Source organism: Diabrotica undecimpunctata, chromosome 6 (assembly GCF_040954645.1).
Source record: "Diabrotica undecimpunctata isolate CICGRU chromosome 6, icDiaUnde3, whole genome shotgun sequence".
Classification (NCBI taxonomy): Eukaryota; Metazoa; Arthropoda; class Insecta; order Coleoptera; family Chrysomelidae; genus Diabrotica; species Diabrotica undecimpunctata.
This window is the reverse complement of record NC_092808.1, coordinates 50,853,449-50,925,537: the sequence shown is the minus strand read 5'-3', so window position 1 is coordinate 50,925,537 and position 72,089 is coordinate 50,853,449. Positions and strand designations below refer to the sequence as shown.

The window sequence follows — 72,089 nt, the reverse complement described above, 5'->3', positions numbered from 1 at the left end:
ACTATTGGGACATAGACTAAGGACAGGTTATTTGGACCAAAATATGGCTATTGGGCCAAATATGCCTTAATAAAATGTTGCTGAGAAAAAAGATACAGGGTGTTAAAGTTAATTTTTGTTTTTCGTTTTTTGCTAATAGTTTCTTTGTATATTTATAAATTGCTATCAAAATTGGCACAGAGGCATAATCTTAGACAAGAAATAGAATTTTATTTACAATTCCACTATCAAATACCAAACTAATAAACAGAGTTGCAACTAACGTAAGGTTTCCGTTTTGACGATAAATTAAAACTTAACACACTTTAACTTAAAAGAACTCACAAAAACAAACTAAATGTTCTACATGGTCTCCTCCGATTTCTATGCCTTTTCTAATTCTTTTTATAAAGGATTTTCGGATGTTAAAAAAAAATATTATTCTGTCCCCTTATAAGATTAGCTGCATTTTGAATGTATCTCCAAAGTTCGTCTCGTGTATTAATTTCATTGGCATAAACTAAGGACTTCATATGTCCCCAAAAATAAAAATCTAGCGGGTTTTACTCAGGACTTCTTGGTGGCCATTGAAAATCACTGCCTCTGCCAATCCATCGTTGAGGAAATACGTCATTAAGATGATTTCTAACAGCTAATGAAAAATGAGGTGGCGCTCCATCCTGCATAAACCACATTTTTCTTCTTACATCCAGTGACAGATCATCTAAAATATCACTAAGAGTATTTTCCAAAAAGAATAAATAAGAATCTCCATTTAAATTCGGAGGAAGAACATAATGCCCTAGTAGTTGGTCGCCTATAATGCCACACCAAATATTCAATTTAAACTCATGCTGAAAATGTCTAGCTTTAATAGCATGCGGGTTTTCTTCTTCCCAATAATGACTATTTCGCCAATTAAAAACCCCTCGTCTGGTAAAAGTTGCTTCGTCGGTGAACATAATATTCTTAATAAAGTGTCTGTCGACGATGGCGATGTTTATTCAGAATACGTTGCCAAAACTGTAACCGTCGTGGAAGATCTGTTGGAAGTAAATTTTGAACAGGAGTGAAGTGATAAGGATGGAGGTTCTCTTTTTTTAGAATTCTAACAATAGACGACTGACTTACTCCTGTTGCTGCTGATAGATATGGTGAACTTATTTCAGGATTTTCATCTACTCGAACCAAAAGTTCATCTTCTTGATTAGGTGTGATTTGTTTCGGTCGACCACCCCGATTTTTAGTGTGAAATGACCCAGTTTCACCTAAACTACGATATAATCTTGCAAAAGTTTTGTGATTTGGTTGCCTTCTGTTTGCGTATAACATTCCATACCTCTGGCTGCCGAGCGACCGCAAAAATTTTCTTGTGCCTATACGCAAATCATATCTCGCATTTCTTCATTAGTAAAATGATTGTGACGAGGCATTTCAATCAAAAAAAGTAATGATTACTTTTAAAAAATGCAACATTGCACTACACTGTCACATCAAAAATAATTTACTCTGAACAAATGACATTTACCAACAACAATTATCTGACAGTCCAAAGCATACTTTTCATAAATGAAATAAAATTTGAAATCCTTTTTTAAGACTCTAAGCAGTTCGACTGCGTTTTCATCGAAAACGGTTGAAATTATCATGTTTAAACAAGAATACCAATTTTACGTAAAAATGATGTTTACGTCATATTTTTTAATAAAAATTACTAAAAAGTTTCATCAGAAAAAGTTTAGACTCAATTTGATCATTAGGAATGATCCACGTGGCGCCCTCTATGACAAAACGTAAAATTGTAAATAAAATACTATTTCTTGTCTAAGATTATGCCTCTGTGTCAATTTTGGTAGCAATTTATAAATATACAGGGAAACTATTAGCAAAAAACGAAAAACAAAAATTAACTTGTAACACCCTGTATCTTTTTTCTCAGCAACATTTTATTAAGGCATATTTGGCCCAATAGCCATATTTTGGTCCAAATAACCTGTCCTTAGTCTATGTCCCAATAGTTATGACTCACCCTGTATATAAAAAATTGGCAAACTTCTATGTGGTCTAGTTTTTGTTGTGTGATTTTAAAAAATTTCAATTAAATAAATTTAGATTGCAAAATTATTATGAGAAATCTATTAAATCGTTTTTAATTAAATTTTGTGTACTGTTTTACTATATCATAAAGATTTTTTGTGCGAATCATGGACATAATAAGTCGTTGAAAAACATTGAATAAGAAAAGACTTGTTTCCCCTAATTTTTGTTTTGTATTTATGGATATTTTGCAGCAAGAAGTTTAGTTACCGCTGTTTTATTTCATTAGGAATTTGCTCCAAAATGACTCGTTTTAAAGTTCTAAACAAGGAAAGTACAAAATAACAATGTTTTAGCCATTTTTAAATATTTTAATTTTTTTATTAATATTCCCGACCTATTTGAGAGGGGGTGATTATTATTACCGAAGTTATACAACTTTTTCTGTAAAAATCAGAATGCCATCTCTCACATCCACCTCAAACACCATGGTATAAAAATCTCTAGAAATTTTAAAATATTTGTTTATCACAATAAAATTATAAATACAATTAAATTTAACTCTCACGATAACGGTTTATAACCGTTTTACAATCTTAAATATCATTAGAATATCATTTGGCAAAACTGCTTTGTTTAGTACAAAAACAACAAAATGGAAAATATTAGTTAAACTCGATAAAAAATAATAGATACTGAGTATATTATATACTATAATACGTATAGTATATAAGCAGAGTATGGGACACTTGAGACAGACGGTCAAAGTCTATTCTGACGTCACTGTCGGTAAGCGTTGAATCTGCATTACCGGTCGAGCATAAACCCTTGGCCAAGACCGGAACCATTGGTCAACTGTCAATTATTTTTCTTTTCCTTATCTATATTATAGGAAGGAACGAAAAGATCGAAAAGCGAATAAGAAGACTAGACAGTCGACGTAAAGAAGAAGATTTGACAAATTAAATGACAGCTGACGGTTGCTGATAAGAGGAGCGAACAGATCGTTTGTGGCGTCGGCGGACAGACTTTGTTGTGGACAAGACTTCGTTCTCATTGGTCGGTGGCTTTGTTCTTACATTGGCTACGGAAAAGAAAAAGAATTGACAGTTGACCGACGAAGAAAAATTCAAAAGAAAAGAAAGATTCAACGCATACCGACAGTGACGTCAGAATGGACTTTGACAGTTTGTCTCTAGTGTCCCATACTCTGGCAAGCAGCAGAGGTAAGCATTAAATCTGCATTACCTATAATAATAATGTATCTTGCGGTAATAGTTAATAGTAAACATTTTATCATCCTTTTACTACTTGAAAAAGTATTATATAAAAACTTTTGTTTATTTATATTGGTAAGGCACATAAAAGAGGCCCATCGAACTAAGAGTAATTAAAATCATATGTCTTTTTTAAAACTATTTTGGTCATTACTGCATTGTGTATTAATGCCTATCATTTCATTACATCTACATTGTTGCCTTAATAATTGAATAAATAACTATGTAAAACTACACATTCTCTACGCTAGAAGACTTTTATTATATAATTAATTATGTGTTTAGTATCATTAACCCGGTATTATCTTAATGAAAACCCACATATATTATAGACCCTAAAATTGGGAATCGCAGTGTATAATTAAGGGTGTAATAAAAACACCCTTATAAGTCTCTTTAGTAATGATTAAACAAAGCCAGCTTAGATGACTCAATGTTAATAATTTACATTTTGTTTTAGGTGAGTCCTTCCGGTTTCCTGTTAAATAGTTGCTTATTTTAGACCATGGGTAAGTTCATTACTATTTAATAGCCTAGTGTCTCGGTGTATTAGATAAAACGAATCATTTAATTTTGTAAAATATAACTATGTCATGAAGCACCATATATTTGTGCTAAAATCGCATGCAAAAAGTTATTGTTCCATTAATATAATGACTTTTCCGATACTGAATATTGACTATAAGTAATATAGTTAGAGTTAATAAAAATTCGTCTACTGGACAATACATTTTATTTTTTTTTACATATTTTGTATTTTTTCATTTAATATATTTTCACAAAATAAGTTGCATTGTGTATCTATTTTTTCCCAATTCTGCATAACATTATGTTAAGCCACAAAACTGAGTACACAGTCTTATATTTACTTTAGTAAATAGTGACATCAAATCTTAATCTTTTATAAAGAAATTATTTCATTTTATTATTAACCCTTTAACTACCGGGCCTATCTCAAAAAATATTCCCTTTAGCTACCAGCGGTACGCGTAAGTACCATCAAAATAAATCGATGTTACAATAAAATATAAACCAACTTAGTCTATTTTTGCCAAAGGTACATATTCGTCCAGCACTTTTAAATTATTGCAACGTCACACGATCTGCTTGGCGGGTTTTTGATGCGTCAGTGACCGTTGAGATTTGTCAGTGTAAACGTATTTGAGGTTATATTTTTATACATTATTTGATATTTATTATTTGCTGATTTCTTCGTCGTTACGATTTTGTTGGGAGACTATCAGTAGGTAAGTTATATTTTCTTCACACATACAATTGGGTTCACAATATATAGGCACGTAAGTAATAAAAAAACACTTAAGTTTAACTGGTACTTCTACGTACCGTTGGGACTAATTGTGTTGTTTTGATGCCACGATAGATTTTCCATATTTAGTAATTTAACTCTTTTTTTTTTCACAAGAATGCTTGTTAAACAACAAAAAAATTGTACACAAAAATGTAGGAGCCAATTATAATGATTTTTCTTTTAATTTTTAGTATGGCTGCAAACCGCAGGTTAGCAAAGAAAGTCCTGACATACGACGAGTTGGCACAAATCATTGAAAATGATGAGGATATGGATGCATTTTTACCACCGCTTGACAACAATGAAGACACTGATGTAGAATCTGAAAACGAGGAAGATTTTCCGGAAAGTCAGCTACTAGTGGAATCCAATAGAAACGTAAAATCTAACTTGAATGATGAAATCGAGAATGAAAATGATAGTTGTGAAACACCTAAATTTACTGACGATGTTCACGATCACAGTGTTGAAGTTCACGAATCAGGAGAAGCTGTTAATGAGCTCATACGGACTAGTGCAGAAGAACAAGTTTTGAGGCAGTGGAACAAAATTGAAAAGGCTACAGAAATTCCTCCTTATGTAAAACCAAACTATGTTTGGGAAGAAAATTATTTTGAAGAGTGTCAAAATTCTCTTGATATTTTTATAAAATTGCTGGGAAATGTTCCCGAGGATATAACGTTTCAGTCTAATTTATATGCAGTACAAAAAGGAAAACAGTTAAATATGGCTAAAGAAGAATTTCTTGCATTTTTGGGAATTAATTTTTTGATGGGGTATCACACTCTGCCATCAATTCCTGATTATTGGTCAACGCAGGATGACCTTTCAGTTCCACTTGTGTCAGAAACAATGCCTAGGAATAGATTCCAAGCTATTTTATCTTTTTTACACATAAACGACAATCAGGGTATACCCAAAAACAACACAGATCGATTATATAAAGTAAGACCGTTAATAAGTGCGTTAAATACTCAGTTTATAAATTATTGTGGGGAACAAGTAATGTCTCTCGATGAATCTATCGTCAAATTCAAAGGGCGCTCTGCACTAAAGCAATATAATCCGATGAAACCTATTAAAAGGGGATACAAGATATGGTGCTATAGTGATATGAGTGGTTTTATTAAAAAGTTTGACATTTATCAGGGAAAAAATGAGAAGATTGATAACAAATACAAAGAGTATAATTTAGGCGAAAGAGTAGTGCTATATTTAACAGAAGAAGACAGGAACAAAAATAAAATTATCTACTTTGACAATTTTTATACCACAGTGAAATTATTAGAGAAGTTAAAAGGAGAGAATACATTAGCCTGTGGAACGATAAGAACTAATCGCAAATATTTACCACCTAAAATGAAAGAAGACAAAATGCTTAAAAAGGGTGAATACGATTTTAGAATTTCTAACACAGGGATATCATATTTCAAATGGAAAGATAATCGTGTGGTCAGTATTGCTTCAAATTTCCACGGCTCCGAAGCTACCAAAGTCAAAAGAAAACAACGTGATGGTACAATAACCGAAGTAGATGCTCCTACTATTATTAAAGACTATAATAAATCAATGGGAGGTGTAGACTACCATGATCAATTGCGACAGTGCTATGGTTTAGATCGGAGGTCCAGAAAATGGTGGCAACGTATCTTTTGGGCGTGTATGGAAATTACATTCGTAAATGCGTTTGTAATTGCAAAAAAAGTGTTAGATGAACCTCCCACCAACTTATTACAGTTTCGAAGGGATCTTACCAGAAGCCTTTGCTACCTATCTCGACACAGAAAAAGAAAATCTGTTCCTTCAACAGGTACTCCATCAAAGAAACGACGTTATGATTATAGCGTGCCTTCTGGAATAAGGCTAACTCAAGTTGGAAGTCACTGGCCAAAGTTTGTGGAAAGACGCGGTAGATGCGAAGTATGCAGCTCAAAAGCTATCCAGTCAAAACCTACTTCAACCTGTTCTCAGTGCAAAGTATTTTTGTGTATTAGTGCAAATAAGAATTGTTTTGCTGAGTATCATGGAATGGATTACTGAAAAATGTATTTTTTTTTAAATAAAAGTATTGTGCCTAAAATTTTTACTGACATACAGATTTTCCCAGCGGTACTTGTGAGTACCACCAATATATTTTTTGTAAAAATACATCTATAGACTATTTTGTGAACTCTATAATACTTTAATAATTATTTTAAAACAGAAATCAATAAAAAACTTTTTAATATTCAAGCAGAAAGGTTCTTGGGATTTTAAGAGGTTACAAGTGCTGGTACGCTCACGTACCGCTGGTAGTGAAAGGGTTTTAAGTATATCAAAATTGTTTAATATGTTCTGACTACTAACTTACTAATATTTTTCATCGCGTTCTTTAGTCCGCGGACTAAATTTACCTGGAAATCACTAATATCGCTTCTACCGAGCCAACACTGTTGTATAAATTAAAGCAATTTTCATTTCAGGTCAACTCAGTTCTTAGAACTTAGTTCTTCATCGGGCTCCCATATAGAGTCTTCTACACTCTGTGCCACCTCCTGCTGAGGCTTTGTTCCTTGTTCACATTTTTCAAAACTCTGAGGCTGTTATTTCTAGAACAATTGATGTTTTATTTTTATAATCTAAGAATCTACTCGTTGTTAAGACTACTTACCACCAACCACTACGACAGTCGCGGTTGTCAAAATGGATTTAAAAGCAAAGAATACTTCTCCTACTACGATCGAAGCGGAGCGTACGAAGCAGAGACGGCGGTTTCGACACCTTTTGCTGACGAGATGACATAGCGCCCAACTACCGGCATGGAACCATGATCATCCACACCGAAGGCAACACTAGTAAATCCACGTGCTGGATTTAAGAAGACCGCGGGTTAAGCCACCGAATGATACATTCACGCACGAGGCCCGCCGCGCACGAGGCCAGCAGCCACCAGAAACTGATACTTCCGGTGTACTAGATGTCTTCAACGAACCAGAATTCTTCGAAGTTGGCAAAAAACCAAAAACTGCGCAGGTCTCCGGAGTAGGCCAGCCACTGCCTGCCCTACTGATATGTGGTCCGTGACACCACATAGATCCAGACACTCTCTACTATGAAGCACCGCGGGATATAGCAGATGAGAACCTGATGGCCGCGAGGAAGACAAAAGAGTTAATATATCGGTTGAGGATGGCACCTGTAAAAGAAGGAGATGATGTCACCACCACGGCCTCCTGGAATCTGTTGTATTGTTTTAGTGAAATTTTGATTCGAACTGTTTCAATTATGATAATTATTTCTGACTTATATTTTTCTAATTTTGTTTCATGTTAAATCAATCAGTCCTTTATAAGCTTTCACATAGATTCGTCTATACTATGGGCGCCCCCCTACTGGGGCTTTGCTCCTTCTTCATCTTCTTCAAGACTCTGTGGCTGCTTTTTCTACGGCAATTAATGTTTTATTTTTATAATGTAAGAATCTAGTCATTGTTAATACTTCTTTTAATACTAGTACTAATAATAGTCAGGATACTTTTACTGCGACGGTCGAAGCCCCCTTCGAAGCGTACGACGCAGAGACGGTGGCTTTGCCCCTTTTGCTGACGAGACGACATCATTGGACTGATCATGGAGCGCTTAACTGCATGCTCCATGATCAGTCACATCGAAAGCCACACTAGTAAATCCACGTGCTACATTTAAGAAGACAGCAAAGAGAGGCACTGTTCACATCCGCCAATGAGAGCTGATGATTTCGCTGTACCAGAGTGTCTACACTCGGGGCGCCCTCCTGCTGGAGTTTTACTGCTCCCTCACCTTCTTCAAGACTTTGCAACAGCTTTTTCTACAACAATTGGTGTTTTGTTTTTATAATTTAAGAATCTAGTCCATAGCCAAAATGGTATTAAAGCTGAGGATACTTCGCCTGCGACGGTCGAAGCACTCTGCAGACCGAACGAGGCAGAGACGGCAGCTTCCAGAAATCTGCTCATGTATTACTTTAGGGATACGACTTACAACTACCTCTCGGATACGAATGAATCAACGTTCGACTTCGCTACTGATGGTATTGCATCTAGTCTTTAAGATAAGATTATTTCTTATAATTACCTAATATTAAGCTGCTACTCCTTATTTAGAGACTTGAATTTATGTGTATTCCTTGCAAAATTCGGTATACAGATATTGTCGATAGTCGATCGTTTCTTGACCGAGTTTTGCCATCTTGTAATAGAAACAAAATATTTTCGTTTACGATTATAGTCAATTTCATGCACTACCTCGAACGTCCGTTTGAGTGAGCGCAGACTGATGTTCTAGCGCAACACTTTTAGCGAGTGGAGCTGATTGTATGATAGAGGACCGCCTCTTTAACACTCTCTTACCGACGCTCCGCATCCTCTCACGTCCAGCACCGGCTCCAGACGTGACCTGGCGATCCCCAGGCAGCGATTCTAAACATAATTTATTTATCACTATTTTCATGAGTATGCATTCCATACCTACTGCCAGGTATTCGTTTTTGTTCTATAGCAGGTGTTTCTGATAACCACTAACGTCTGCACTACACTATCGGCGATGATGGTTGATCGTATGATCGGCACAATCATACTGCAAGCGTCCACACAATAGTTCGTAGTCGTATGTCGAACCATAATCATTAAGCGATTCCCTTTGGAATAATTTATTATGGAATAATTTATTAAATAACACGATGGATTAACCACATCCAACCAACTAAGGCTGCCGCTGTCTTCCAAGACCACTCAAGTATTATGTAGAACTAAAAAACTGCTTAAAACTACAACGCGTTCCATCAACTTGTAATCTACTCATTTAGTGACAATCCATCCAACCACCATCAGGAGCCATCAATAAGTTACCCTGTCAACCACATGAAGCCATAAGTATCAATTTTAAATTTGTTTATTGTAAAGCAATAGGCAGGGTTTGCTTGTGCAAAATATCATTATTTTGTTTGTTTTATGCTAAATAAATATGATTAGTTAATTCATTGTTTTATTTGTTACCAACTGAATTTTCATTGTTTGATTCATAGTTTAAGACAAGATGGATTTACACTTGAGAGACTGAGCTATAGGTGAAACATAGACGATAAGCTCCCATAGTTGATTGAGGTATTATTTTATAATAGTATTTCAATTCTCTTTGGTAGTCTTATCGTTACACATTGGCGTAGACATACGTCTACGAAAAACCGACAATTCACGGGTTGTAGGCATCATAGGCAATGATGGGCAGGTATAGCCGAGTATGCCCTCTATACAACCGTGCTCGCGCTTGCTTGTCTGTTATCGTCGATTATGAAGAGGGGCCATAAGACTCGGTCCTACGAATACCCAGAGAGCATCCCCCAAACCAAAGCCGGTCGCACTTAATAGAAGAATTGACAAAAATTTCCACATGCCCTTACTTATTATTTTTGTTGTAGTTGTGTCTACTAACTACGAAAAATAAATTAAGTATTTGTTTGAAAACTTTGCTGTACGAAATATGAAAATCAACAGTAGTAAAATCCCGTGCACATTAAAAGTGTATGCCCAAAGTGCTCCACCTTTAACCGTTTAGCATAAACATAAGATTTGTTGGCGCAATTTGACACATTTCGACCCTAATATTATATTATCCACCTTCTTATATAAGTAGGAAGTAACGATTTGTAAATGGAATATACCGCGACATATCATAACATGTCTTCCCACATCAAAATATCGGAAAAATTCTTACCTACACCAGTATTCCACAAATTAAATATCTATCTACTATTCTACACCAGACATCTCGTGGGCGAGCTTACACCGATTAAAAAAAAAGTGATATAATAAAAACTCCCATTGTTCGAGTGGTACGAGTAAACTTTGAAAGCTGTGAGACTTGATTTATTTGAGAAGTTAATGTGTGGAACATAGTGTCATAAGTTGTGTATGCCCTAAACAGCGCGTGAACGAGTTGTGACCTTTGTTGACCCCTAGATATGCCGACCAGAGATGTTTTCTGGACTGGTGATAGTCGGTGGTCTTGAGTGTACGTATGTAAATTTTAAATTGATTATGTTTTTCTAATTATCGTACTTAATAGTAAATTCTTACAATGAAATTAGGAATGCGTTTTATTTATGACGATCAGCGATTTTATACACCATAAAATCAAAAATATAGATAAAAAATAATTACAAATTTTTGTTTTTATTTTTGCATGCAAAATTAGTCAAAAAAATTAACATTAATATGTTTCTCTTCTTTATATACTACCTTCTTCTTTATTTAATATTGGTGAAAACATTGCTGCTGTCATGTGTTACTTAAAGATACTTATAATTTAAGTCTATGTAATTTTTCTATAAAATGTTTTGAGTAAAATAAAAATTGAAAGAAAATTTAATGCCTTAACTTTTTGCGTTCCGTTTGTCCGGCCAAGGATTAGTCAATTCAAGTTGTACCATAGATAGGGAACTAGATTACTAAGAATTAAACTTATAACACTGATACACTATAAGCTTGAACAAACCGTTGCTCAGTCCTGGTAGATTATGGGAGAGGTTGTTCATAGAGGTGAGAAACACAAGAAACATGGACATGAAACAACAAAAGAAGAACAGGGAGGAGAAAAACTCTTCAGAAAAAAGGGCGGCACTATTTTTAAATATTTAAATAAAAAGACAGAAATTTGATGTTCATAAAACAAATATTTTAGTGCAATTATAAAAAGTGGTAAAATTCACTATATCAAAATATATTTAAAATATCAAATATCATAAATATCACAAGGTAATTGACTACCGTGTACTATATAACATCTTTTTGATACCCATACCCATACCCATACCCATACAAGATCTTTATGATTCATGATATACATTCCAGAATTCTGGAACCATATGTTTTGAAATCACTTGCCCTGTCATTCAGTCCTATTATCATATTCGTCTGCCCATTATACACTTTGTTATGTGCTTGACCGGTTATAGTTTTCTAGTAAGAGTTATGTTGTCTTCGGATCCAAGTTTTTTTCCAGATGCGGTCACCAAAAAGTACTTTAAAAGCAAATTGGTTATTACTGTACGTTGATGTACGATTCTGAGCTTCAAACTTTGTTTCTAGCCTTCATCTATGGATCAACAAAGGAAGTCACTGAACTGTAGGTCCCAACCTTTTACCGTATAACTCATCAATCGGTTGCCACAATTTACTCGCAAATTGCAACTCAAATTCACAAACCTATTTTAAATTTTATTCTGATACGTTTGAATTTTTCTGACCAGCGCGTGGTTTAAACTAGGAACCCACCAAACCACTCACATTGAAGTGTGTCCTACTAAGCCATTGAGGAAATGATATCTTTAGGCTTCATAGTGGTAGTATACATATGTATATAAATATTATAATTTTGGATGGGTTGGAAAGGGGCTCCTATGCCCCTTTTGCTATAAAAGAGCTGCTAAAAAATACAAAACATCTTACAAAGTGGAACTAGAAAAAAATATTAATTCACCAAATAAAATTAGTTTGATTAATAAATTTATGCTGCTAAACATATTTTAAAACACTATTTTATAATTAGCTTATCTAATAAATGTTTCTTTTAAATTTTGTAACATAATGTTGAAAAACTTTTTTAACACAAAAACAATTGAATTTATAAATAAGTTAGAATAGCGACCAATTACAAATAAGCCACAATGTCATGAATGCCAACTTACAATTTTCATTTTTGACAATTATATTGCCAAAAAATAAAATTTTGTTTAAACATTCGTATTTATTTAGTAATAAAAAAGAAGATTTATTCATCATTGATAGATGCCTGAAAAAATTATGGCCTAAGTATATGGAAAATTAAATTAAAATGTGATATTTTACCGGTTTTATAATAAGGCTTTTCAAATCTTTGCAGGATCTTCTACACTGGGATTCTTAGATATTTGAATTGTGATAACTATTACAGTTACCAGAGGTTTTAATCTTTTTGGATCCAAGATTAACTAAAAAACACAATCTTCAGAATACACATGCCGAATGCATTCAGTGGCAGAACTTTCAAGAAGTCTGAATTGTCGGCAATATCGTAGCAGGATTAAGTTTACCTAACTTGAAAGTTATTACAAATAAATTTTGTAATGGATTAAAAAAGATTCCAATATCAGTTGATTATTATCTCAAACTAAAAGTTCCATAGTTGTACAATTTTTCAGTAAAATCCAAAAATACTACATCAATTTTGTTTTTCAAAGCTAGGAACTGCTATGCATGTTTTCAAACGCCTGCAATATTTGCACCTAACACGTAAACATAAAAACTGATTTAATATATTGATCTGTGCAGTTCCCAAACTCTATTAAACTCTCTTTGCGCTCTTACCCTTCACAAAACTTTCGTCCAATTCACAAATAAACCCTTAATAGCCGCGTTTCTGCATCATAAAGTAAAATTGGGCGTACATGGTACTTTGTCTACCCTCCGTTGAAAGCGAAAGTGCCGTAGTCGTTGAAATGGTTATTCTCGATAGACTAATTTCGGCATTTAATCTGTTTATCTGTCTAACTCCTAGTTTATTGTCGTTCACGATAATTAAACTCTGTCACTTTCTCTGTATTCTAGTCAATTACGTTCAGCGAAAGTATTCACGGATTCAGTTCAATATTGGTGGTTTTATGGTTTTATTTATATGTAGGGTAGATACTTTTGAATACGTGCATATTTAGATCCACATAAAGGCCATCTTTGCTTCATATTTCACCGCTTACACTCCGGTCCTATGTTTATAATTTTCTTTCCGTGAATCTAAAATATTTTATCAGACACAAAAATATATATAGGTACATAATTTTAAATTACTTGTCAGAAACTTTCAAAAGACCTGTCAACAATTTGGTAAGCTATTACATCTGTTCCCTAGCATTCAATGTCTAAAATTTTCTTCTCACTTCCGTTAAAGTGTAATGGGCATGATGATGGTGAAAGATTTCTTTATTCCCCATTAATTTATTGATCCTGTGGCAAGTACTGTGGAAATCCATTTGAGTTCAAAAAACCCTGACCATAACGTTTCCAGTTTCCGAACTCTATTATCGGTCCCAGTGGGAAATAGGAGTAGAGGCAGACCACGACTGAGATGGAGGGACGGTGTGGACGAGGACGCAAGGAAAATCGGCGCGGCAAATTGGCAACGGTTGGCGATGAACAGAAACGACTGGCGAAATAGACTGGGGAAGGTCAAGGCTCAACTAGAGCTGTAGCACCACTGATGATGATAACATTTCCAGAAGATGTAATTTTTTTATTTCTTCTCTACAAAACTACTGATTTTACCCATTGCTTGCACTGTGATTGTGCTTTTTTTACAGTAGCACAAATATTACTGAGAAATTAATTCCTGATGCACAACCGTTGCCGTCGATTGTATCAGGGTGATTCAATTTAATTTAAATTTTGTTTTAATTAAAAAAAATATTTTGGGATATGGCGTTATGACATTGTGAATCATCATATATAAATAATATTTGGTAGAGAGAGGGATAATTGGCTTTATTAGATGATAAGACTTTTTTCCGTCGTTATTACCACTAAAAAAAAACCTGAAATGTCCATACCAGAAGGTATGTACGGATATATATTTGCAATGATCATTTGATAAAGTTTCTCACGAAGGGTTCTTTAGAAATATTCAATACAATCATATAAAGATAATACAAATCTTTTTAAAACTCCCACATCAGCTTCGACAATATAAAATATGTAGACATTAGTGAACGTATTCCTGTAACTGATCACTAATCAGTGTTTAGCAATGTATTTAAAAGGAAATTATTCGGTGATTGGGGTTGAGAATAAATAAATTAAACATTATGATCAACTAGTAACTTCACACTTCTAAGGCTAAACCACTGTATCTATACCTACTTTTTTAGAAAACAATCCAACAATATATTCAATTTTTAATATGCTGAGAGTGTAAAGAATTTTCTAACTGAGGGTTCGAATGATATAGAGTAGAACCTCGATAAGTCGAAAACTTCCAAAACTCAAAATACTGTTGTGTTCCCTTCTATTCAAGCCCCAAAACCTCCATTACTCAAAAACCATTTTGGTACATACTTTTCCTCTATAGCTCGAAACATGCTATGTTTCTTGAATTTAGCAATGTTTTACTTTATAACCTTTACAAAATGGATTTTTTGAAACTTATAACATACCTGTATAGTTTGATGAAAAATAAGTTACCGACTTTAAAAATTTGTCGACAATGTAAGTACACCATTAACATTTACAACTTTCTGTATTTCGACGAAAAATAAATAAGTAAGCAATCGAATTTGCCGACAATGTAAGTACACCATCATATCTTAGAAAACAATTTAGGAGTATACAATAAATAGGATTACCACTTAAAAAATTTATGACTCACGTTAACACGTGTTTGTTTCCTTGTGTCAGGTATTATACATAATATACTAAATGTGGTCCACTAAGATAGTGGAGGGTTCTCGATCAACAGTTGGAGAATAAAAGAAAGAATATCAGCTACTGTATGCTTTTATTGAAGGCGTTTCATGTATTAAGTTTATACACATCATCAGTTCATCTACAAAATTATTTAAATAAGCAAACATCCATAGATACAGTTTTGTAAAAGTTAAAAAAGAGACGTGTTAAAAAAAGCTTTAGTGTAAGTAACAAAGCAAAAAAAAATATATCCAATATGGATGACAAACAAAGTTCCAAAGTTAGCACTGACATTACTTAAATACTAGCACTAAAATTACCGATATTGATATTTGAAATATCAAGTTTTTGATATTTCAAATAACATGAAAAATACTGCTCTCAATAAAATAAATAAATAGTTTTGTTTTAATTGTTAAAACAATTGTTAAAATCTTTATTAGAAAACTATACAAAGTATCTGAGTAAATTAATAATAAGCCTGCACATTTTTCTCCTCGCTTGCTTCAATTCCAAACTCCGCTCCAAAAGCGAGATCGCGCGTACAGAATAATACTCGGAACCGTATTTTATGCTATACTTAAATCAAAATCCAAGATATATATATAAGTTACAGAATAAGTTTTGGGCTTTAATATGTTTTCTAAATTAAAATCGAAAAACTTCAGTTAATATTATCAGATAATTACCCTTCCAAGTTTAAAAGAGCCTAAGTAACGTAAAAAACATGCCTCTATAAGGTTATATAAAAAGAATATTTGTTCTTTGATCCTCTACAAAAGTCTCGTTGATATTTTTGCGATTAAAAATAAAAAATCATGATTGTTTTTAGATTTTTCCATATAGAATTCGGAGAAAAGCTAGTTTGTGTACTGATTTTGGTTTTTTATGTCCTACAAACCACTTTTCAAAAGAAATAAGAGGTACTTTGTTGTTAAATCTTGAAAGTAAACAGAAAATTAACAACTTGACTTATTAGATTACAAAACAGAAATTATCTTCAAAAGTGATTGCGCATTTTCTAAATACAACGGTATATGTTTTGACTTACTACTAAATATACATTATACTCGTAATTTGGCAGCGCATACAGAAGATTATCAATGTGGTTCAATTCTGTACCGATACGTTGCAATAATGAAGATAAAGTCTCGACCACGCTGTGACGCATATTATAGTTTACCTCCCTCGCCTACTAATTAGTCTAATTATCCAATTATTAACTTATAATCTGATCTGCATGCAGATATTCCTAATTATCATACAACTGATTTTAAGCTCTTTTGTGCTTTTTGTAGTTGAATCCTTAATTATCAGATAGGAGGAAAATTTAATTTTTCGGAATTGACGTTTATATATAAGTGATATTTTATGCTTTATTTAAAATATAATTATGGTTTACTTGGTTTTGCTTGGGTTTCGAATGGTTAGTATTGTTACTATTTATTGTTTGTATCTCATAGTTTAAAAATATAATTGCAGGTGATTTTTAAAAATCACAGAAACTTTAGATAAGGTATAACAATAATTTTTATTTTTTTTATGAGTTTTGTAAATTTAATCCATCAGAATTTAAGCTAATGAGTGTTTTATGTCGCTTTGAAAAACTTTTTACTGCATTTGATAACTTTTAACAGCGTAACACATTTCCGTCCAGAGTAACGACTATATAGTATTTTTCATATAAAAATGCGTGCACGTCATTTAAGATTTACGACGTCAGAACCCCACAGCGTTGCCAAAACAATTTATTAATAAATAATGTATTATGATCAAATTGTGTAAGAAATCAAAATATAACCAAAATTCTTACTCTAAAAAGGCGGCAACACTTTTAAAAATTTCGCCACACGCTGAACTATCAAAAAATTTGAAGTATTCCAGTATTAGTTGCGTACAATTGTTTAATATATTTAATTAAAATTATTATTTTGTGGAATATTAGGCTTAAAGAGTTATTTCATAAAATTTATATTATTAATAATAATAAATCTTTGTGGTTATTTAATCAATATAATTCTAAAATTCCGAATATAATGATGATTACATTTTTCTGATTATTATACCATGTTGACGCCTATGAAAGATCTAGCAGTTCCGTAAGGGTTTCATATTATTAGCTGTGTTAGGAAAATTTGAACTCCAAAGTTGACGTTCTGGAAGTTTTAAATATAAGTGACGTCACTTTATATAAATTGTGACGTGCAAGCATTTTTATATGAAAAATACTATAGAAGAGTTCGTCCTTTAAAACCACGGGAGGTAAATTTAAAACGCCCAATTATACACACATACTTTCTCACCATAAATCTTAGTACCCTTTTTGTAAATTAATGAATTTAATAATTTAATAAGTTACCCTTTTTTAATTTAATTAATGAAATTAGAAAGTTTGGCCATGCTTACGAATTTGTAACTTTCTAAAGAAAGAACATCCACTTCTGGTGACGTCCTTTTGGGAAGTAGACATATTTTTCTCTCGCGATCTTTTTCGATTTCGTTAAGTGCAGTAAGCTCGCTAGAGCAGTTATTTCTATTTAGCAATATATAGGTATAATATTATATCAATCGATTGCTTATCAGCAAGATAATTACCGATTTATTCTACAATAAATCTCGATAGATTTGCTTGTGGAGTTTGTTTGTAGAATTTGTTCAGATTAGTCGTTGAATGTTTATGAAGCAGACAGACCATCAACAACTGTAAATTTTATTGCGTTACATCTGTATATTACCTAGAAAAGCTTGAGAGTTGCTGAATCTTGGCATATATCTCTCATATCTTTGTCACTTACATCTTGATCAGGTTTAGAGTTTCGGTAATGGTAAGCTCCTCTTTACTGCTCAAATAAAATACTATTGAATTCTGAATGTCATAGTATGTTGGTCAATGGTAAAAGTCTGTTTACTGTTTAATTATGTGTGTATTTCTACCATTTCTTGAAACAAATTGTTTGTTTTGAATTTCAACGATTTGTTGAAATAAACTGTTTTTGTTTCGAGCTTATCGTTTCGAGCAAGTCCCCTGATTGAGTACCAAATTTAAACAACTTGATATAGTTATATTTCGAAGAAAAAGAAGTGTGTGGATGGACTATTCCACCGAACATATTTGTTATTTATCTTAAATCTAAGGTTTCTTTACTGTCCCCTTTTATTTATAAAATCAACTGCCAAATGCCACAAAGTGGCGCCACTTTTCTACCTTTTCCATCTTATCAGTGGTAATTTGTTCCTTTGGACACCAAATACCATTTTCACTCGCTCTTCGTCAACAATCCAGCTGCCGTTCGCATTATATCAGTTGGTGACCTTTCTAGCTACATCAAAATAAACAATTTTACAAAGGTGCTAAATATACAAACTCCTTATATTTTGGTCATAATTTTAATATATTGGTCATATTTAGTTGAATTAACATATGTAGTTACCTCATTTTCTTATTTAGTACTGTAAATAGTGTTCTAATGGACCCTTCTGTGTTTATTATCGACACATGTTATATATATTTTCATAACTTGGATTTTAACGTACCTACTGATTTGGTATTTTAAACTAAAGATTTCCAACACTACATTTTCGGGGTTTATATTATTTAGGGATATTTAAAGCGTTTTGATGTTTTAACTAAAATTAGATTGACTTATTACATTATCGATTTAACATAATATGTTAATATATCTACAAACCTTGTAAAAATATCTCGAATCTTTTTATTATTTTTGTTAAACGGGTATTTAAATATGTTTATGAAATATTATACAAGTCAGGTAAACTTACGTTTTCAAATATGGCATCTTTATAAGAACATAAACCAAACCTTAACGATCGGTTTAATACATTTGCGACCACACTCATTTTTTCAGAAAACACCCCGAGAAAAATGGCGTTCATTTGTTCGTATTTATTACTCTGAAAATCCACCTACTCACCTATCCAAGGCAATAATTTAAGAAATGAATTTATAGGACCAGAAACGCAGGAACGAAAACAAAGGCAATTCGGTTGCAAACCTACCACTGCCATAACAAAGGATTTATGCCTTTCTTTAACATTTCCACCTACTTTACTTCGTTGTGAACAGAAAATAAGTTCGCGCGAATATGATAATTTACATGGATAAAATTAAAGAAATAGCGCCTTGCAGTGTTTAAGGACTTATAAAACTATAAAATGCAAGTGAGGAGTATTTATAGATTATACTACCTAAGTTTACACGAAAGGAATCTTTACTATAAAATTAATTTAATTTTTTTAAATATCATAAATTGTATTTCATGTTGTAACATGTCCAAAAGACGATTGTTACATCTGTCTCATTTTCGTAACACTCAGGGAAACAACCGTTAAATATGTTCAGATATCTTCCATAAACTTTTTAAAAAAGCTACTCTTTTAGTACTATCATAAAATGCCGTTTCGACCTGCTTCTTCTGTATTATCCCTTAAGCTTTTATCGGAATACTGCCAAAATTACAGTATTAGTTTGTTAACAATAAATCTAAATTAAATATAAATATAAATCTAGGATACTGTTAAGGCCATTCAAGAATTCTCATATTTTCAGTCAAATTTGGAAACGCTATTTTGCTTGGGTCATTTTTTTGTGCATAAAAAGACACACCTTTTGAATTTTATTTTATTTTTCGTTGTGCATCTAGATCTAAAAGACGTTCTACCCATGTTGAGACCCCTGTTAAGGGTAATATTTTTTTTGTACCCTTTTTTGTTTATATTTGTATATTTTATTCTTCATCTATTTGATTTTGCATTTTCTCATCTAATTAGGGTTTCATTTAGAATACAAATTTCTCCTAATTCGGAGGCCATCTTGTCTAGTTTCGTCCTGATTTGAAGTCGACTTTTATCCTAATTGGACGTCACTTACATCATAGTATGGTTTTTTATGTCCCAGTTTAGATTGAGGCCCCCTTTTATCCAATATTTGGCTGGAAATTATTTGAATTATTGTGAGTAGTACATTCTTATACTGTAAGCCAAATCAAGTGGTGTTTTAAGAAATCTTATTTAATAACGCCAGAGACTGATATGAGTTAAGAGAATTTATTATTTCAAATCTTTTTTTATATAATAGTATTTAATTGTTAGTTAATTTAATTATATGTTAGTTGATTTTTTATGCAGTCTTTATTATAAGCATGTTTTAATCAGAGTGGATTAACTAATCAATAAATTTTTTTGGTTTTTTTACGTATTTAATTTTTTTTATTTAATTGGATGTGTTTTTTTTTTTTCATTTTCAACACACAGTTATTGCAAAAAAAAACTTAAGTTATTTAATACTGTTCTCATGTTTCTTATGATAGGTATATGATAAGTTTATTGATATTTAATATAATATTTGATTACTCTACTTGCTTATTTTATTTAATTACTTTGTGAAATTTATGATATTTGATATTTTAAATATATTTTGTTATTGCAAATTTTACTATTTTTTATTTTTATAATATTTGCGCATTTCTCTTAGTCTTATGAATACCCCATGTAGTGTACGAGCTCTGTACATGGCGTGCCACTCGTCTGCGATTTGTTTATTTGTCTCTATGTGTTCTACTATATTTCTGCGTATTGAGGGATCTGCAAAACCCGCTGCTTTATATAGATTTGACAGTGGTATTGGTTTCATGCAAGTCGTTACTAACCTGCATGTCTCAGTTAACGCAGTATGCACTCGTTTCGTGTGGACAGATCTGCTTCAAACGGGGTATGCATATTCGGCAGTTGAAAAACAATGCCTGTAACGTTATACTTTTAGATGCCACGACATGCACCTCATTCACTTCACGTTAGCTTCCTCAATATGCTTTTCCCAGTTGTTACTTTCCCCCTCGTTTTTATGCTGTGTTGTCTGTAGGTGAGGGATCGGTCCAGAGGCACTTCAAGATATGTGGGTAGATCTGCGTGTTCCTTAGACAATCAAAGAGAGAGGACAGGTAACAATCACTTAATAAACCTTCGAAAAGAGAAGCCAGTTTCAACGTGACCGCCATGTTTTGGTGCCCACTACTACCTCTCGAAGGGTTACCAGGTCTACTGATTTTTCAGTAGATCTACTGATTTCAACTTCAATTTACTGATTTACTGAAACACTATATCAGTCTACTAACAAATATGTAATGTTAAAATCATGTTCAAAAAGTGATCATTTATCAGTGTTCAATTATAAATTTTGAAAAAAAATCTATTTATTGATATATATCCATTATTCTCAATCTACTGATTACTGAAGAAATAAAATATGACCTGACAACCCTTCTGGTGCCGTTTTAGGCTTCAGTCAATTCCATACGATTACGCGTTCCCTCTCTTTCCTTGTCTAAGGTGTGTTCTAATGTATTGCCATTCCACAAAATTTGGTGATTTCGCTTAGCTTCATTGCGCGAAGGTGGAAGGTACAGACTTGAGTTTTAGAAGTATTAGGTCTCAAAGAATTCTGCAGGTAGTATGCAGTCATTGTGTTTAAGGAAGCTTCAAGTTTGTCTTTTACTTTTTCAACATTTTTTCCTTAAGCACATATTTCAAGATTGTCAGCATAGAACTAGTACGTGGGTTTAAGGTTGGTTCGTTGTATAAATGTATATACGAAACTGATACGAAAGCAGGCCCGTATCAGTTTTTCTTCTAAACCCTCTTCAATGTGTTCTGTTAGCGCAAGGACTTGATCGGTACGATATTTGCCGGTTCTGAATCGTTCTTGTTGTGGAATGAGGTGCTTGTCAACATTTTTTTTCATTCATTTTTGGTCTATATTTACTGGTATTTTCTGGGTCCTTCCCTGGTCCTACCTTTAACAAGGCTATTATTTTAAATTTTGCAGAAAAATACAGGATCTAACGGTTATATAACGAAGTGTGTAAGGTTTTTCATCTCTTTGCCTCACCAAAATTATTTCTCGATTATTTTTTACATTGGCGCCTTAACTACGTTTTCTTTAAAATATTGTCAGATGAATAAATTAAACTCTGGTTAAAAACTTTGCGAAAATAAAACTATTTTTATATTTATTTTTTACTGTTGTTTTCGGTAAGGTAAAATTTGTTTTACCTTTTTTCTACCCATCACGGTTTTCCGAGAAGTTAATTTCCCTTTGTGCTCCCGTCATAAAATGTGAAATGTATGAATTAATTAAAATCTGTTTTTATTTATGCCGACTTCTGAAAGCTTGTAACCCCTTTCCTGCGCATCGCTATCTTTTATCATCAATCACAATTAAACAACAATACGTAACTGCAGATGCTTCGGAATATGCGGGATGTGCGATATTTTTTATTAAGTTTCTACCTTAATCGACAAAGGTCGATGGTATTTTTGAGTTTGAGGGTTGCAATATCACAGCGGTTAGGATTTGTTTTTAAATGTTTGGAGCAGTCCATAAATTACTGCAAACGTCAAAGGGGAAGGAGTTGAATTCAAATATATTCAATATTTGAAATATAATTTCAAGTGAGTGTTCCATTTTAACTGAAAATGTTTGTCGAAATACTGCAAATAGTATTTAAATCATAAAATTGCTTTAATGTACGCTATAAAGTCCTGGTATGGCAATATAATAATCTGTAAAATAAAGCTTATATCTCCTATGGAATGAAAAAAAGTTAAACATAACATAAATTAATCGGTTCGATAGCTTAACGGGCGAGCTAGTTTATTGCTCAGCTCATTTGAAAATATATATTAAAAAATATTTTTCTTGTATAGTGAAGAAAAATGATGTATTGTTGTGACAGTTTATATAGTTATATAGTTAGTTTATAAGCTTTTCTTTAATTTTTGTATCAACAACATATTGTTTTTGACATCAAATTAAACATAGCCGAGATTGATGCATTTGCTGTCCATCTTCAAGCGCTAGTTCTGCTGTTCTCTTCGTACAGACCTGTATTGCTATTTTTATTTTGACTTTTAGGCTGTATATCTTATATTTTTCAATACTCTTTTATGTATTTGATGTTATAGTTTTACAGTGCAAGAAGTGGTGGCCTTTTTATGAAGAACAAATTTTAAATGACCTTTTTATTTAGAGATATTTCTATGTTCCTACATTTCTCGCCCAGGTTTTTTCAACCTGGAAAATTTTGTTGGCGTACAACAGAAAAACAGAAAATTAATATTGTTCTAGCAACGAAAAAGAGAGTTACTAACATTTGTCATCCGAAATTTGTTAATTAAAGCATTATAATTTTATATGATATATTGTTACCTAACCAATATCCAAAAAACATTCAACAAATTATTATTCTCGAAACCTATTACTAACAATGATAAAAAACACAATGTTAATCAAGTTGATATTCCTATGAGATATGGTAAACTAACTGTTGTCCAAAATCTCTCTAGATTACTCATTGGTTTGTTCTGTGAATTTAATATAAAAATAGCCACATATAACAACAAAAAGCTTATCTTGTTTTACACCAGATTAAAAGATCCTACCCCCACACTGCAATGTTCAAACGGAATTTATGGCATCCCATGTGAATGATTCTTAATATTTATTGGTCAAACTAGCCAAAGATTAAACCAAAGGTTGGCCGTTCACAAAAGTGATTGTAAACTTAAACCACAATCAATAAGTCTCAGCATCCATGTTAATAGTAAAGACCGCAGAGTCTGGTATAATGATTTATTTATGTTAGTGTTAAATCAATCCAATACAGAATTTCAGCCCAAAATCCTCGAGATGTAATATAATTTAAGCTCAATTTACACGTTTTTTTTTTTAATCAAAATATTTCGGGAATCAAAAAGTCGCCAGCCATGTAGGCGAGTTGGTTTTTTTTAACTACTTTAATATAAAACTATAAAAATTTGAAAAATACCATTTTTTCCATCATTATGATTATTATTTTTATTTAAATTAACGAGCATGTGCCAACTATGGGCATTAACACGAGTTACGATTTACATGGTAATATCATATAAATTACAAAATAATGTAGTTAACATCTAACTTAAAGAGAAAATAATAAAAACTTGTAATATAACATTTATATTTTGTTGAGCAGACTTATCTCGAGGAATTTGGTAACCTTGTTGATTTGGTCTGTGCTGTTTAGGACCTTTTTGAAGTTGGTACTGATATCGAGCTGTTGGCGTATTTTGGCATAAAATGGGCACTCGATAAGTATATGCCTGATTCGGAAAGTCGTATTGCAGTGCTGACATTTTGGTTGTGGATATGATGTCATCAGGTAGCCATGAGTTAGACGGGTGTGTCCTATACGCAATCTCCGTACGATTCAGTGAACCGTAAGAAGGTTCACTGAGGGTTTAATTTCATGCAGCGCTAAAGTAACAATATTCCAGTGAATCTGCCAGGTGGATAGGTTAATCTTTTTCAGTCTAGTTTTGAGATCGTTGCAAGTTTGTATATTGATAATGGTGTCCGTGGATGATGCGGCTTTTTTGTCAAGGCAATCAGCTTTTTTTATATATATATACATATAAAGTTAGTTAAAGATAGTTGTATTTTGGTTTATAAGAAGCTGATATGTGTCATGAATATCTTGGACGATAGGATGGTTTGTGGATATAGCATTAATGGACTGTATAGAGGAAAGTGAATCAGAACATATGGCTATGTGTGTATTTGGATATTGATGGGCATATTTGAAAGCATGTGAGATAGCTAGTAGTTCACCAGTGTGGATACTACACCAAGGAGAAATTGTAGAGAGTTCGATAGGCTGTTGTACAGTGGTTACAGAATATCCAACACCACTTTCAGTCTTTGACGCGTCTGTGTAAAGAACTATGTTATATTTATTTTTGTTTATAAGTTCTAGAAAGAGAATTCTTAATGTACTAATACTGGTTCTTCCTTGTTAAATTTGGTGAGGGAAATATTATTATGTGGGAGTATGTTGGTCCAATAGGGATTATTGGAGAATGGTAGAGTTCTGGTTTCAGACAAATTTATATCTTTTAGTAACGGTTGTAGAAGACTAGGAATAGGATGTATAATTAAGTTACATGGAGGGTTGTTATGGAGGTGGTGTGATGATGTAATTAAATGATATACTGGATTGGACGGATTGGAAGAAATTGCAGCAGCATAGAAGAGAAGGTTTTCTCGCCTAAGCCATAGAGGAGGTTCATCAGCTTCACAGTAAAGACTTTCTGCCGGACTAGAACGGAAAGTCCAAGACATAGACAAATAGCCGTGTTGTGTACTGTATTTAGTGAATGTATTTAGTTGATTTAGTACCAGACATATAGACGAAACATCCATAGTCGAGCTTGGAGCGGATTAGTGATCTGTAAACTTTCAGTAACGTAGTTTCTTCCGCACCCTAATGATAATGTGAGAGTGTTTTGTTTATATTTAACCTATTTAGGCAAACTCCTAAGTTGCTGTATGTGTTGTTTCCAGATTAATCTTGAATCAAATATCAGCCCTAATATTTTGAAATTATCAACAATCGGTAATTTGAAGTTGTTGATAATGATTTCAGGATCAAAAGAACTCATTTTTATTCACAATATTGAAATGAATGAAAAAATTCGCTTTTTTTGCTTAAATGTTAATAAAAAACCACGAAAAAGAAAAATTTTCGCGAAATTTTTCTACTAATTTTTCGATTTTTGAAGTGCTTTGTAGGCTTCCTTTCTTGGAGTAGTATGCGGCTTTCCGCATATTGTATGTGTGCATTATAGTATACCGATAAAACTCGGCACAATCCCTTTTTACCAAATAATTACATATTAGAATGTGCGCCACTGGTTTATGTCCACTTTACGGCAGTGACATTTTATAAGGACGATCTTGAAGTATTCAAATGAGATATTCAATTTCCAGTACGTTTATTTCTCTACTGCTATTACTTTTAAAACACCTTTAATTTAAGAGTCCTAAAATAATTTAATAAAACGCACAGTATATGCTTCTTTCTGGGGTTGAACGCTTATAGACTTTATTGCAGCAATTCCTTCAAATTCCTCCTTTCTCATTGTAACCAACAGTCGTTTATTTATGTTCATTCTCTTTTCGACGTCTTTCCTAATGTACCCATTAGTAGAAAGTACCGAAGATATTATTCTATAACAAGGGGCACAAACGCTGGAATTTTGTGACTAACCTCGACATTTAACAGTTATTACGAATACTATAGAAAATAAAAGGAAAAGGTAGATGGCTTGCCGCGCATATTTTAGATATTTTATTAGAAGAAAATAATACAACAAGGTAGCCCCGACTTATGACATTAATGGATAAACAGTGGAGGAATATATAGGGCCTAACAATATATTTAAAATCATGTAAAATTAAAATTAATTTTGTTTTATTATTTCGGTTCGTATTTAACAAATCTTACCTGCATTTACGTATCGTTTCAATTTCAACATTTTTTTTAAATGACTTGGGTGTTATTGGTAATAAGCAATATATAACACTATATACTATACACCGTATAGTATACAGTATATAATGCTAGCAAAACGTCCCCTTTGGCCTTGTGTTTTTTGAACGGTTATACTTATAATAGTGAAATTTTGAGGAAAGAAATAAACTGAAGTAAGGGCTTCTCAAAACTAGTCATAACAGGTGAAGTAATAGCGATATATGACGTTACCTAGCCACTGCGACCTATAATTAAATTGGACCTTATTTTAAGTGATATCTTGTTTGAAAGGTACTTATTCAATCATACTAATTTTGTTTGGGTTTAAGCTGATTTTGATATAAATATAAATTAAATGAATACTAAAATTTAGTAGTAGTTTCGCATTTAATTTATAAATATTTTATAATCAGTTCTTATATTAATTGTTCAAGATGTGCTTCATCTACTTCGTGACAGTAATGCATCCTATTGCAAAACTATTGTCGTACTTGTCCAAATACGTCGGAGGAATTCATCTTGCATACATTTAATATTTCGTAGTTTCAAAATGTTAATACTGTCGGGTGCTGTAGCGTAATCCTTAGATTTCAAGTACTTACTGCACCAGAATAGTATGTAGGAGCACCATCTTGTTAAAACGTTATTTCCAAGTTGCCGAATTTATTTGGATTATCTTTCAAGAATTAACGGCTCAATAGCGTTTGGTAACATCTCCAGATACACTTCACCGGTTGAGTTAGCATTGAGAAAAACAGGCCCAACTATGTAGTTTTCCAAAATACCTGTCCAATCATTTACTTGTTCTGGAAATTGAATATGTTTTCTACGACAGACGTGAGGATTTGTGTCACAGCTGGACCTCAGTTGGTGCACAATTCTTAATTTTTATGGACAAAATTTGTTTTTAGCCAACACTGGGTGTACTGTCCTTTAAGTGATTCCACAAACAAATGGTAGTGAAACAAATGATTTACTAACATTTCTGGAATTAAGTCAATTTTGTTGTCATCACTAATTGTTGGTCGAGCCGATCGTTTGACATCTTAAATACTACCTGTTTCTTCAAACTTTCGAAAAAGCTCCCTCAAATAAGTCCTTGATATAAAGCTATCGGGGTACCTTCCATTGAATAGACGTTTCGCTGCATAAAAATTGTTTCTTCAGTCACTAATTATTAAGACAGCTGCTACTTTGTCAGCTACATTACGTACCATTCTAAACATTTAAACTTATAATTTTAGTATTTATTTAATTTGTTCATTAAGATTAGCTTAAACGCAAACAGAATTAGTATGATTCAATAGGTATGTTCATTACCTTTCAAACGAGATATCACTTGTTATAAGGTCCCATTTAACATTATTGGTCACAGTGGCTCGTCATCTTTTATGACTAGTTGAGAAGCGTTTATTCCTCCCTCCAAAGTTCTCTATTATAGGTATAACCGTTCAAAAGATACAAGGGGACTTTTGGCGTGCACTGTATAAGAAAATATCAACACAGTTTGACCATGTCATTAGATACTTGGGGGCAAGACTTGGGTAAGAGAGGATCGTTTTTTTTTTAATTATGTGTCCAAAAATTCTTTTTTATTAGTTTTTTCTTCATTCTTTGTAATATTCGATATGTATGATTCTAGCTATGCAGTGTATCCTTAATATCTATTTGTAATATCAAAAAATACGAACTTTTTATCGTCTATTTTTATACACGCGTATTGCAGTGATTTTAGGGATTTCCAGGTCAATTGGCCAATAGGAAGAATTAGTTCACAGACTAAGACACACGATGTCATCCCACCTTCTCTTGAAACTCTGTGGCTGGAAAGAATTTATTAATAATAAATGAAAAGTACAAAATTAGAAAACACAATTAAACATAGAAATTGTTCGAGCATAGCACAACACTAACGAATGCTTCCAGAGGGCGCTGGTGTATCATCTATTTCTCCTTGAGGAATCCACCCTCGGTCGATGTACCAACTCCTTCTAACTTGTGTGTTGGAGTCGAGTGTACCTGAACCTACGTGACGACAAGGACCACATATCAGTAGGACGGGCAGTGACGGGGCCTACTCCGTTGACCTTCGTAGCTTCTGAGACTTCCAACTTCAAAGCATCCTGGCTCTTCGAAGATATCTGGTACGCCGAAGACATCAGGCCTCCAGACGATTTTGATGGCGGAATGTTAAGTTTTGCACTCGTAACATCTGATGGCTCTCCCTTCTTGAATCCATCATGAACGTGGGATCGTGAAGATTATTGGTCGCCATGTAGTCTCTTCGGAGAAAGGGGTCAAACCACCTTTGTGTCCTCGACTAACGATGACTAACAATGTATTTTGATGTAGGTAGCCTTGAAAAAGTCTAGCTATTTCTTACATACTAAATAAATAAAAACACCAATTGTAGTTGTAGAATAAATCAGCCGTAGAGTCTTGGAGGAAAGAGAAAGAAGCAGAGCCTCAGCAAGAGGGCTCTCAGAGTGTGGACGACTCTAGGAGAAGCCCGTAAAGAACTGACTTACCTGACCTAAAAATCGCCCAGTTTTATATACGCGTATTGTAGCGATTTTAGGGACTTCCAGGTCAATTAGACATTAGGAATGATTTCGAGGTAGAGATACAGGTTAAGGTACGTGATGACATTTTATCCATAGTATCCACTTCAAGACCTCTTGTAGTACAACTTTCACATTTATATAGTTTCTAGTTGCTTAATAATTATTTGATGGAATTATCTATACTTTCGATTATAAACAAGCTTTTTATATTCGATGTACCAATTTTTTAGACCTTTTGCAGTACAACTTTTCACTTTTATGTGGTTCCCAGCTTCAATCGCAGCTATTCCTTGAACCCCCGTACTATTTATAGTCTACCGCGGTTTAGGGCAATGTGTTCTGTAACGCCATTATTATTTGCTTGAGAAGTCTACAGGTATCTTAAAGTGGTTCCTCCTTTTGCATCCTTTTGCTGTTGATCATATTCTAGGTTCATTCACATTTGTATCGGTAATTATTCGATCTTTTATGCAAACTTTAAGAATAGGGTTGCCATTTCTTCCAGATTTGCCATTTTAAATTATTTCTTTGTGTCGCCGCTGTCCTTATGGAGTAAGGCAAAGACAAAGAAATTTGAAGGGTTGGAACATAAAATGACTAAATGCAAAAAAAGATCATTTTGGACAGACATCCCCGAATGGCATTGAGATGTGGTGTTCTTATATGAAACAAAGAAAGAAGGATGTGGAAATAAGAGACAACGAATTCATACATTTCAATGTTAACATAATCAAAGAAAAAATAACTAGAGCTAAAACGTCATTAGCACTAAATACCAAGTAGATTAAAAGCTACGAGTCTATCATAAAACGATTAATTACAAGAGATCTTACTATTTAAGGAACCTATATTTTAGAAATATGGAAGGGTGTATGTACTAATAATGGCGATTCCAAAAATGCCGACAAAGATGAATTTATTTAAACTTGAAACGCAAACTAAAAAATTACGAACTACTTTTCTCAACACAAAGATATTTTAGTATACATGAATATAATACATGAAAAACCTAAAATTTAACTCGATTCTGTTAAGTAGATTAACTCGATAAGTAAGTTTGATTCCATTTTTGCTGCATTGTTTATGAATGAAAAAAATTTTATTTTATTATTAATTTGCACACATCGGTGATTTATCATTTTTGCACCTTCAGTTCCTTCTATTATGCAAAATAAATCCATCATGTTCAACCAGGAGAAAGTGTTTCTAAGAAGTATTACGTTCAATACAGTAAAGGATGTTCGTGACGGAAATTTCCATATTCAAGTCCTTTGCTTAAAAACTTTTAAATACAAAGTTATTAACCATTCACCAGTCATGCCATAAAGTAACAAATTACGGCCACCTATTGTTTCAGCTTCTGTGATTCTTTATGATTTGTACTATTATTAGTCTGTGTTTTGACTGGAAGGGGAACGATTTATTAGAGTGTACACCATGCTTACAATATTACAAACATGAATCATGGAGCATTCTTTAAAAATTCAAATGACAGACACAAACAAACATGGTCGTGAATTTTATATGACCTGTGGTCGTAGGTGTTTACCACGTTAAACGAAAAAAGGATCGAAAGTAGGATTCAATAAATTACGTTTCTTGATTTAATTGTTATATGGTGTCCCTATGGTGTTCAGAAACACATCATAAATTATACTGATGTATGGTCTTTAGCGGTTGTTTATGGCTAAAGCAATTCGTTATTCAAATGACTGGAAATAAAGATAATTTGACATTTAATAAAAAGTCCTCCTTACAAAAGATGTGAAATTGCTATTGCATTTTTATGTGCATGCCAATGAAAACTGCAACGAAATACTTTACGGGTTTCAATTTTATATTAATTTTTATTTTTTAATGCATAATATTGTTTTGTAGGTATGTATAATGCTAATGATAATAAACCAATATTCTTCTTCTTCAGCCTGTTTGCGTCTACTCCTGGACAAAGGCCTCCCCATAAGTTTTACACTCTTTAATGTCAGTTTTTTTCATTTTGACGTCGTCTAGCCACTATTTTTGTAGTTTTCCTCAACAACGATTGAGAATAAACACAACAACTTTATTTCAAATTTGGACTTGTGCCGTTGGTTGCTTTTTATTTTATAGGGGTGAGAACGCCCTCTATTAGAAAACAATCATAAATTGTAAATGCATGCCATTTGGAATTATGTAATTATACAGCGACATTAAATTTAGATTTCTTTACTGTTTTAATTTTTTACCACATAATCTCTACCTTTATTAAAACCACTCTTTGCGAAAAAATTCAAATAGTTGTACTATTTTTTTTTTCATTGAAACTATAATAACAATACTTTTTTAATGTTTTTAATGTTATGAATTTATTTTATTTCAACATAAAAACAACAATTTTTAATTTGTAAGGCTGGATGAAAGTATGTCGTCTGTGCCTTGATAGCACATTATGTGTATCTTACAATGCTTCAGTATACGCGTTCTAATATATTCTAAAATATGTGATTGGTTTTTTACTCATAACTCTACCATGAAATGCTTTAAAAACCATTTTGTAGGTTTTTTTAAGAACAATATCATTTAGATAAATTTTTAAACCCTTATTTTTAAGAGTTGTAGTTGAAAGTGCTTGAACGAGTCACTAATCATGAGTATATGCAAATTTTAAACAGCAATATCTGAAACAATTTTTGTGGTATATAACATCATAAGAGAGAAAATTTTGCCGGCAATATTTTCGACTGGTATGAAAGTTAGTTGCCAGGCAATTTTCGCGAATTAAATTTTGACAGTTAAATCACGAGACGTTAGTCCAGTGATTTTTTCAAAAATTCGAAACTGAAAATTGCCAAAAAGCAACAAACTAGAACAAAACCAGAAAAAAATTTTGCCGGTAAATAATTTTCTCTCGAATGATATTCGACAAGACTGGTGGAAAGGGTAAACTTTGTTGCCAAACTATCCACATTTAAGAGAGGCGTATTTGAACACCTAATTGCTTCAAAATATTTATAAAGGACCACTGAAGCAATAAAACAATTAAGAGGTATTTTCCTTCGATTTATTTACACAATAGACTTAAGGGCTGGTTCAAACATTGACAATTATCGCAATTCTGATAGTTACATAAAGAGTTATACAAATATTAGCTTTACAGTGAGTGCGGGGAGGCAGTAACAGATATACATGAAATGATAAAATTGAGAGAGACCAACTATATACGTTTTAACACAAAACACCGGGTTTACAAGCGCATTTATAACTTACGCACCATGCACATTTTCGAGATCACACACACACGGCCTTTTCTTGCCGAGAGGCAAATTGGCACTGTCTGTCTTAAGTTATATATCGAGGCAATCGAGGGGAGGACGGGTCCCAGATGTAGGAAATCAGTCGCACACACGTTAACACGATAGCTGACGACCTGAACGCACAATTCGATAAAATAACTATATTATACAGGTTGCTTTTTACAACATACTGCCCCCCGTTGAAGCACTAGCTTTAACATTATAAAAAGCATTAAAAAGAAAAGAGTACATAAAAAAAAAAACAATATGAGTAATAGTATACAAACAACATATGAGTAAAGGTACTAAACCTAATAACATTAACATAATCCTTCACTAGGAAGGGGACACAATTTTGTTATCGTGCGTTTGAAAATCCCATCCTTGGTTTTAACAGATGCAATTCTCACTCGGCCATCTTTACCCGGAAAGACATCCATCACTCGTGCCAATGACCAGTAGAGAGGAGGGAGATTATCTTCTTTAACTAACACAAGGTCATTGGGTTCTAAATTTTTGAATGGGAGAAACCATTTTGGACGATTTTGAAGTCGATTCAGATAATCAGTCGACCACCTTTTCCAAAAAAGTTGCTGGAGCTTAGAGAGATTTTGCCAGATGCTAAGTCTATTTTCCGGGATAGATGTATACTCCTGGTCGGGTAGCGAGGTGAGAGACCTTCCAATTAGGAAGTGACCAGGGGTAAGATATGTGAAATCGGAGGGATCATTAGAGAGGGCACAAATGGGCCGAGAATTAAGTACGGCTTCAATTTGGGTGAGCACGGTACTGAATTCCTCGAATGTAATTTTGAGATTGCCCAACAATCTATAGATATGATGTTTAGCGCTCTTTATAGCGCTCTCCCAGAGTCCTCCATGATGAGGAGATCGAGGTGGTATTGTTTTCCACCGAATTTGAGAGGAGGCTAAAAATGCCTGAATAGAAGAGTTAGGTTCCTTATTTTTCAAGAAATTATAGAGTTCGAATAACTGATTTTTAGCCCCAAGAAAGTTTGTCGCATTATCAGAGAATATAGTCTGAGGGTGACCTCTTCGACTGATAAAGCGCTTGAGAGTAAGAAGAAACGCTTCTGTTGTGAGCCCACTGACTAATTCTATATGAACCGCACGTGTGGACATACAGACAAATAGAGCTATGTATGACTTTATCAAGGGACTTTTACGAAGTTTAGAGGCCTTTATTAGAAAGGGACCACCAAAATCCAAACCTACATGAGCAAAAACTTGAGCAGAGCATAAGCGTTCCTTAGGTAAATCAGACATGATTTGAGCTAAGGGTTTGGCATTAAACTTGAAACAAACATGACATTCGTGGACTATCCTCTTAATCTCACGTAGACCATTCAAGGGCCAATATCTGAGGCGAACTTGAGAGAGAGTATTCTGAGGACCTGCATGATGGAGCCTGAGATGTTCTTTTTTGAGAATTAGACGAACAACATGATTTTTCGAGGGGAGGAGGAGAGGATATTTTTGATCAAAGGTAACTTCGGAATACCTAAGACGTCCACCTACACGGAGCATTTCATTTTTGTCAAGAAAAGGAGCAAATTGTAAGAGAGACTTATTAGAAATAATCTTATTGCCTTTGAGATCAGCAATTTCTGAGGAGAAACTTGAGTTTTGCAATAATTTTATAATTTTCATTTCGGCATTTTGAAGTTCAGATACTTCAAGTGCACCGGATAATTTTTGAGTGCCAGACTTTGCGTTATTACCAAATCTGAGTACATAAGCTATAGTCCTTACATATTTCGTGAAACTGGAGAACCTTTCAGAAAGCATGACAAAGAAATCAAATTGAGCACTTCGAGTGTGAAGAACAACTTTTCTTTCTTCAGGTAATTTATTAGAATTAAACTTCGGACTATATTCAGACAAATTTAGGTCAAATGTTTGCAAAAACTGAGGACCGTGAAACCAAAGAGTGGAGTTGAGTATGTTAGAGGGCATCATTCCTCTGGAGAGGATGTCAGCAGGGTTGTCTTTAGACTTTACGTGTCTCCAATGAGAGTGAGAAGAATTTTCTTGAATTTGAGCTACCCTGTTGGCGACAAATTGATTCCATCTGGAGTGATGTGATCTGAGCCACGCCAAAACTATCTCAGAATCGCTCCACATGTTTATAGAGGTAATAGAGGGCAATTTATCCTTTATGATATCAACCACCTTTGTGGTGAGCTTGCTAGCCAATAAAGCACCCATAAGTTCCAGCCTTGGAAGCGTTATGGTCTTTAAAGGAGCAATACGACTTTTCGAAGCAATGAGAGAGCACGAGACATTTTTTGATTTGTAGATAACCCGTATATAACAACAAGCAGCATATGCTTTCAAACTTGCGTCAGAAAAAGAGTGAATTTCAATAGAAGAAATTTCATGACATGAGAAAAGACATCTGGGTATGCTTATGTCTTTGAGAGCAGCGAGATCAGTTATAAACTTCAACCATTCATTTAAAATATTTGAATCCACGGAGTCATTCCAATTAATTTTAGAAATCCAAATTTTTTGCATAATAATTTTAGCAAGAACAGTTACGGGATTAATGAGCCCTTGTGGATCAAAAATTTGAGCGATAATAGAGAGTACTTCCCTTTTTGTGTAATTATCCTTTATTGATAATTGAGGTACAGAAATTGAAAATGTATCAGTACTGGGGTTCCAACAGAAACCTAAAACCTTATTAGAAGCATTCTCTGGTGAAATAACATAGGCAGAGTTTGTAGAGAGAGTAGAAACATTTTCTAAAAACATTTTTGAATTAGAGCACCATTTATGAAGAGAAATGCATGCCTTGTTGAGTAGGTCAGTTATCTCATTATGAGCCTTAAGAAGAGTTTGCGTGTCATTGGCCCCATATAGAATGTCATCTACATAGCAGCCTGTTAAGAGAGCATCGGAAGCCAATGGGGAGTTGTTTTGATGAGTTTTAGCTAATTCCATCAAACAACGAGTACTTTGAAAGCTTGCGCTTTTTGTTCCATAAGTTACGGTTTGAAGCTCAAGACATTCGATGTCCTGTTCTGGAGAATCCCGCCAGAGGATATTCTGGAGGAATGTGTGATCAGGATGAATTTGTACCTGCCTGTACATTTTTTGTATGTCGGAAGTGAAGACATAGGTATACAATCTAAACCGAAGGAGAATGTCGAAAAGTTCAGGCTGAAGAGTTTTTCCTTTCAACAGGATGTCATTAAGAGAATAGCCACTGGAACTTTTCATGGAGCCATCAAAAACCACCCGTAATTTGGTAGTTAATGATTCTTCTTTTATGACAGAGTGATGAGGTAAAAAGTATTTATTTTCTAAGTGCACATTTGTGAGAGAAAGAGGAACCTTTTTGGCATGTCCAAGAGAAACATATTCATTGATGAATGCTTTATATTGAGAGTATACATTTTCGTGTTTTAAGAGTTTATTTTCTAAACTAATAAACCTTTTCCTAGCCATATTGTAAGAATTGCCCAGCATTTTATGTGCTGTTTCAGAAATGAGAGGAAGCCTTACCTGAAACCGACCAGAAGGTAGAATTTGAGTTGTTTCAGTGAATATTTGTTCAGCCAGATCCTCAGAGGAGGAGATTTTAACAGAGGGGGTCACTTTTTCGACTTCGAAGAATTGTCGAATTATATTATCGAGCTTATCTTCCTCAGATGTGGACTGGACAAATAAAGAGACATTTGAGTGTGTAGGAGACAACTGTGAGCGATAAATTCCTTTGTGAAGTGCGTAAGGAGGTAAAGAACCAAACATGATGTACCCTAAGTGTGTGTTCTGGAGAACAGGGAGTCCTTTACCTAAACGTATTAAACCATCCGATAACAATTCGCTATATATGTCACTGGCAAGAAGAAGATCTATATTTCCAGGGACAGAGTAGGTGGGATCTGCGAGAGTGACTGTAGAGGGGATATTAAATTTACTTCTGTTTATGGATACCTGGGGGAGTCTACAAGTTATGTTGTCTAAAATAGCACAGGAGATTTTGAAACCATTACCATTTCTTTTGTATGGAAAAATTTCTAGATCGACCATTTTGTTCGAGAATGAACTATGTTCAGAGATAGTAGAGATTTGTAACATTTTGCTGTAAGGAGAGAGATTTAATTTTTGAACCAAATCTTTAGAGACAAATGACGACTGAGATCCACTATCTAAAATACATCTAGCGTGTATGGGTACGCCATGCTTTGAATAAATAGTGACTAGAGCGGTTGCCAGCAGAACATCCTGCTTTATTGACAGAGAAGAGAGAGAAGTCATCACATTTGAGACCTGAGAGGTTTGAGGTTCAGAGCGAGAGACAGAATTACTTGGACCGGCTTCACCATCAGACCAAGTGTTTTGTACATTGCGAGAGGTTGCGTGATTGTGTCGTTGAAAAGATCTACTAGAAGAAGAGCTATTTTCATGGTCATTGTGCAAGAGTGTGTGATGCCTTTTCTTGCATATACCACATAAACGTTGAGACGAACAATTTTGTGAAAAGTGTTTAGTTCCTAAACAGTTGCGACATAGTTTGTTTTCATTAACAAATTTATACTTATCCTGTAAGAAAAGATTAGCAAATTTTGTGCATGCATAAATAGTGTGTGTAGCATTATTACAAAATACGCATGTTTTGGAGTATGAGTTATTTTTATTACTTGCCGAAGAGAAGAGAACCGTTTTAGAGTTTGTTTTAATAACTTTTTTATCGTTATTATCTGAGGAGTTTAACTTTTCCATAATGTCACACTTTTTTTCTAAAAAATCAAAGAATTGATTTAGCGTAGGAATATCTTTTGACCCTAACTCGTATTCGAAAGACCGGTGAGTAGTAAAGTCCACTTTTTGCAAAAATATTTCTATTAATAAGAGATCCCAATGCTCGATGGGTACATTCATATTTTTTAGCGCGAGTAAGGTCTGTTTTGCGGTGACCAAAAATTCACGTAAGGCCTTTGCATTAGTTTTGACTAAGGATGGAACTTTCAAAAGACGCTGTATAAGCAAACTAATTACGCGCGATTTGTTTTCGTAGCGATTTCGAAGAGTCTCTAACGCGATTTGGAAGTTTTCTTCTAAAACTTGGATGTTTTCTACCAACTGGAGAGGTTCGTTGCGTAGAAAAGATTTGAGATAAACAAAGCGCTGGACGTTGTTGAGTTCCGGGTTATTAATAATTAACGTCTCGAAGAGCTGATAGAATGCACTCCATTCTGAGAAGCATCCTGAGAAAATTTGAATTTTAATTTCGGGAAGAGTCACTTTAGCACTAGCTAAACGTGGAGAAGTGGAACTGGACTGGTGTGAAGGAGGTTGGAGCATCTCCATTCTATGTTGAAGACCTGCCAGAGTTGAGAAGTACTTTTCTTCAATTTCTTCCCTATCGCGTTCTTCAGTGTTGTCTTCGTCCAGTTCCTCAATCTGATCCATGAGGTCATCATATTTGGCGTAACAATTCGTTAATTCAGTACGACGGAGTTGGAACTGCAAGGGATCCGTTTCTTGAGTAGAGTTATCCCTTAACCAATTAGAGATACGAGAGATTTTTGATTTCAACGGTTTGCGTTGTTTCTTTAATTGATCCATTGCGGTTAGAGATGTATCGAAAGCTTTGCGAGATATTTATCTATGAGAGATACACGAAAAATAAACAATTTTAGAGTCTAAAATACAGCTTAGTCCACCCCGTATAATAAACAAGAGTCTCAGAAAATAATGTCTGTACGAATCCTGCGAAATATAAACTCGTCCTGTATACTAATAATATGCGTTCGAACTTTTGAATGTCCCTGTACCGTGATTATAAAAATATATTTTGGAACGAACTCACCAAATAGACATGAATCTAAAAAATCCATAAAAATCCATAGTCACATCACATGTTTCTTGTCAGCAATTTCACTTGAGATGCACCTCGAAGAGCGATAAATCTAACATCTAAGATTGTTGGGTGGAAACACTTCAAACACTTGCGTGGTGACGTAATGTTCCATGTGCCGTGAGATTGTTTATCTTATACGTTTTATTTTGTGAAGAGCACTCAGTAACGATATTTATTTTAATTTTTACGGGAAGAGAATTAAATAAGAGAAAATTAATTTGATTTATGAAGATAAATCGGAAGAGGAATTGCGATAAACAATATGCGGTTCGAAGAGACCACAAATGGTGGAAAGGGTAAACTTTGTTGCCAAACTATCCACATTTAAGAGAGGCGTATTTGAACACCTAATTGCTTCAAAATATTTATAAAGGACCACTGAAGCAATAAAACAATTAAGAGGTATTTTCCTTCGATTTATTTACACAATAGACTTAAGGGCTGGTTCAAACATTGACAATTATCGCAATTCTGATAGTTACATAAAGAGTTATACAAATATTAGCTTTACAGTGAGTGCGGGGAGGCAGTAACAGATATACATGAAATGATAAAATTGAGAGAGACCAACTATATACGTTTTAACACAAAACACCGGGTTTACAAGCGCATTTATAACTTACGCACCATGCACATTTTCGAGATCACACACACACGGCCTTTTCTTGCCGAGAGGCAAATTGGCACTGTCTGTCTTAAGTTATATATCGAGGCAATCGAGGGGAGGACGGGTCCCAGATGTAGGAAATCAGTCGCACACACGTTAACACGATAGCTGACGACCTGAACGCACAATTCGATAAAATAACTATATTATACAGGTTGCTTTTTACAACAAAGACTATTTTGACGAGACAATTATTGGACCATATCAACGAAACAATCTTTATTTATTTGTTAACAATATTAAATGTACAATTATTATAAGCTATAGTAGTTTGTCCATTCTTTTCTACCAAAGCATGATTTTGTGTATTATTTGACCTGTAGCATTTGGGAACTCGAAGGTCCAGCTTCATTTGTTGTTCTGATATTTTCGATCAACTTCTGGTGGTGACTGGAATCCAGCTGCAGATATGGTTTTAGAGTGCTTGCATTTGATTGAACCATTAATTTAATTAACTTTTTTTGAGAAACACCTTGCTTGAACTAGGCTGATACACCTGAAGATCAATGAGAATGGTTTGGTATTTTATGTTTTTTGTCTCTATTCTAATTTTTGAGCTGACATTTTTGTCCACTTATGATACGGTGTTGATTTTAAGTGGACAGTTTTTGAATCAAGCTCCATCCTTTCAGTTGGGGTGAACTTACCGTTCTTACATCTTACCGAATGAGTCTGTCTGACAAAATCTTTGTTCCCCTTTTATCCATTAGTTTTAAAATAATCTAACTGGGCATAAATTTTTATTTGATGAATTTCTTACCAGCCATTTGCTGCATGCCAAACTTTTCGAACCGCCTTGATTTGTTTTGGAAAAAATGCTGTTGTATTCAATTCGGCCCGTAAATTCGCCCATAATATCAAATTCTTTCTGGAAAAAGTGAATCTTGCAGTTTACGGTCTCATTGCCTCTTCAAGCGACTTCAAATAAGCAAAGATGAAAAAACTTTTTTTGTGCTCCATCGGGGGTTTATTCGTCGATTTGAACGATTTTTAATAGTTCTTCGGTGGATAATGCTTTTGAACTGAGTTTTATTTTTTCTTAAACACTTTGAAGCTGCCTCCGCTTGGTATCTCTGGCCAATCTTGCACATTTGAAAGATATATATGTCAAAGGGTCGATTTTTATGCGTAAAATTTCTCACCCATATAAACTCCGAAAATTGGGTACAAATAGAGCTTCTGGTCCTCTGCGTGTTCAATAAGACATTTTCCGAAACCAATTTTTTGATTTCTTTACCTGACTGCCATCCAAATCTTGATTTTTCTTCTGGATTCATTAGGATATATGTCCAAAAGTGATTACGCCTCAATGACGTCCATCTCTCTGACAGTCTTCAGCTGTCCTCTGTTAGGATTTATTGGACTAGAGGAAGAGTCTCAATATTTATAGTAAGTTTCTTCATATGGGTTCGCCCCTATAGCTGTAGCTGTGATTTTATAGCCACAGTACTTATTCGTATATTATTGTTGGTCGTATAACTACTGTGTATATCGAATATGTCGCTTTTGGTTATAACCCTAATTTTTAAGATCTTAGTAAGAACAATAATCTACTAGTTAGAGGACAGAAAATTAAGGATAGTTAGATAGATAGATATTTTGGAGGAATCTCATGTTCAGGAAATGACATAATATTATGTAAGAGGAAATGACATATGAAAATATAATATATTTTATAAATAAATATATTTTCATATGCCATTTATGTAAGATTATCAGATCTATTGGATATTTTGTATTACATTTTGCGAATTTATGTCATTTTATTACAGTAATATCTTCCTCTTTATCTTTCTTGATGATTGACTTTTATTATTATTATTAAAGTTATTATTAATTATTAAACACAAACTAGCTATTTATTTGCCTCCACGAATTTCGCCGACGCTACTAAAATATACAAATACTTATTCGCTCTTATTAATTTTCCTGAAAGCATTTTCATAATTAGGCATTTAATCTCCCCAAGTAAACAATAAATAATTCATAAAGTTATATTAATACGACTTAAAATGAACGTTTCCAAAGCCGCTGTTAAATAATAAAACAGCCACCCCATTTTACAACAAAAAAGGTGATGAAAACATCCCTATTTGTACAGGTCGTCGTAAATAATCTGGGCCTATGAAGAATTGAAGAGGCTTCCCTCAACAGAATACGTGCCCGGACTTTGATGTCTTCTGTCTATGAATATGATAATATTGTTTTGAAACTTTACGTCGAAACAAAGGCGTAGGCCAAGGGAATGTAAATACGAATTAAAATATTTTTTGATACTCTTCTATTTAGAAAATATATAAAATTTATTATGGAAATTTATTCTTTTATTTCTACGCTATTTAGTATTTTCTTCAATCTCTTGGGTTTATTAAGAAACATTTTTTGCTTTGTTAAAAGTTGTGCGTGTAAACTATTCTTTTCTTATAAAACGTAACATATCTAATATATCTTCAATAAACGTATCCATGTATCCGTTAAGTGAAAAAGTGGAAGAAACTTACAAAGAATTGACGAATAACCTAGAACAACTAAAAATAGCACACACATCACTGCAATAAGTCAAGGAAATAATTCGAAACTAATCAACAATAAAAGCACGAGGACCTGACCAAATAACAAACAGAGTAGTGAAACACCTCTCAACAAAAGCAGTAGTATACTTAACATTTTAAATTTTATTATGTAAAAATTCATTCCATTCCCAGAGTGAGTGAAAGTATCCCATGTGATTTTTTTGCAGCCCTTCTGTCTATTCGGATTGCCGAATATAGGCCTCTCCTAATTCTCGCCATTCATCTCTGTTGTTTGTAAGAGGTTTCCACATTGGTCCTGCAGTTCTTTTAATATCGTTGCTCCAGCGCATTTGCAGTCTTCCTCGTGGTCTTTTGGCTTCATATGGCCGACAATTCCCGATTTCTTTATTCCATCGGCCATCTTTAAGACGTTCGTTATGTCCAGCCCATTTACATTTCAGTTTAGCTGCCTCTTCGACAGCATCTTTTACGTTTGTTCTATTACGAATGTCTTCATTGGTTTTATGGTCTTTGAGTGAGATACCCAGCATCTGTCGTTCCATAGCTCTCTGAGTTTTTCTGATCTTTTCCATGTTTATTTTAGTGAATGTCCAGGTTTGAGCTCTATATGTAAGTACAGGTAGGGTACAGGAATTAAACACTTTGGTTCGCAGTCTTTAAGGTATTTTTTATTTTTAAGTACGTACGAGATTCCTCCGAATGCTGCCCATCCCATTTTTACATGTCTGCTTATTTCGGTAGTCTTATTTTCTTTGCTTACCTTGACATTTTGACCCAGATATGTATATTCTTCTACGTGTTTTATCTCTGTCCCTTGGATGTTTATCATAGGTTTGTCGTCTTTGTTTGACATTAGTTTAGTTTTGCTGAAATTCATTTTCAGTCCTTTTTTTAGTGATTCTGTGTGTAGCTCCTTAATGATCGTATTCAGTGCATTCCACGTGTCGGCTATTTGTACTACATCATCTGTGTATCTAAGATGGTTCAAGTATCTTCCATTAATAGGGATTAATAGAGGATAGAGGTTGATTTTTACTGGTCTTGTTTCGATTCCATTACGCAACGTCACTATCATTTCAGTTTGTTCGTAAATAGTATGTATTAATATTCTGTACCTGGAGTCGATCCTGTTGTTGACTAATGTTTCTTCTATTGCCCACAGTTCTACGCTATCAAAAGCTTTTTCATAATCTATAAAAGCCAGACATAATGGGGATTGTACTCGTTAGTCTTTACTATTAGGATTTTTAAAGTATATAGATGGTCACAGGTGACCTTTTTTAAATCCGGCTTGTTCTACTGGTTGATATCCGTCAAATTTAATTGTTAACCTGTTTGTAATAATCTTTGTAAAGGTTTTGTAAATTTGTAAAAGAAGTGAAATTGGTCGATAATTTTTCAGGTATGTGGTGTCTCCCTTTTTATGTGTTAGTATTGTTTTAGCAGTATTCCATTGTTCGGCTATGTTGCCTTCGAATAGAACTTTATTAAATAGTATTTTTAGATATGTAATGGTTTCTTCGCCGCTTCCTTCAGCATTTCTGATAGGATTGCATCGCTTCCAGGAGCTTTATTCCTATTTCTTTTACTGCTCTTTCTATTTCTTCGTCGCTTATTTCGGGCATCACTTGTGAGTTGACATTTGTTATCTGACTTTTCAAGTTCTGCTTTGAGGAGTTAGGGGAATCGTTTCTGGAACGATACAAATCAGCGTAGAACTTTTCAATTGAGTTTATATTTACTTTCTTCTAGTTGTCCTTGTTCATTTTTAATTGTTATTATGTTGTTCTTTCCTAGTTTTGGTTTGGTGCATTTGAGACTTGGGTTTTTCTCTATGACTTGCTCTATACGGTCGTCTTGATGTTTTTTAATTTCTTCTTCTTCCCATGTTTTCTAATGTCTTTCCATGTGATATTGATTCCGAAATCAAGAAAGGATAGCATTTTCCCACGTTTTCCACAAAATTATAGAGCGATTGCTCTGCTATCAGTAGTAAGCAAGTTCACTGAACGAGTAATACTAAGTAGACTAAAAGGGGAATCAGGAATACTTTCGGATGCGCAATTTGGAACTCCCAACATAGTACGCCTTATCGCAGTTTGATCCACACCGATTTTTGCACTGTACTCCTTGTCATGATCACCGCTTCGTAATTATTCTGAGCCGTGTTATTTGTTTAAATCTCGTTATCGATGACTCCCTGTTTTGACACATTTTGTGCAGGTGACCGTATCTCATTCTTAAGTCTGTTCTTTGGTGCCATATTTGTTTGTGTGTGTTATTTTATTTTTTTTTTATATTTTAATATCATTAAATCACCTGTTGTGTGAAAATGTCAAACAAACGGAAACGTGTTGTGATAGCGATTGAACAGAAATTAGAGGCTATCCGAAGGATTTAAAATGGACAGATTTTACTGACAGTTGCAGCACATTTTGGCGTTGGCGTTTCTACAATTATCGAATGGGCTAAAATGAAAAGCAAATTTTAGGAACATGCTTCGAAAATGCTATACAAGAAAATAATGAAACTAAGTCAAAACGTGTAGGTAAATGAAGCTGTCTATTTGTGGTTCACACAACAAATATCCAAAGGAATAGCATTATCTGGACCAATAATTCAAGAGAAGGCAAAAATGTTATCCGATATGATGGGCGATGAAGGTAAAGGATTTAAAGCAAGATCAGGATGGCTAGATAAATGGAAAAATAGGTACGCTATTCGTCAAGTTAATTTATGTGGAAAAAAACTATCTGGTGATCACCATGCAGTAACCATTTTTAAAACTGAAATAGATGTTATTGGCGAACTACACTAAAGATCAAATTTACAACGCAGATGAGACTAGATTAAATTTCAAAATGCTGCCCAAAAGATCACTTGCATAAAAACACGAACACAATGCACCAGGCCTAAAAATGAGTAAAGAACGAATAACCATTCTATTTTGTAGCAATGCAGCAGGAACTAGAAAATAGAAAAAAATTACAGACAAATATAGAATAGCCCCAAACATTTATTTTCCTTAAGGAATATAAGAGAACCGATGAATCTTCGGGCTGCCAGAGAATTTTACATATATCACATATTTAAACCAGTATGTAAAATTCTTAGATATGGTGGGCTAGATATATAGATTGGTTTTACCGCATAAAAGAAGTGTTGTATTCAGTATTATTGGCAGAGCAATTAAGATATCTAGCTCACAATACCATTCCGAAAATCTGAACAAAGTTACAAGATATCTTTACCACCAGAATTGTACAACCATCTAATTAAAAAAACTCACTCTTGTCAAAGTTCAAATATATTTAGTAATGTTCAATTACCATATTTATAAATGATGTACTGTTACGTTAAATCATATTTGTTTAGTTCTTCGACTTCCGTGCCAGTATTTAATTCGTAAGTCAAAACTTAAGAAAGCGTTTACTCGTAGGGATACTTTTATGCGATATGCACAGGAGAAATACTCTTCCAGTTTTTTCACTACGCCCTTGGACTTAAGGGATTTAAGCGATAGATGGTTTTATTTTTATCTCCTTGTTCGGGTTGCAGCACACCGACTTTCAATTATGTATAATTTTGCATTTTTTAGCATGTCATTCACACACTTTCCTTCCACAGGATTTGTACCTCGAAGATTTGCATTATCCGAAGGCCGATTTTTTGTATGAATTCACGCTTGTCTCTGGTCACGACGTCCGTTTCTTTTGTTTGTTAACGTAATAGATCATCTCGCTATCTCCCTTTGTTAATCAAACTGGGTATGTCTTTTCCTTACTACATGAGACGTTAGTGGATTGGCACGTGACAGTAAATATGTAGCTTGTTAATCAAAACTGTATAGTAATTGGTAGGTACCTTCAGTAATTGGTCCTTTGCTTAATATATGCGCATATTTATGAGCTGTAAACTATTACAAATTCCTACTGTCTGCTTGAAAAATTCTCATTCATAATTTAAAACAAAGACAGTATACTTTGGTTAGTGTATTCAGTAGGGATATCGTAAAAGGTTAGCATATCGTTAACAAATGTTACATAAAAATAATGCAAAAGCAAAACAATGCATGATGTTGAACTAAATGAACATTAGTATATCTGTTTTATATCAAAAATATACTTTCAATAAAAGTTTCATAAAAAATGGAAATACTAAGTGAAATTTGTTGACACCTGACTCATTTTAAAAATCAAACAATGATTTTTTCAATAGGTAATTTGTCGTCCACGAGCTTTAATATCTGCTTGACGTCGTTGCATATTTTGGACTAAATTTGTATTCTGTAAATTGGGGAATCTTTGGTAATGGCACACTAGCAATAACTTGATTTTGCCAATTCCATCCACAGTTTTAATATGAATAATCCAGCATGATTTATCCAAAAATCTAGTTTTTGTGATTCAAAACTTTGCTATTTCATTACATGCCTTATTTCCTGTTCAAGGTTTTCCTGATATCGTTTATTTTTAGATCTTCAATAAAAAAGTTAAAAAACTCAAACTAACTTTATATAACTATATGTACTATATAAATGTAATAAATAGATAACAAGTAAATATAACTGAATTCAGCTAAATTTTGTAGTGATAATGTAATCTTCTCCCGTTTTCGTATAAAAAGACGACACTCGCTGTTTACCCATCACCCAAATATTCAAATCCTCACCCAAGGCAATCAGACCGAGACGATACACAGTAATCTCCTCATCTGCCACAAAAAGTGCATTACGAAAACGTTAGTCCAACTTTTAGTTAAGGCTACCCGCACTAAAATCTTTATCAGACTTTTTGCCCCCTCGGCATCCACACCCTGGGCGCCATTATAGTAATCAAATTGTTTAACGAAATTTGGAGGGTCGATGCTATTGCCATCGGCACGAAAGAACCACACATTGCGATAAAACATCGACTCGCAAAATTGATGTGGAGATATCTGCCAATAGCCCAGTTAAATTATTTTAAGGTAGAAAATAGACTAGGGTTAAAGATTAAAAGTAAGTAGGACCATAACGAATTTGTCTCATCTGCTGTCTTCCATTTGGGCCTGCATAATTTCTACATATCCTTCACGATATATAAAAAATTTTGATTATACAGTCCATACATTCTATAGTTGGTATTGTCTTTAATATTTGGTATACTCTCTAGCATTTCATATACTGGCTTTTTCTATGTACTTCCTCTGTTCATTATATATGGTTTCTATTAACTCTTTAGTTTCTCTTTAAGGCTACGTTAAAAAAGTAGCAAAGATCATAGGTATATCTAGAGACCAAGTACATACATAGGATGCTAAAAAAGTAAGCTTCTGCTCTACGATTAAGGTCAAATACTTCAAATTTACTAAAGTAACATTCAGGGATTCAGTGAAACGGAACAATTTGGCAACGCCGCTGATGAAAAAGAGAGGAGCCGCGGGCTTGTGACGTAAACGTTGCGAATCTGGAGAGTGGGAACGTCAACGTGGGCGTGGGAAGTTTAGTTATCATGGAGATGGAGAAGTGGTTGTGTAAACAACACGCATTTGCTGTGAAAGCTTATTACAAAAATCATAAAAGTTTTGTGCGTGTACAACGGGCGTGTCGTTTACACTATCATTGTCTTACTGGTTAAAAGACTGATAAATACTGGTATAAAGACAAGATAACTAGAACTTTAGATAACTCTTAACTATCGTTTAAAGGCAACGTAGTGATCTATATTTTTAGGCGGTGACATGTATGAAACTGAATTTTAAAGGACAAAAACAAAAAATGTAGATTTTCGATAAAACTGTTTTTGATTTAACGAAAGACAGTGCTTTAGACAGCAAAATCCACACCCAGATCATTTGACACGTATTTACAATAAATATGTAATTTAAAACCATTGCTGCCACTTTTGTTTAGAAGATATTTATTTAAATTAAAATTGTGTCGTATGTTCAGATTTTTAGTATTGGAATTCCAATTTTGTTTTCGCTTTGCCGGTGTGCGGGTTGATTTCATTAACTTACACCTACGATATTCTTTGGTACCAGTTGAACATCAGATATGCAGATGACACCATTGTATTTGCTGACAACCTTGAAGATCTACAAGTCCTTAGAAACAAATTCACGTACCATAGTCGACAATATGGACTCAATATAAACGTAAAGAAGACAAAGCTCATGATAATTAGCAATAAGATAATAGAAGGCCAACTCTACGTCAACCAAACCTCACTAGAAAGAGTGAATTATTACAACTACCTCGTCACCATAGTAGAACGGACCAACAACCAGGAGGTAAGTTATGTTTTATGGAGTTAAATCGTGGACTTTGAATGAAGACATGCAAGAGATTGAAAGTGTTTGAGATCTGGCTGTTTCGAGAATACTATGATACTAAGATTCCCTACACTGACCGAATTACAAATTAAGAGGTCCTCATAAGAATAAAGAAGAACGAAAAGGTAGTGAAAACGATCAAATCTCGAAATCTACAGTACTTCGGACACAATATATGAAATGAATGCAGATGTGACCTCCTAAAATCTATCATGCAGGGAAAAATATTTGGAGGGTGAGGTCTAAGAAGAAAAATGACATCCTGGTTAAAGAGCCTGGTTTGGCACAGCATCTGTACAGATTTTTCACGTTGCTTGCAAACAAGATAAAGGCTGCCATGTTGATCGCCAAAAATCGTCACGGATAGGCACATAAGGAAGAAAAAGATTCTCTTTTCCTCTATTTTATTGTTAACACATTATTCTGGCCTATTTATATAATCCTATACAATATTCCCAAGTAGCATTGTCTTCAACTTATTTATAAAATTTCCAACCTGATCAGCCTTTAAGGCTTTGGAGTTTTATACAAATTCACTGGACTATATTTTCGAGTTATCTGGTAAGCTCAGGGTGACTGATAACAAAGCCGGAAATGAGAAAACGATAAGACGTAGATCCACCACCGCAGCAAATGGACCATGGATTAAATTACGCAGGGGGATAGTTGTGTCTGGCAAATGAGAGGGATGTTACCCTAATCACTGTCTTGTCTGGTTATGAAGCATGACTTTGGCTTTTTTCGCTAAAGAAAGGCGAAGTCGAGTTAATTAAATTTTCGCAAAGAAGTATTTTGAACTAGCATGGAAAAATGAATATACTATCCTGTCAAGATATAAATCAGGTTATTGAATCTGTTAACACTGAAATTTGCTAAATCTTATTAATTAATGGAAAGCTTAAAATGTTGGATATACATATTTTTACGTCCTTATTACGTTACGCCCTTACATTTATATTGTGTTTCAGTAATTTCCACATTGGTCCTGAAGATATTTTGCTATCATCACTTCAACACATTCCTGTTTTTGTCGGTCTATTATAAATAAAACACTAATTATGGCTAAGTTTCCGCTACATTTTCCATTTTCAATAAGCCCTTGAATTGTATAAATATTACTTAATACAAATGTTTGCTAGTTTGCGATGGAATTCAAAAGTGATCTTTTACCCTAAAGACACATAACAGACACTTGAAAATACAACTGATTCAGGGTCGTAATTAAAATATCTACCAATGGTGCATTTACAAACAACTCAATTTATTAAGTTGTTGTATATATTAGACAAATCTTTTATATCCGTCTTTTTATTGATACAGTTTTAATTTTTTTTATGTGAATTATCCCCAATATACATCTTTTGTTGTAGTTTTGTTCTTTTTGCAAAATCTGTATATTTTCAAAATAAAAAGAATAACTATTTTCTAAAGAATGCGTAGCTAAGACTAAGCGTTTTAATTTGTTGGTTTGTAAACTATATTTGTGTGAAACAACCCTTCTATATAGATGTTGGTGTGTTTGCCCAATATATGTTTAATTTCAGTCTTTACAATTTACTTTATAAACAACATCCGACTGGTGATCTTTAGTAATATTTGGTTTAAATTTTAAAAAATATTTTCTGGATATTTTTGACGATTTATGTCCAACATTAATCTCATATTTTGCCAACATTTTTGACATGTTTTGATGTATGGTAGTATTGATTTGAGTCTGTGACATTACTATCATTATTGCTAGGTATAGTTTGGGTTTGTTTTGTATTGGTATTCGAATTAAATTGAATTTTGATAATGCAACTTCTTTTTAAATTAGATGGTTGTAAAGTTCTGGTGATAAAGTTCTGGTGGTAAAAATCTGTCAAGTAGAGTAGAGTAGAGTATTTATTTAACTACATAACAATACAAATATTGTTTGTAGCAAGTCAAAAAGAACATACATAGTATTAAAAAACGAATATAAAACGTAACTTAAATAATATATACAAACAAGAACATAAAATAAACAGAAAAACATTTATGGCAAAGTTACGGTAAGCAGTTCAGTCGATGTTCTGCAATGAGTCATATATTCTTCTGAGCAGTAAAAACAATGTTTTAGAAGATATTTTTTTATAACTTTATCGAAACTATTACAGCTTAGCTGTTTTATACTTTTTGGTAGAATATTGTAATAATTATAATTAAGACTATGTTTTTCTGAAAGACTTAATCTACAGCGACTTTTTCGTAGGTAGTGACAGTTTCGCTTATTGAGAACATGGTCATGAACATCAGACTGCTTTATTAAATGAGCACGTTTTCTGTGAATCTCAGTTAAAACTTGAAATATCAACAGAGTAGGTAGCGGCATAATTTTGAATTTGATAAAGAAAGGTCGGCAGTATTCTAGATAACTAACCCCTAAAATATGTCATTTTTAATGTTTCAAAGTTGACAACCCTTGCTAGTTGACGAATAACAAATAATGAACTTGATAGTTTTTTCTTAAGTTGTGAGATATGAGTCGACCAGTTAAGTCGATTATCTATGGTTATTCCCAATAGTTTAGCAGTCTCTTTGTTAACTAGATCATTGCGTAAATTACTTGCAGATTTAACCAAATTTTGCGTTTTATCAGAGTTAAGTTTTAGTTTGTTTGCAGCAAACCATGAGCTAGATTTAGTAGAAACTTCCTCATGAGACATTTTTAAATCATCATTACTTTTTCCTGATATAACGTATGTCGTATCATCTGCGAATTGTATGGTTTTATACGAAGATATGAATTTAGGCAGTTCGTTGCCATAAATAATAAACAAAAGAGATCCCTTTATCAACGTCTCCATTTCTTTACAGAATCAGGTTATTAGTACGTTCTATGTCACGTGCTTATCTAAGGGTTTAAATGTTTGTTATTAATCAGGATTCTCCTTTTTTCCTGGTTCAGTGACTTAAATATATCTTCGATTGAGGCTCTAGATAGTTGTGGTATATTGCATCTTTTTATCTTGCAACCCAATTATACTTTATTGAGCTTTTTATCATTATTTATCATTATCATCATCTCAGCCTGCTTATTCTGTCAGATGGTCGACAGTTCCACGTTATCAACAGTTTTGTCATAGTCCTTGAAAACGAGTCTGATTGGAATATTGGATGACTTTTCTGACAGGATTACTGTATCGTCCCCTAAAACTAGCTTGTTCTACTGGTGGATACTCATCTAATTTTATTGTTATCCTATTTGTTAATATCTTTTTAAACGTTTTATTAAATTAGGAAAGAAGTGAAATTGATGTTTTCTTTATTCTTTAGGTTTGTAGTCCCTTTTTGTGTAACAATGTGTTTGCAATATTCTAAAAACTATTTTGAGGTATCTGATGGCTCCTTTTTCACTTTCTTTCAGTATTTCTATTAGGAGCTTGTCGCTTCCAGCCACATTTTTTTGTTTTTTTTTTTTAATTTGTTAAACTAAAGTACCAGAAAATGCAATTACCCTGCCACCATCTCGCTTAGGCTCATATTATTGCTGAAAAGCTGAATATCTAACATGAATAAATGATTATGAAAAAATACTTTATTATGAAAAGATTGAACTAGATTTCTATCTAATTGTTGGACTTATAAGTACACTTTGGTTTAAAAATCTTAACACCTATTAACTTATAATAATATAGTACTTAATAATAACTGTAAGCTAATTATAGTATGTAGTTATAATAAGTAATATTAAAAAAATCAACTTTTCACTTTTGGTATTCGTCAACAAAAATACATTCATATTATGTAATAAACTTCATATCCAGGAATGTGTTCGATTCCGATTCATTACAATTTCATAACTTGGTACTTAACATGTTTTATAACCTCTAGACACATCTATACACATGCTACAATTTTTTTATGACATAGTAAACCCTCGTTTCCGTTCTTGCCTCGCCGTGGACGCCCCTCGTTCTCTGCCTGTTGATAAAAGTCCAGCTGTAGCAGATTGGCACGTGTTATGAGGGACAAATTGTTCGCTACCTGGCTCGGCGAATCACACCCCCTTATATCGATTTGTCATTCGGCTTCTAAAACGTATCACTTTCATGGAAGTATTGCACACTCTATCTTGCCGTTTCTATTCGCATTTAGTTATTTAGTTCGCCAGTTGTTGGGTATTAATTTTCGTTCAAATATTAAATCAGGGAGAACAGTCGTGCGAAGCACCATATTGTGGATTCCAGAGGAAGTTGGGGCTTAGGTCTCAGTAGTAAAATGAAAATGGTCGTAAAATTTTTTGTTAAATAATAAATCTCTAAAGAAAAGCTTTAAAATATTTACAATAAGTTAATTAATAAATGAGTAGACTAACGGTAAATTGTACAGAAATATAAATAATAAATTTTTTGTACATCATTAGCCATATATACAGAACCTGTCACAATTAATCATTGTATTGATGATATACCTATATGTTTCAGTTATGATATGCAAGGGTGTATGCAGTATTTGCCTGATTATGTTTAGCATGTACGTGATACGGGATACTTCATTCCAGTGACTAATAAAATTCATCTGTAAGATAAGTGCCATATACTAACTACTACAATACATACACTCTCAATTATACAATCAAATTATTTTGGTCCAGGACTATGATGACTTATATGACAATTTAGGAAGTTATTTGAAATTTACGTCAATTGGGGGTTAAAACAAAGTATGTATGTGTGTATAATACATTTGAAAATAATTGATAGCACAAATTTTATAGAAAGGTCAATTCAAGGTTGGTCAACGCAGAAAACACATAATAATTTATACCTTCTTATCTAAATTTTCACTCGACTTTAATATGACCACCCCGACCAACCTCAAATACAGTACATCATAAAAAGCAAATGAGCAGAACCTAAGGGATTAAGCAATAACTGAACGCCTCAGTGACGGAAAACATAAAATTGGATGTGAATCAAGATGTATGTGCTTATTTTATTGATTACAACAAGGTGTTTGATAACGTAAAGCATGACCAACTTTTAGAGATCTTGGAAGCTAAACAGTTAGACACTCGCGATATAAGAATAATATCTACTCTGTATTATAATCAGAAGGCAGTCGCACGCATCGAAAATAGCACAACAAATGAAATTCAAATTAAAAAAGGAGTTACACAAGGATGTGTGCTGTCACCAATGCTATTTAATCTCTATTCGGAAGAAATTATGAAGAAAGCATTGGAGGAAGAAGAGATTGGGATAAAAGTTAACGACCAACCAACTAATAATATTAGATACGCAGATGGTACGGTTTTAATGGCGGAGACAGTCGAAGACCTGCAAGCCATTTTAAACAAGGTAGTCACAGCTAATGAAGAGAAAGGGTTAACAATGAACGTCAAGAAGACGAAATTCATGATTATTTCAAAAAAACAAAGATTGAATGCAAACCTGTACATTCACAATAACGAAATCGAACGGGTGCACAAATATAAATATTTGGGAACAAGCGTTAATAACAACAATGACATCACAGAAGAAATAAAAACTAGAATTGGAAAGGCTTGAGCTGCTTTTGTTAATATGAAGGACATTCTGGGAAGTCATGACATTAACTTAAACCTGAGAATGAGATTGGTTAAATGCTACATCTTCTCGATACTGCTGTACGGTGTAGAGACTTGGACTTTAAACAAGAGCAATACCGATAAACTAGAGGCCTTCGAAATGTGGATATACAGAAGAATTTTAAAAATACCTTGGACAGACAAAATAACAAATAGTGTAGTTCTTCGAAGAATGAACAAAGAACGGGAGCTGTTGATCACCATCAAGACAAGAAAGTTGGAATATCTTGGTCATGTGATGAGAGGGAAAAAGTACCGATTGCTCCAGTTAATTATCCAAGGAAAGATTCAGGGCAAACGAAGCGTGGGGAGACGACGTAAATCTTGGCTGCGAAATTTAAGAGACTGGTTCCAGTGCAGAGCTAACCAATTATTTAGAGCAACAGCTTCAAAGATACGAATAGCAATGATGATTTCCAAACTCCGTAGCGGAGAGGGCACTTGAAGAAAAAAAATGTCAATATTAGGCACCCACATTAATTTTTATTAAAATACGAAATTAAAATTTATTTAATTGGGGAATAAAATTTGCACTGCACGGTTTCTTTTTTTTTTCTAATTTATCAAGAGAAGGGCATAACGCTATTCATATTTGATATGAAATTTTTTCAAGGTATTTGATCAATACATTTGAATAATTTTTAGGAGTACAATGAAAATTTTGAGATATATTAGAATAGAATACTAATCGAATCAATTAATGTTTTATTTTTTATAATTTTATTGAAATTGAATAAAATAAGTAAGTGTTCTTTTAATTAGCTTAAAATACAACATCATAATAATATATTATTATGAGTAGTGAAAACATGAATAGCGGTTAGAGTTAATAGCTAAAACTGTATGGTTCTCCTGTTTGCTCCTATAATTACAATTAAACCGATACAATTTCGTAGAAATCTGGAATAGTGCTGCTTATCTAATGTCCTTTTAATAGTCAAATAAAGCTTGAATGCCCGTTTATAAATTTAAATGGCTTTTCAAGTCATTTTAATTGTTAGGTTATTTGCTTAGGTTAAACAATCGGCATTAGTAGGTAATCCTTGTTTACTACGAATATTGGCATAAGCGGCTCGATTCAACAGCATATCGGATTTAGGCAATAATGTTTCAAATCTATTACAATTAGATGAAATTTATTGGTGGATGAAATGTGACACGAATAATAGAAACTCGCATTTTGAGTGATTTATTGCATTGTTTTACAAGAGCGATAAATTGAATGGGAACATATTCCCTTGCCAAATAAGCATTTTTGAACATTTGAACCATTTGACCAATTTGCTATAGGCATAAATGCTAAAAATTATTTTATTAGTTTAATCCTTTCAGTGAATTTGTCCTTCTAAAGGGATACCGCGATAAGAACGTCTGAAGTATTTATACATCTCACATTTTTGGAGGAAAAAATTATATTATTCATTTTTCTTGCTTTATTTGCCACGCTTTTCTAAGATTATTATTCATAAAGTAACATATTTATTATTTTTTGTAGTTGTTTGTAATATCTCTCTGCATGTATATTTTACGCTAGAAATATTTATTAACAAAAAATAATAAAATAAATATTATTTGAAATTTTGAGAAACACTGTTCGTCATCAGACGCGGATGAACATCACATTTGGAACAAATTATATTGTTTTTTTTTTATTGTTGCACCTTTCGCCTACATTGACAGAGTGATGTAGCCATCATATCTCATTTCTACAAAAGGTGTTGCTTCACACTTTTGTGCTAGAACTAGCGAATCCTTATTATTTGACCCTTTTCTCTTACGAAAACTTTTAATATTAGGTGCTCTGCTATACTGTAGCGAAATGGCAGAAGATCCATTTTAGCATTTTTTTGTGTCACTCTGTGTAAGGTTTTAATTTGCCTCTTAAAAATCTTCAAAACACTTAGAATTGCGTCTTGAGACCTTCAAGTAGAATAAGAATATCCAATTATTTGAAGATAGCTGGGAGAATTTATAGCGGCGGGAGATCATCGAAAGGGTATAATAGGTATTCCCATTTACACCGTCAGAGAAACAGAGAAATCACTCGAATTCGGAGTCTGGCATTGAGCCGATCAAGGCGTGCTCGGCTTGTCCCAATACAAGAGACGTTTGATTGCTTGAGTACACCTTTGCCGATAAAAGTGTTACTTTTGCAGTGTTTCTGCTTCTTTGTTGTGGTGTCTACTACTAATACATATATAGAGATAACCAAATCCAAGCTAAGAAAAACGAGGAATTTACTCAACGAGAACATTCCGGAAATGATATCTGCCATTTTTGTTTGTTCTTTAATTTTTAAATATTTTTTTAACGTTTGCTTTGTCGCAAACACGTGGAAAATTTTTATTTGAACAATTTTGATATAACTTTACGTTGACATATTGCATATTCAATTTTAATTTCTCAGTTTTGTAATACCCACAAAACTTTTCTAATAAGCGTACAATGAGCAGCCTCGCTCATGGAACCAAACCGTTGGAATTTCACATTTTGTAGTGTTGGCAACTATTAATTTTCGTATTAATTTTCCCCCAGTATTATATCAGGAAATAGGTCGACAGGTAGGTAGGTTAGGCAAGAAACTTTTATGAAAAGCAAATTGAAAATCCTAACTAGAAACTCAAACTTCCTTAGGGGAAGGTATTATAGACTTCTCCATTACGTTATTTGCTTTGTAAATGAAATTTTGAAGTATATGAAATTAGGTAGAAAGTTATTTCCAAGTTAAACTACTTTGCAAATCTATACATTAGTTGAATTTAAGTAAAAGGTAAATATTAAATATGTTCTCAACAGATGTGAAAATTTAAGTGTATGTAGGAAAACAGTATACGTAGAAAAAAAATACAAAAATTTAAGTAATAAAAACATCATCATCATTTTGTATCCAAACATGCAAGGAAGGGTTACATGAAATGTATTCATTGCTATGATCAGACTGGGGTGCGTCACTCATTCTTTATGAATTACCACAACCGATAATATTTTCTTGACCTACAGAAAATTAAAACTGAAATCTGTTCTCTTTCTCTCTCTCATCAGTCCTGACCCCGTGGAAGGAGTGTAGTGGTTATCGTGATGTCGTGTATTGTCCTTCTCCGAAGATCTCTGTCTCTGATCATTTCTTTTAACTTATGCATATTCCTGTAATTTGATCGATCCATCTTGTTGGGGATCTTTCTCTTGATCTTCGGCCATCTACCTTTCCTTGAATAATAAGTCTTTCCACGTTTTCCGTGTCTGCTTTCATAACATGTACAAAGTATTTTAATTGTTCAAGATGGACTTTGCTGGAAAGTCGTTTGCTGACCTTTAGCTCATTTAAAATTGAATTATTTATCCTGTGGTCGGTCCACAAAATTTGTAATATTCTTCTCCAATAGAAAATTTCAGTAGCATCTATCTTTCTTTTTTCCACTACTTGTCGTAGGGTCCAAGATTCACATATGTATGTCAGTATTGAGAATATTAAGCAGTTGATCAACCTCATTTATAGAGTTCGTAAAATTTGAGAGTTCTTTCATATTTTGACCATTTTTACTTCGGCGACTTTTGCTAGATCACATCTATGTTTTATCTCTTGCTGCAGTAACCCTGTGTTTGCGATCATTATTGATAAGTGATGTCTAAACAACGTAAATGGACATGGATCAGCCCAGACAAGAAAACTAAGAACGAAATAGACTATATACTCTCCAATAACAAAAACATTTGCACCGACGTGACAGTACTAAACAAATTCTATACCGGAAGTGACCATATATTGGTTAGAGCGAATATTAAAATACAGACAAGAGTAGAACGAAACAAACTTATTAAACGAGAACTATACCCAACCACCGATGTCCAACCACCAATGACCCAACAAACGGAATACCAAAAAGAGCTAAACACAAGACTAAAATCAGTAGAGACACTGAGACAAATGGATATAACCGGACTAGCCAATAAAATAAAAGTAACTGTAACAACATCGGTTAAGATGATATGCTCAAACACGAAAACAGCCAAAACGTCTAAACTTCAACCTAATACAATTAAACTACTAAAGGAAAGACGAAACAGAACAGATCGAACTTCGGACAGCTCCAAAAGTTTAAACAAAAACGTGAAGAAAGAAATTAGGAACGATCATAGAAACTATACTAACAATCTAATAAAAAATATAATACAAGATAACTGCAATATGAAAGTACTCAAAGCAAAAAACTCAAACGGCACAAGAAAAATCATAGAAATAAAAAATGAGAAAAACGTCACCGCCCGAGACAGAAAGGAAATAAGCGGGGCCATTGAAAAGTTCTACAATAAATTATACTCGGCAAATACACAACCACAACAACGACGTACTGAACGAACAATAATTAACACTGGCTCAGAAGAAATCCCGGACATAACCGACTATGAAATATACGAATGACCCTAAATCAACTAAAAACGAATAAATGTCCGGGAGAGGATAAAATTACAGTCGAAATGTTGAAAATTGGTGGAAGAAAAATAGAACAGGTATTAAATATTTTATTTAATAAAGTAATTGATGAAGGAAAGATTCCTCAAGAATGGTACAACTCCGAAGTCATTTTACTATTCAAGAAAGGAGACAAAGCAAACATCGAGAACTACCGACGAATATCCTTGCTCTCACATCTGTATAAATTACTAACTAAAATCATAACCAACCGCCTAACACATAAGCTCGATTTCTATCAACCTATCGAACAGGCTGGATTCAGAAAACATTTTAGTACCATAGACCACTTGCACACCGTAAAAACACTGATAGAAAAATGCACCGAGTATAATGTTCCAATTCATATGGCGTTCGTCGATTTCCATAAAGCATCCGATTCCATCGAATTATGGACAGTGCTTGAATATCTAGAAAATACACGTATAGATTCAAGATACACTAACATAATTAAAAACATATATGAAAATGCCACCATGCAGATAAAGCTGGACGAAAGCACAAAAACTAATCCCATAAGACTACAACGGGGAGTAAGACAAGGAGACACCATCTCTCCCAAACTATTTACTCTAGAAGTATCTTTAGAAGACATTTTTAAGAAACTAGAATGGAACAATAAGGGTATCAACGTCGACGGATCATACTTAAACCACTTGCGATTCGCAGATGACATAGTTTTAATAGCCGATAATATCCAAGAACTAAATGATATGTTACAACAATTAAATGCAGTTTCAGGAGCGGTAGGCTTAAAAATGAACTACAGCAAAACAAAAATACTGAGCCAAGACCAGGCAAATATAACAATACAAAATCATACCATAGGAAATGTTGAACATTATGTATATCTAGGTCATGTTATCAAACTAGGAAAACCAAATCAAGATGCTGAAATTAAAAGAAGAACACAACTGGCATGGGGCGCTTTCGGCAAATTAGCATATATCTTGAAAAACACCTCCATTCCTGTAAAAAGAAAAAGGTGTATAACACATGCATACTGCCAGTTTGTACTTACGGCTTGGAAACAGTAGCCCTTACCAAAAAATCTGCTAAAAAATTAGAAACAACGCAAAGAGCAATGGAACAAATCATTCTTGGAATATCACTAAGAGACAAGATTAGAAACACCGAGATAAGACGTAGAACGAAGATTAGGGATATTATGGAAGAAATTACAAAAATGAAATGGCGCTGGGCAGGTCACGTAGCCCGATATAATGACAACAGGTGGACACGGAGAATTGTAGAATGGAGACCAAGGACGACAACAAGAAGCATGGGAAGACCTCAAAAAAGATGGGTAGATGACATAAGAACAGTGACAGGCAAACAGTGGATTAGATTGGCGCAAGATAGAGAAAGATGGAAGCAATTGGGAGAGACCTACATTCAGGAGTGGATGGAAAATGGTTGACAAAGAAGAAGAGAAATGTGGAAAAATAATTCTCTACTCTCAATATTTTATTAATTATTAAGTACTAATTGATGGTATATTTCTGCAACCGCTTTCGGAGTTTGCAATTGTTTCTCCATCAGGTATATAAAACTAGTAAACACTAAATAAAAAATTATCTTTGTTAATGTCACACAGTTATTATATTATTGACGAATAAGTAACTACATTATACATCGGTTTTACCACAATCTGATGGAATATGTGCAGGATTGTGAGTAAATACTTTGCACATCTGTTAGATGAACTCACATTGGCAACCATTTCATTATTGATGAGGTTTCTCCTTCTAAAAGTTTTATCTTATTATATGGCGACCCTATTGACCTTACTGACCCATATTCACTGCAACTCGAAATATATCAGTTAACTTTAAACCAATCTACTTCCTAAGATTGACCAGCTAGGATATTCGTCTGCGGCCAGAGTCTCTTTTGTCCTCAATCTTACCGTACAGAATTAACTGTAGAAGTCGCTATTTATTATTACGCTTAATACGACCGAAATAAGCTAACTTTCTGTTCCTTACGGTGTTATAATTTACTCGGCTTTTGTTATCCTCTTGGGAATAGTGGTGTTAGTTATATGGTGTTTACATGAGACCCTTAACATTTCATTGGTAACACCACCTGTCGAATGGCTTTTACCGTTTTACTGCATCTTCTGAGAATTATATCTGTGTGTCTAGGCCAGGAGATACTAAGATCGTCTGACCATCAGTATGTGCTAGCCCATTTATCGTTACCCAGGGTGCACGTGTATTATCCTACTACAGACGCGGACCAGCATTTCACTCCCCAATAATCACTATGTTTTCCTATAAATTTGATATGATTTAGTTTTTGTTTATAGTCAATTTTAATTTAACTTATTTATTATTTATTGTAATCTTATAGACGTGATGAAATTTTTATTATAAATTCTCACAGATAACAAGTAAAGAAATCACAAAGGAACGAAACTGTAGGCATTAAAGAACACGCGAAATGGTAACAGCCCTGTGCCCTATCAAATGCCTATCGAAATCCTTAAGATAATAGAACATGAGTATATGTATGTTCTGGTAAAGCTATTCAATTAAATTTATCAATCGAGCGACACCCAACTAATGGTTGACTTCAACATTCATATTCCTCCAAAAAAGAAAAACGCTAGAGAATGTAGGGACCATCGCACCATACGTCTAATGTCTCAGACACTTAAAATTTTGTAAACACTTCAGAAGATTGGGAAATAAAAAGAGCGGTACAACAGGGATGTATACTGTCGCCACTACTGTTCAACGTATACTCTAAACTTCTAAAGAAATTGTGAAGAGCGCTCTCGAAGGAGAAACAGCTAGAATAAATGTCAATGGAACACCAATTAATAACATAAATATGCGGACAATACTGTTATAATGGCGGACAACATCCATGACCTCTAAATATAAATAAACAAGATAGTTAAGTCTGTAGAAGAATATGGACTATCAGTAAACTTATACTACTACTTACTTATAGACTACAAGAAAACTAAATTTCTGATGGTATCAAAAACCCAAAATAATGATGAAATCCTGATAATTAACGTTAATACTTTGCACCAAATGGAAAACTACAATTATCTTTTCACAATAATTAATCACGCAAACAATTACTTCAAAAAATACGTTTGAATAGAAAAAACACAAACTAACTTTAATAAAATGACGAACTTTGTACAAGAGAACTGAGATTAGACTCTAGAGTTCGACTAGCAAGGTGTTATATTTTCGGAATCTGCTTTACGGAATGAAAGCGTGTACCCTTAAAGCGATGAACACATCTAAGCGCCTACGATCGCGTCCACGATGGCGATGGCGATCTCGGTTTCTGTAGAAAGCAAACACATCGGACCGATAACGACCTGCGATTTCAATAGTATAAATAATACAGTTGGAAATATTGTTTATAAAATATGCGATTTATAAGAAGAAGCATTGCAAAAATTTAATAAAATATATGCGTATGCGTTCTGTTTAAAAATCCACTATCTCCACTTAAAAATGTAGATATTTATGCAGTTTATTTTGCAGAAAAGGTAGTAGAAATGTTTGAAGAGATGATGTGAAAACCTGAGGCGCAAGCAGCAAGAAACATGTTATAAATTGTACCCAGAACTTCGCAGAGATGAGCGCCGTTTATATATATATATATATATATATATATATATATATATATATATATATATATATATATATATATATATATATAAATATCAACAATATATGAACAAGTCGAACAATATATCATAATTTTTCCTGAAATTGTAAAAGTCGCATCGACGCGAACGGCGATATAAGTAAACTGCTGCGTTCTGAACACTTAACTCATCAAATAAAACGCAGATATCCAGCACAGTTTTTTATTAAATCTTGCCCAAGTGCTTTCGCTCCTAGAGCATCTTCAGGGGCAGTTCGTTAAAATTAGGCTATCCAACAAGTTGGTGAATCTCATATGAAGATGCTCTCGGAGCGAAACTACTTGGACAAGATTTAATAAAAAACTATGCTCGATATCTGCCTTTTATTTGATTAAAGTTCATTTATTCGAGCATTTAACCATATATCACTTTACTTTACTAATTATATCGCCGCGATTGCCGTCAGAGCTCTGCACAAATTCCTTTGGTCTCCATCAGGTACCGACAAGTATGTGCTTTTGTACTTGTTTGTTCTCATGCGTAAGTTGAGGGAATGGAACATATGCACATCAGTCGAACTATTTAGAGCCGCCGCATTTAAGATCAGCATAACCATAAATATTACCGTTACCGACGTTCTTCACAGAGATGGAATGTAAAGAAGAACAAGAGAGGAAGTTAATAAAGACATTTACGTATTCTTAGACACATCTAAGAACGCTTATACGTATTACAGAGAATCTTCCTGATACCTTTTAAAAGAGCTTTCGCATGTTCTCAGTGTGCAAGTGTTTATTTCGTAGCTATGATACCAGGAATTCTGAATATTGCAGCCCAGGTAGCATATTTTCTCTAATGGTGAATCATAATGGTGGTCATAATTTTTTTAACGGTGTACCGTTTATTCTAATTTGGGCGTTTATGTTGGTATTCTTTCTAATGATAATTATTTTGCCTTTTTACAATTTAGTTTTAGGCCGTATTTGTAACAAGTTTCTACAAAATTATCCATAATTTTTTGGAGACCCTGCGCACTATCTGTCAGCAATACGGTATTGTCTGGATAAAGAATATTGTTTATAATAACAGATATTTTCAGAGTATATGTTAAACAGTGCTGGTGACAGTACGCATCCCTGTCGAACTCTTTTTCTGACTGTGAATATCTCGAACAGTTCATTTTCGAATCATCAATTTTTTGTTAAAGATGTAAGTTTAAGTTCTTTTTCTTAAGTGTAAAATTGTTTGAACTTTTATATTGTCATATGTATTGTTCATGAATATTTTTCATAAATAGCGGTATGCCGCAAATTTTAAGAATTAAAACAGTTAAAAAATATTAAACAAAAAAATACATAATATATGCCACCCCTCGAGAATATACTTACTAGAGGCAGCACTTACGTTCTACATAAAGACGAGTACCGCAAAAGAGAGAGAGAGGGGGGGGGGAGATAGCAAATAAAACTACATGCCAACTTTCTCGCACCTCGCTCTGATTGATCGGTCTCAAACCCCTCTACTTTCCACCTTCCACTACCCCTCTCAGAAATAGAGAAAAAAGAAAAAGTGGCCCCAAGATACGTATAGCAAAAAAAAATAAAAACAATTTACATAAGAAGAAAAAATTGTAACTAAGAAAATTTTTAGTTAAAGTTGTAGGTTATGTTCGTAATTATCGCTACCACCATAATAACTAGTTATTTCTAAAACATCTCAGTTGCTCGTAAAGTTAGGTCTTAAAATGGATTCTGCCGGAATGCCAGATCCACACTTAATAGGTAATAGAATTAGGTTTACGGTTTTGTTTACCGAACCAATATTACAAAGTCTGTAGTTATAAAACTTTACAGTACAATTACACTTTAACGCCAACTGTAAATGCTTTAAACTTCAAACTAACTTGATTTGAAGATACGAGGGTACATTTTATATAAATATTTCTAAGAATATTCAGGTTAAAAACTGAAGGCAGAAGGCATGCAATTACATAATAAAGTTTACTGTCTGGTTCATAACAATTCGATATCCATTCTTGATTTATTTAACGTTGGTTACGTCAGTTTTTCATTCATTTAATAGCACGTTTAGCAAGAAATAAAAACTAGTTTATTTAAGATTTTTTTATTTCTAAAGAAATCAATAATCCAATACTATTTTTAGAAATAATTGAATAGGATAATTTGTTGTTTTTGTCATACAATTGATTCTAAATAAATAATTTACCAAGTTTATTAAAGAAGTATAATATTCGTCTTGTTTAAACAAATTAAAGGGTTTATTTCACAATTTATTATTTAAATAATTAGTGACATATTCCTGGTGTACGCAAAAAGCTTCATCGCTAAACAAAATTCGCTTATGAAAATCAGGATCAACGGCAATCTCGTTTTGGGCCCATTCACAGAATCTACGCCTTGCTATGTGATCGTGTAAGCTGTAATTCTGGCATAAGTTGGATTGTGTAAGCACGCAAACCAAGATCTTTCCGCAAAATCTTCCATAAAGTGAATGGACACATATCCAACTGCTGTCCACGATGGCGGATAGGCTGATTCGGGTCTTCCTCTATGCTGAGCTCTACATCAGCAACAATTTCTTCTATACGCACTGTATGACGTCTCTATGGATACGCATTATCATTTAGAGTAAACGTAGTGCAAAAATATTCCATGTATAATCGAATTAATTGCTCTGATGGACGATTATGTTGACCATAAAATGGACGTATACCGCGATACGTATTTGAATTAATTTGAACCATGATTTTCAAAATAAATTTGCAGAATTTGGAAGCGTTGTTTAGGCGTCAGTCTATTCATGCTGAAATGCCAAACCAAACTAAACATAAATCACTTGACAGCTGTCAAAATGGCCGCCATTTAAAAACTGTTGCCAACTTACATTTCTATACCTCTAAAAGAAAAACACCCTTTATATATATTATATGTATAATTATATGTATTATAACTGTTAATAATTTACATTTCTATAAACTTGTGTTATTTTTCAATATAGCGCACATAGTATGACCCTGGTAGAGTCTTTGCTGTTGAATTACAGGATAAATTGTCCTTTTATTACCCACCTATTCGATTTCCGAGACAGTATAAAATCTGTATAACTTTTCCCGATTTCAAGACATAAATGGCATTCAATAGAGTAAGTTCAATGGCACTACTTTAACGGTTGCTGAAATGGCCAAGTCTGGTCTTTTCAAATTTTCAGTCGATCAGGTTAAGTTAGAGCCCTTGATGGAAGGATATTGGATCGAGATTGGTTCTTTTTCCATTTATGGAGTAGGTTTGTTCTTTTATTACCTTTGTTATGAATGTATTAAATAATATTTGGGTTATAAATACTTAATATTTATAATCTTAACGAATATCGGTTATGTATAATAGAGCTCGTGAATTTTTTTGGTGTTCTTGATACATAGTGAACTTAATACCATAGTCACTATTAGTCGTAAAGAAGTATGTGCTTTTGCATTAAATTATGGAAAACAGATCGCTTCTGGCTTTATCTCTACATAATTTTTATTTTTTTTTTTTGTTATGGCGGAATAGTATTCGTATTAAAAAAGTACTAAATTACTGAAAAAGTATTTCAATCAAAATTTATTGATTGCCGCTGTAAGAACTACGAAGTAAAACTGAAATCGTTTTTAAACTGTATAAATTTTCCAATTGTAAATTCAAGTAACATTCCAAGTAATAGTGTGTGAAATTATTAAGACCGATCATATACTGTCATTTCTTGTCTGACATGGACATGGATTCTTAACTTAGTCGATTTCATATTGAAACTATAAGACTACCAAAGAGAATTGAAATACTATTATAAAAATAATACCTCAACCAACCAAGGGAGCTCATCATCTATGCTTCGCCTAGCTTTAATCTCTCAAATGTGAATTGATTTTGTCTTAAACCATGAATTAAACCATGAACACTTGAGAGCAAATAAAACAATTACTTAACTAATCATATTTATTAAACATAAGAAATAATCAACCCTACCAATTCCTTACAATATATAAATTTCAACGATACTTATGGCATCGATGGATGATTGTGTGGCCTCCCAATTAGATGGTGAGGTCCTCCTGACAGCTGCCGTTATGTCCTCCAGAGCATGTTATTCCATATATTTGTTTGTCGCCCCAATTAGGTGGTTAGGTCCTCCAATAAAGTCAATAAATTCTTCAATAATACAGCCAATAAAGTCTTGAATACAGCCAATAAACTAAAATACAATAACAGCCTGTATTAGAGACACATCAAAGGGGATTTAACTTCCTTGCCATTTTACAAAATTACAATTAAACAAATAGCAGATGGCAAGGATAAAATGAAATAGAATTACTATTTAACTTAGCTAAATTTTGTTTGGTTCCTATTGCACAAAATTAAAATCGTGGCTTTACAAGAAGTGAGGTTAAGAATATTGAAGATGCTGTCAGAATTATAGAATATAGATTACAATGAAAGTACTCACCCCAAGAGAATTCTGCAGGCCATAAAATAAAGCTTATAATAATTTTTGCCTTCTTTTATAAATTTCAAAAACAGGCAAAAAATTATATTTCCACTACGTTAGAAAAGTTGATTGACAGAAAGTAGGGAGACTAAAATGAAGTTTGCACAGATGACATAGGACATATATCTATGATGGAATTAGCTTTTCTCTCAACATAGAACAGAATATTTAGTCTACCGGACAGAAAGAGAGAGGGCGAATATTTATTGTACGGGACAGAAAGAGAAAGAAAAGAAAGACAGACGGCTACTTTTTGAAGAAAAAATAGTAAAAACTAAGCTGAAGGCAAAGGAATTAATAAATTAATAAAGAAATTAAAATAAAATAATTATTTAAATATAAATTAATAAAGATGTGACGTTTATGACGCTACAATATATTTCAATTAACTATTCTGCAATATTTTATTGTAAATTGTTCATAATAATTATAATTATTATCGCATATTAAGACTTGTTTAGTTAGTTTGTTTGTTTCAGTAAACCGTCCATTACTGTTATTTTGTTAAACCTTTAAATGAAGAATATAACATACATTTAAAGCATTTAACTTTGATGAACCTTTATTTACGATATACCGCTTCCTTTTTTTAATTGATTGACATATTCATTTGTAATTTTCCGATTACGAGCATTAGCTCATGTCGGTTTCTTTTGTCCATTGTCAATTGTCAATTGTCAGGCATCTGAAAAATTTGCTCTATTTTATTGAGGTGCTTAAATATCAGAAAAACTTTTTTTTTAAATATAACCATCTGGAAAGTATGGGACACTTAAGCCAGACGGTTTAAAGTCCAATTCTGACGTCACTGTCGGTAAGCGTTGAATCTGCATTACTGGCTGAGCATGATCCTTAGCCAAGATCGGAACCATTTGTTAACTGTTAATTCTTCTTCTTTTCCGTAGCTAATGTCAGAACAAAGCCCCCGACCAACGGATACGAAGTCCAGTCCACAACAAATTCCCGTCCACCGACGCCACAAACGATCTGTTCGCACCTTCTTAGAAGAAGTTGTTAGCTGTCATACCAATTGTCAAGTATTTCTCTTTGCGTCGACTGTCAATTCTCCTTCTTATCAGTAGCCGTTAGCGTCATTTTAATTATAAAATATTAATCATTGCGTCGACTGTCAATTCTTCTTCCAATTTTCAACAGGTAGCTGTCATGTCAATTGTCAAATCTTCTTATTTTGGTCGAACCATCTGTCAATTCTTCTTCTTTAGTCTTCTTTCATATGTTGTAAGGCCTTCTTCTTCAATGCCTTTATTATTATCATCCATAGTGCCCTATCTCGTTTGATATTTGGAACACTTGACAGTCGACGCAAAGACAATTTGACAATTTGATATGACAGACGAAAAGAAGATGACCATTTTAAATATAGCCAGAAGATATTAAAAACAGTATATCTGAGCAATTGGTAGATGTCTTAAAAGATAAATTATATCCACTAAAACTTAATTTATTTCCGCAATCGAGTAATAAACAGACTAATTTCAAATAATGCGTGCTTACAATAAACTTATGGGAGTCGGACATGCCAATGATTACTTTCAGGAATTCTAATAATTTCAGTTTATTGCACACATACATTATTAATAAGGATTACATAATCAACAACTACACTAATAGGCTTGTAATAGGGCGATCCATTAAAATCAATGCTTAGCCGATGCACTAATCAATAAAAAATAAATGGTGAAAAGCTTTTCTTGATTACAACGGCAGTTGATTTAATGGTATCGATTCCTTTTTAAAATATAATGGTCGAATATCTCACGCACCGTCTCGCAGCGGGGTTGCCAAATGATTTACTTTGAATTGTCGACATAGGACGAGCCCAGATTTTAACGAATATTGAATTGAAAACGGTGGCCCATACAAATTTTGTAGCCCTTTACATTGTTAAGTATTTTAACTTATACCTTACTTTTATAGAATATTATACTCAAACTGGTTCAGTCTTGGGACTAACTAATTAAAAATTTGTGTACGGAACTTAGATAACAAATACTTGTAACACTTCAACAAAACTATATTACACATTACATACAACTAGATTGGACATACTCCTTAACATATTGAAATGAGAATTTATTTAACTGCTATGTCTTTATTTAATTTATAATGTCTTTAATAAAAGGTTCTTATTTTAATTTATTAAAAAGCACGATAACTTATATCAATTTATTTAACGAATAATACATAATTTATTTTAGGCGAACGTAACATTTAAATCGCGAGCGCGTCTTCAAAATCAACTGTCCCTTCCATGAAAGCTCCGTTATTATATATCAATACACAGCCGGTCGAGAATTCAGCCTGATTATACTAGAAGGTCAATCCGGGTCATCGTTTCGACCGTTTTCTGGAAGGTCCGTTCAGGTAAATAGAAGCCTCTCGTACAATCTAAAACATAAACATGTGAATAAAAACATGTTTACAGGTTTTTAATATGACTCATATTTTTACGTAACAATATACATATAACCCCTATCATAAAAGATTTAAAAGGACAGACAGAAAATCAAAAGAGACTAAAAGCTCAGGTCACGTGAATGAATACATGTATATAAATCAATGTCATAACTACATTGATACTTATTATTAATATAACCACCTTGGAGCAGCACCATTAATAGTCAGTAACATAAGATTCTGCTTTTAAAAATTTCTCCATTTTATCTGCATTTTATGTATATGGTGCAACTATTTCGATACACATAAAAATATGGCTGCATAAAACTAGTAAATGTCTTGGAAATAAAGCTTTTTGAGAAGGATGTACAAAAGATGTAACCTTATTTACTGGAAAATTCGCCATACATCTACCTGGATGGCGAATGGTCAAATAAAGTAGTTCAAATTTTGCACTCTATTTTGTAATAACTACAAATATAACATGCCCTAGGAAAATAATTTTATAAGAAAATAAATTTTGTTAAAAAAATAGTATAAATAAAAATTAGTAAAATCAGATTTGAAAATCCAGGCCTTTACTTTATTTTTTCGAGTCGTACTCATGCCTTATTTAAATTGAGATTCTCGACCTAGTAACAGCCAATTTGATGCAGCATTGATGACTAACCATAGATAGTCGAGTGTACAGGTTGAGGAACACCTGGAACGGTGCAGAAAATGTTCCATATTTTGTTGCAAATTTTCTAGCAAAGGTCTAAACTAAATACAGGGTTGGCCAATGCAGTAAAACTTAATAATTGATACCTTCTTATCCGAATTTTCAATCGACTTTAATATGACCACACCGACAAACCTCAAATACAATACATCATAAAATGTAGATGAGCTAACCCATAGGGATTAAGCAATAACTGAACGCCTCAGTGACGGAAAACATAAAATTACTTTAATATAAAAAAGAAACTAAAATGTCAATATTACTAACCATTAATTTTTATAAAAATACTAAATATAGGATAAGTACATTTCTTTACAATTTAATAATAAATATATTTCGGAGACTAGCGTCATATAAACTTATAATTAGTAATATAAATTAATAATCACATACCTAAATACATAAGTTGTCTTCTTACGATAAGAAGGCATCATCATCTTCATCATCAGTTCTTCATTTCCCACAGAAATAATAATTAGTTCTATTGTTTCCTCTATTAACATATCGAGTTTCCAGAATGTTTCTTCCTCTGCTATGACACGTCTTATAGCTTTTTGTCAATTGTCAGATGAAAATTTTGATATGGAGTCAGATAATAGCTAACGAACATCTGGAAGTATAAATGTTGTATTATTTTTCGCGACGTATCCTTTCATTTGAGCTCAGATTAGTTCTATGAGGTTAAGTTCACAGTGATATGGTGGTAATCGCAACTCTTGAACACCATGCAATTACTATTATTTTTTTTGGGAATAAGCCCACAATTTAAATTTAAACTTAAATTGTCTACTAATAGTTTATCCAAAGTAGGAATCTCTTTTTGTAAATAAAATGAATAAACTTTTCTTCGAATCGATTGTTTCACAGTATCGACTATATGAATGGGTTTTCTCTGTTTAGGTGCTTTTGTAATACTTTCAATCTTTCGTTGCTTAAAAAGTCTATGAATAGTTTCTTCTCCAACTCCGGTCATATCTGAACACTTAGAAACTATACTCTGAACAGTACTTGTAAAATGTTTATGTAAAAGAGCACCATGTACATTTAACACTGGAACGGTTAAATGAGACTTTAATTTCACAGGAGTAAAATTATATCGAGACCGGCTTTCAGAATTGCCTCAAAACATGACGTGGCATGTACAAATCTGACAGCAGCCTATGACACAGTCTGACAGAAGAATTGATACCTAAGTTCTTACAAGTCATTCCTTGCAAAACAACTGCTTGAAATCAACCAAATGCTACCTGACAGAAGATTTTAAATCGTTATTGGAGATAAAATAAGCAAGGAAAGAAAACTAAACAATGGACTTTACCAATACTCACTTGGTACTTGCACCCTTCTTTTCAATCTGTGTATTCTTCCACAGATCTTCCGCATACTAGTTCTAGCCACTGATGATGTGGCACTTGCGACTAAGAATAAATTTATAGAAATCACAGAGAAGATTCTACCGACTGATCTACAAGTTTTAGGAGAATATTTTCGAAAGTGAAGACTTTGTCCTAGTGTAAGCAAAACTGAAGTATGCTGGTTCCACCTCAACAATAAATGGCGCGTAGGAAAATAAGTATTATTTTAAGGAAAAATGCTTTCTTATAACAAGTTTCCTAAATATCTTAAAGTTACATTAGATCATACCATTTCTCCGCTAAGCTGAAAACGAGAAATCAGATCATTCAAAAGCTCTGTCGAACAACTTGATCTATAGCTGCTACGCTTCTATGTTCAGTTCTCGGATTGGTGTATTCTGAGGCGGAGTATTTTGCTTCTGTCAGTATAAACATCCGTTACAACAACCGGATCGTTGAGTTGCAGCTTACTTCAACGGCTTCCTATCCTATCGGTAATGGCTCCACCTTGACATCCATAGACGAAACACCCTAGTAAAAGAACAAAAAGATCAATGGTAATTTAGACTTACCGATACACCAAGATATTCCCGATTTGCGAAGAAACAGGCTGAAATCTACAAACCTTCCTGTATTAACCTCTAGGCCGTATTGGCGGCTAATTTTAAGATGAAAAACTAGTGAAAGAATAGGCGGGAAGAGAGCATAAAAATATAATATTCATAGAGTACTTCATCCTGATCAACTGGTTCCATCTTTTGATTTGAATCGCATGACATGGGTAACACTAACTAGGGTCACGTCAGTGTGCGGTAGATATGATATCATCTTTAGAAGAAGGGCAAGGTTCTGTCTTCCGCTTGTGACTGCAACCATCTAAGACATCCATAGATGTTAAGTTTATTTTGAATTCTGTAAGAATACTTATTTTTATTTGTATTATATATTTTCCTTACTATTGTACCAAACGCTAAATGACAAATAATGTAAATATGTCGTCTACTTTCGGTGACATTCCATTTTTCATGCATTGTATGCTACCGTTTAATTCCTTGATATTAACTGGTGTAGCCAAAAATACTCGCTTTGAGAGTTGTTTATTATTTTTTTAAATCTATCTCTGTCTTAGATTTTACCATTGAATAGAAGTTGGTGTGCAATCTGGTTTGCGGTTACGTTACTTACGCACTTTCGTTTTGTAGGATCTGTGTTTAGTTTTTTATCAAATTCAAGGTTTTTTTCTGTCATATTCATTATCTCTAATGCCCATTGAAAATCGTTGCTAATTTGGTATTTGAAGGTTAACTGTCAAATAAAAGGAAAAAGAAAAAATGTTGGGTTAGAATAACACAATTTTGATTAGCTATAGACGTTTACAACTTTCATGCAATGCAATTATACACAAAATCTGTCATTTGCGTTTCAACCATGTAATTCGTCAAGTTATTGATTTTCATTAAATTCATGTAAATCTAAAGTGGTATATTCTAATCGTTGCACGTATACTCGTACAGCGTATGGCAACCCTGTTCACAAGTTAAATAATTAATAGATATCGCGTGAGGTAAAGTAACACATTAGAGCGAGAGGGCAGAGGCTCATACACGCCTAATGTGTACTAATGCTTCTATAATCAGCAGGTTACTACTTTTATTGGAAATATAATTAAGGCGAGAGATAAGCATATTGTTGTATTAAAAACACGTTTTTT

General features: G+C 33.4%; 1 protein-coding gene across 1 annotated transcript; it reads right to left on the bottom strand.

The window, feature by feature from the left end:
- Nucleotides 1–24,866: 24,866 nt before the first annotated feature.
- Nucleotides 24,867–37,845, bottom strand: LOC140444340 (uncharacterized). Its single transcript, XM_072536090.1, has 5 exons — nt 37,522–37,845; nt 35,065–36,819; nt 32,659–34,503; nt 28,432–28,640; nt 24,867–25,197 (listed from the first exon to the last, which is right to left on the bottom strand). The coding sequence occupies exons 1-5, from the start codon at nt 37,843–37,845 to the stop codon at nt 24,867–24,869; spliced, it is 4,464 nt and encodes a 1,487-aa protein (XP_072392191.1).
- Nucleotides 37,846–72,089: the final 34,244 nt, after the last annotated feature.

What these genes read in the sequence shown, in the direction of transcription:
- LOC140444340 (XM_072536090.1), bottom strand. Translation starts at nt 37,845, where the DNA reads ATGGATCAATTAAAGAAACAACGCAAACCGTTGAAATCAAAAATCTCT. An exon ending in TAACTGACCTACTCAACAAG is followed by an intron (nt 34,504 to 35,064) that starts GCATGCATTTCT and finishes GCTCCTTTAAAG; the next exon opens with ACCATAACGCTTCCAAGGCT. An exon ending in TTCCGGGTAAAGATGGCCGA is followed by an intron (nt 28,641 to 32,658) that starts GTGAGAATTGCA and finishes GATGGATTCAAG; the next exon opens with AAGGGAGAGCCATCAGATGT.